The sequence below is a fragment of the Aquarana catesbeiana genome, linkage group LG13, assembly GCF_042186555.1.
Source record: "Aquarana catesbeiana isolate 2022-GZ linkage group LG13, ASM4218655v1, whole genome shotgun sequence".
In the NCBI taxonomy this organism is placed as follows: Eukaryota; Metazoa; Chordata; class Amphibia; order Anura; family Ranidae; genus Aquarana; species Aquarana catesbeiana.
In genome coordinates this window covers 163,380,476-163,450,632 of record NC_133336.1, presented here as the reverse complement: position 1 = coordinate 163,450,632, position 70,157 = coordinate 163,380,476, and the positions used below count along the sequence as shown (strand labels likewise).

The 70,157-nt window shown below is 43.5% G+C and overlaps 1 protein-coding gene across 1 annotated transcript; it reads left to right on the top strand.

The window, feature by feature from the left end:
- The first annotated feature begins 45,705 nt into the window (after positions 1-45,705).
- LOC141116562 (olfactory receptor 6C3-like) lies at positions 45,706-46,497 on the top strand. Its single transcript, XM_073608959.1, has one exon. The coding sequence runs from the start codon at positions 45,706-45,708 to the stop codon at positions 46,495-46,497; it is 792 nt and encodes a 263-aa protein (XP_073465060.1).
- Positions 46,498-70,157: the final 23,660 nt, after the last annotated feature.

Genomic DNA, 70,157 nt, shown 5'->3' with positions numbered 1-70,157 from the left:
TCATAGTCCACAGAGTTCCCCCTTTACATCAGAGTCCACATAGTTCCCCCCTTACATCAGAGTTCCCTATTTACATCAGAGTTCCCCTTTACATCATAGTCCACAGAGTTCCCCCTTTACATCAGAGTCCACAGAGTTCCCCCTTTACATCACAGTCCACAGAGTTCCCCCTTTACATCAGCGTCCACAGAGTTCCCTCTTTACATCATAGTCCACAGAGTTCCCCCTTAACATCAGCGTCCACAGAGTTCCCCCTTTACATCATAGTCCACAGAGTTCCCCCTTTACATCAGAGTCCACAGAGTTCCCCCTTTACATCAGAGTCTACAGAGTTCCCCCTTTACATCAGAGTCCACAGAGTTCCCCCTTTACATCAGCGTCCACAGAGTTCCCCCTTTACATCAGCGTCCACAGAGTTCCCTCTTTCCATCATAGTCCACAGAGTTCCCCCTTTACATCAGCGTCCACAGAGTTCCCCCTTTACATCATAGTCCACAGAGTTCCCCCTTTACATCAGAGTCCACAGAGTTCCCCCTTTACATCAGAGTCTACAGAGTTCCCCCTTTACATCAGAGTCCACAGAGTTCCCCCTTTACATCACAGTCCACAGAGTTCCCCCTTTACATCACAGTCCACAGAGTTCCCCCTTTACATCAGCGTCCACAGAGTTCCCCCTTTACATCAGAGTGCACAGAGTTCCCCCTTTACATCAGCGTCCACAGAGTTCCCCCTTTACATCAGAGTCCACAGAGTTCCCCCTTTACATCAGAGTCTACAGAGTTCCCCCTTTACATCAGAGTCCACAGAGTTCCCCCTTTACATCACAGTCCACAGAGTTCCCCCTTTACATCACAGTCCACAGAGTTCCCCCTTTACATCAGCGTCCACAGAGTTCCCCCTTTACATCAGAGTGCACAGAGTTCCCCCTTTACATCACAGTCCACAGAGTTCCCCCTATCACTTTAACGGGGACTCTGCAGACTCTGATGTAAGGGAGAACTCTGAGGACTGTAGCATAAGGGATGCTCTGGTGTACAAAGAGGACTCTGATGTAAGGGGGAGCTCTGAGAACCATGATTTACCTTAGCGTACTCACTTAGAGACAGGAGAGAGAAGGGGGGAGAATTAGTCCAGTCTGAATAATGTGTCCGGGTCTCAGACAGTCTAAAACCCGGATGCATGATTCCAAACCCGAACTGTCCGGGTAAATCCCGAACAGGTGGCAACCTTATGTACACATTGAACGAAAATTGTGTTCACTTATGATAGAAATTTTTTTTGTCTGAACAGTCAAAATCGGCTGTCAAAAACACTATACTAACGAACAGATAATTAAGCGATTGTTCCTTGTTCTGAAATTTTCGTGCAATTTTCTTATTGTGTGTATGGGCTTTTAGGTTCTTTTCACACAATGTAGGCATACCTCCCAACTTTTTGAGATGGGAATGAGGGACACCTATCAGCAAAAGTATGCAGGCATAGGACACACCCCTTGCCACACCCCCTTAATGGAGAATTGCACAAAAAGATTGGTTAAACATACAAGTGCTTTTTTTACCACTACTATTCCTTCATATTGGCTTTTTGGAATTTATAAATGCAACAATTTAGAAATCAGATGAAAGGTTTAGTACTGGGAAACACTTTTTAATAGATAAAAAGTGCATTTTACATACCACTATATACAGTCAGGTCCATAAATATTGGGACATCGACACAATTCTAATCTTGTTGGCTCTATACACCACCACAATGGATTTGAAATGAATCGAACAAGATGTGCTTTAACTGCAGACTTTCAGCTTTAATTTGAGGGTATTTACATCCAAATCAGGTGAACGGTGTAGGAATTACAACAGTTTGTATATGTGCCCCCCACTTTTTTAAGGGACCAAAAGTAATGGGACAGATTAACAATCATCCATCAAACTTTCACTTTTTAATACTTGGTTGCAAATCCTTTGCAGTAAATTACAGCCTGAAGTCTGGAACGTATAGACATCTCCAGATGCTGGGTTTCATCCCTGGTGATGCTCTGCCAGGCATCTACTGCAACTGTCTTCAGTTCCTGCTTGTTCTTGGGGTATTTTCCCTTCAGTTTTGTCTTCAGCAAGTGAAATGCATGCTCAATTGGATTCAGGTCAGGTGATTGACTTGGCCATTGCATAACATTCCACTTCTTTCCCTTAAAAAACTCTTTGGTTGCTTTCGCAGTATGCTTCGGGTCATTGTCCATCGTCACTGTGAAGGGCCGTCCAATGAGTTCTGAAGCATTTTGCTGAATATGAGCAGATAATATTGCCCAAAACACTTCAGAATTCATCCTGCTGCTTTTGTCAGCAGACACATCATCAATAAATACAAGAGAATCTGTTCCATTGGCAGCCATACATGCCCACGCCATGACACTACCACCACCATGCTTCACTGATGAGGTGGTATGCTTTGGATCATGAGCAGTTCCTTTCCTTCTCCATACTCTTCTCTTCCCATCACTCAGGTACAAGTTGATCTTGGTCTCGTCTGTCCATAGGATGTTGTCCCAGAACTGTGAAGGCTTTTTTAGATGTTGTTTGGCAAACTCTAATCTGGCCTTCCTGTTTTTGAGGCTCACCAATGATTTACATCTTGTGGAGAACCCTCTGTATTCACTCTGGTGAAGTCTTCTCTTGATTGTTGACTTTGACACACATACACCTACCTCCTGGAGAATGTTCTTGATCTGGCCAACTGTTGTGAAGGGTGTTTTCTTCACCAGGGAAAGAATTCTTTGGTCATCCACCACAGTTGTTTTCCGTGATCTTCTGGGTCTTTTGGTGTTGCTGAGCTCACCGGTGCATTCGTTCTTTTTAAGGATGTTCCAAACAGTTGATTTGGCCACACCTAATGTTTTTGCTATCTCTCTGATGGGTTTGTTTTGTTTTTTCAGCCTAATGATGGATTGCTTCACTGATAGTGACAGCTCTTTGGATCTCATATTGAGAGTTGACAGCAACAGATTCCAAATGCAAATAGCACACTTGAAATGAACTCTGGACCTTTTATCTGCTCCTTGTAAATGGGATAATGAGGGAATAACACACACCTGGCCATGGAACAGCTGAGCAGCCAATTACATAATTACATAGTTACATAGTATGCGAGGTTGAAAAAAGACACAAGTCCATCAAGTCCAACCTATGTGTGATTATGTGTCAGTATTACATTGTATATCCCTGTATGTTGCGGTCATTCAAGTGCTTATCTAATAGTTTCTTGAAGTTATCGATGCTCCCCGCTGAGACCACCGCCTGTGGAAGGGAATTCCACATCCTTGCCGCTCTTACAGTAAAGAACCCTCTACGTAGTTTAAGGTTAAACCTCTTTTCTTCTAATTGTAATGAGTGGCCATGAGTCTTGTTAAACTCTCTTCAGCGAAAAAGTTTTATTTCTATTGTAGGGTCACCAGTACGGTATTTGTATATTGAAATCATATCCCCTCTCAAGCGTCTCTTCTCCAGAGAGAATAAGTTCAGTGCTCGCAACCTTTCCTCATAGCTAAGATCCTCCAGACCCTTTATTAGCTTTGTTGCCCTTCTTTGTACTCGCTCCATTTCCAGTACATCCTTCCTGAGGACTGGTGCCCAGAATTGTCCCATTACTTTTGGTCCCTTAAAAAGTGGGAGGCACATATACAAACTGTTGTAATTCCTACACCATTCACCTGATTTGGATGTAAATACCCTCAAATTAAAGCTGAAAGTCTGCAGTTAAAGTACATCTTGTTTGTTTCGTTTCAAATCCATTGTGGTGGTGTATAGAGCCAACAAGATTAGAATTGTGTCGATGTCCCAATATTTATGGACCTGACTGTAGATCAGATCAAAATGAGGGACAAATGAGGAGGAAAGAGGGGCAATGCTCCAAATCAGGGACAGTCCCTCGAAATCAGGGACAGTTGGGAGCTATGATGTAGGTGTGACAGTGCTTGCATGCATTTCAACGCGTTGTTGTTTGTTCTTTTAGGCTCAGTTCACACTTATGCTATGTGGGAACCCTGTGACTCCACTGCGAGTGTCAATATATTGTTAATGACGCCCCCATTTCAGCTTGCATATCGCACCGCAAACTGAGGGTTCGGACATTAATCTGGCGGACCGAAAAAAGGGTTCTGTGCGAGTTTGGTTCAAATACGATGCAATATCAGCCATACTATCTGTATGGCTGAAATCGGATCACACGGACATCGCATGTGATTTGCAGTGCGGTGCAAATCACATGCGATCTCACAGAGAGCGCTGTTGTGAACCGGCACTAAAATGGGCTGCCCTATGCACAAAAGAAGACCCTTTAGCAAAATCGCACAACGCTGAACCACTCAGTGCATGCAAAAGTGCCATGTGTAAGCAGATGCTGGGAGTTGGCATTAAAAGAAAAGTAAATTTTTTATTTTTTTTTCAGTTTCATACTTTCCTAGGTGGATGCAGCATGGGTCCGATGCTGCATCTGTCCCCTGGCGCCTCTTCACTGAGAACCGAGCAATCGAACACCTCCGATCACTTGATTCTCACAGCTTCCCGAGCAGAGAGCTGTTGACTGATCAATCTCCGCTCTGCTCCCCTCTTTGAGTGCTGAGCTGTGGTGGGGTGGGGAGTAACTGTCTCAGCGGCTCGATGAGAGGCTGAGATGGGTGTCAGTCCAGGCACCTGGCGGATCCAGACTCCAATTGTTGTGATGATGCAGGGCCTGGACTGATTTCTGCGACGGGTCACAGGAGTGCAAAACAAATTGCACTCCTGTAATCCATATGAGAAGCCCAGCCTAATGAGCTTTGGCTGGACTTCTCCTTTAAGAATTAGTGGTACCGCCATGCGTTTGATAAGGAGCAATGCGTTTCTGTGCGTATGGGCAAAGCACACAATTTTGTGCGAATTCCCGATCGCGCACAAAGTGTGAACCTAGCTTTACATTAGGGTTGCCAATTTTTCTTCAAAACAAACCCGAACAGTTTAGCAGCGCAAAGTAATTTTTTTTTTGTTTTAGTATACACAATAGGATTGTAACAGACCAGGGACACCTTTGGGCACTCCAAAGAGAATAGTAATGCGCCGCACATAGTGCCCCCTCACCCTCCTGTCAAACCCTGTTCTGAGCCACATTCCTGTCTGAATAATGTTTCAAGTGGACTGAAACCCGGACACATGATTCAAAACCTGGACTGACTGGGTGAATCCCAGACAGGAGGCAACCCTACTTCACATGCTGAAGTCACAACACATTCCTTGCGTTTAAGGTGGCTCACACCATTTGCAGTGTGGGAAATTCACACTTTTCTGCACATTTCCCGAACAGCAGGGGAATGCACTGCCCTTTGCAGACGCGCGTGACAGTCATTCCTAATGGCACACCCACGCATCTAACAAAGGTGCATTCACAACCCTCAAAACAGATGGCACCATAAAGTTTGGTGCGGTGCAATTTAAAAAAATCATACCTGCTGTACTTTTTGTGCATTCCTGCTCATTTAGTTGCCTATTGAAATGAATGAGATGCCAGGAAAGTGCAAAAAACGCACGCACCTATATGGGCTGAATGAGACCTAAAGGCCTGTACACACGATCAGTAAATCATACGAAAAATACAGCTTTTGAAGCAATCGTACGATAATCTGATCGTTAGTACACAGCTTTCAAGAGCCAATCATGACAGTTCTTTCGATATTATCCGATTGGACAAGCACAAACATTTTTCTCGAATGACACCAGATCGTATCATTTTCGTTTAATCAGTACAGTTGTTCGAAAATACAATACAAATACATCACTTCCAAATTTTTATTCTGTCGTAGGAGAATTTTCGTAACTTTAGTAACCTCTTCATTTTCAATATGAGACTAGCATGCAAAAAAAAACAGATGATCATTCGTCCAATAATCTCATTGTGTGTGTCGGGCATTAGGCTAGGTTCAAGCTTTGTGCATTCATTTTTAATGGCACTGCCACACATCTGCTAACACACACATTTTTACATGTGCCACTATGCACCATGCTCTAGCACCATGCGGTTTGGTGTGGTACGATTTTGCTGTGAATTTGATTTTTGAAATGAAAGGGCTGCCTACATGCGAGAATGCACAGAAAACACATGGAAGCACATGCGCATTTGCATGCTATGATCAGAGCCTTAGCGCACAATGACACATTGTAAACACACATGGGTTGACTGTGCGTATTTGGTCCTTGTTCACACATTTTCCACACTGGATAAACACCAGTCACTGCTAGGGCACATGAAAAACAATAGTGATTGATGATGGATTTGCATTGCGGAACACTTTTTTTTTTTTAATAAAGGAATTGAGGGCATGTGGCCTGGTATGGTTTAGGAGGGGGGCCCCCCAAGACCCAGTATCTCCCCCTGCACGTCTAGCTGTCAGTTTTGGATGCAGTGGGGGGAGGTGGGAGGGGGTGATTGGCAGCTCTATGGTGCTTGTGGACCGTGGGATCTCCCCTGGGGCTAGTAGTTCTCCTCCCAAGTGTATACAGTGGAGAGGGGAGGGGCCTCTGGCCCGGGCATGTATCAGTTTCACTTTTCAGTGTACAAGTGAGTCGCTCTGCTTGTACTGATACATGCTCGGGTCAGAGGCCCCTCCCCTCTCCACTGTATACACTCGGGAGGAGAACTACAAGCCTGAGGGGAGACCCCGCGGTCCACAAGCACCATACAGCTGCTGATTGCCTCCTCCCACCTCCCCCCAGAGATGTGCTGGGGGTTGGAGGTGCACAGATAGCGAAGACCAGCCAGGTACAGGAAAACCTCTGGAAGGGGGGGCCTTCTGGGGACCCTGATGTAAGGAGAGGCTTTCTGGGGACCCTGATGTAAGGGGGGCTCTCTGGGGACCCTGATGTAAGGAGGGGCTCTCTGGGGGCCCTGATGTAAGGGGGGCTCTCTGGGGACCCTGATGTAAGGGGAGCTCTCTGGGGACCCTGATGTAAGGAGGGGCTCTCTGGGAGCCCTGATGTAAGGAGGGTCTCTCTGGGGGCCCTGATGTAAGGGGAGCTCTCTGGGGACCCTGATGTAAGGAGGGGCACTCTGGAGACCCTGATGCAAGGGGGCTCTCTGGGGACCCTGATGTAAGGGGGGCTGTCTGGGGACCCTGATGTAAGGAAGGGCTATCTGGGGACCCTGATGTAAGGAAGGACTATCTGGGGACCCTGATGTAAGGGGGGGGGCTCTCTGGGGACCCTATTGTAAGGGGGGCTCTCTGGGGACCATGATGTAAGGGGGGCTCTCTGGAGACCCTGATGTAAGGAGGGGCTATCTGGGGACCCTGATGCAAGGGGGCTCTCTGGGGACCCTGATGTAAGGAAGGGCTTTCTGGAGACCCTGATGTAAGGGGGGCTCTCTGAGGATCTTGATATAAGGGGGGTATCTGGGGACCCTGATGTAAGAGGGGCTCTCTGGGGACCCTGATGTAAGGAGAGGGCTCTGGGGACCCTGATGTAAGGGGGGCTCTCTGGGAGCCCTGATGTAAGGAGGGTCTCTCTGGGGGCCCTGATGTAAGGGGAGCTCTCTGGGGACCCTGATGTAAGGAGGGGCTCTCTGGAGACCCTGATGCAAGGGGGCTCTCTGGGGACCCTGATGTAAGGGGGGCTGTCTGGGGACCCTGATGTAAGGAAGGGCTATCTGGGGACCCTGATGTAAGGAAGGACTATCTGGGGACCCTGATTTAGGGGGGGGGCTCTCTGGGGACCCTGATGTAAAGGGGGGGCTCTCTGGAGACCCTGATGTAAGGGGGGCTCTCTGAGGATCTTGATATAAGGGGGGTATCTGGGGACCCTGATGTAAGAGGGGCTCTCTGGGGACCCTGATGTAAGGAGAGGGCTCTGGGGACCCTGATGTAAGGGGGGCTCTCTGGGGACCCTGATGTAAGGGGGGCTCTATGGGGACCCTGATGTAAGGAGGGGCTATCTGGGGACCCTGATGTAAAGGGGGGCTCTCTGGGGACCCTGATTTAAGGGGGGCTCTATGGGGACCTTGATGTAAGGATGGGCTATCTGGGGACCCTGATGTAAGAGGGGCTCTCTGGGGACCCTGATGTAAGGGGGGGCTCTGGGGACCCTGATGTAAGGGGGGCTCTCTGGGGACCCTGATGTAGGGGGGCTCTCTGGGGACCCTGATGTAAGGAGGGGCTATCTGGGGACCCTGATGTAAGGGGAGGCTCTCTGGGGACCCTGATGTAAGGAGGACTCTCTGGGGACGCTGATGTAAAGGGGAGGCTCTCTCTGGACCCTGATGTAAAGGGGGGCTCTGGGGACCCTGGTGTAAGGGGGGCTCTCTGGGGACCCTGATATAATGAAGGGACTCTGGGGACCCTGGTGTAAGGGGGTGGCTCTTTGGGGACCCTGATGTAAGTAGGAAGACACTCTGGGGACCCTGATGTAAGGGGGCTCTCTGGGGACCCTGATGTAAGGGGAAGCTCTCTGGAGACTCTGATGTAAGGGGAGGCTCTCTGGTTACCCTGATGCAATGAGGGGGGCTATGGGGACTCTGATGTAAGTGGGGGATCTCTTGGGACCCTGATGTAAGGGCGGATCCGCAGTCAGATATGTAATGATTATATATATATATATATATATATATATATATATATATATATATACATATATATATATATATATATACATACATATATATATATATATATATATATATATATATATATATATATATATATACATATATATATATATACATATATATATATATATATATACATATATATATATATACATATATATATATATATATATATATATATATATATATATATATATATATATATATATATAAACATACACACACGTATATTATATTTTGTAGACCTAGCAATGCCCCTGGTGGGGGCCCTCCATGGTTTCCTGCACCTGGGCCCTGAAGATTCTAGTTACGCCTCTGCATTTTTCCCCTGCTGGAGCAAATAAGATCACGCTTTGATGGGGTTTTTTACCTTCCTCTGGATCAACTGTGGGTAGAGGATTGTGTATATGGGGTTGTTTGTTTATTTGTTTGATTGATTTCCCTTGGTTGAACTAGATGGACTTTCTTTTTTTCAACCCGAATAACTATGTAACTATGTAACAATATTCCTGATTGCTGCTATACCAGTACCAGTATCAACAGACCAGTGTAAGCTAGCAACAGTGTTCCTGATCACTGCCACACCAGTCCCAGTATCATAAAACCAGTGTATGCCAGCAACAGTGTTCCTGATCACCACCCCACCAGTCCCACTTTCAGCAGACCAGTGTAAGCCAGCAACAGTGTTCCTAAAAGCTGCCACTCCAGTCCCAAGTGTCACTCGACTAATGTAAGCCATCAATAGTGTTCCTGATTGCTGCCACACCAGTCCCAGTGTCACCAGACCAGTGTAAGCCATCAACATTGTTCCTGATCACCACCACACCAGTGTCACCAGACCTGTGTGAGACAGAAACAGTATTCCTGATCACTGTCACACCAGTCCTAGCATCACCAGACCAGTGTTTGCCAGCAAAGTGTTCCTGATTACCACCCCACTAGTCCCACTTTCAACAGACCAGTGTAAGCCAGCAACAGTGTTCCTAAAAGCTGCCACACAGATTACCATGCAGCAGATGTGCTGGACCAATTGAGATTACACTTTCCTCTGCCTCTGCTAAGCAGAAAGATATTGAACAATATTTTACCCCACTGGGACATTTAAGCTTCTTCATCCTGGCATAATCCTTTACTACAGCTTTCCCCACAAAAACCCACCCCACTATATCTGCTGTATTAGAAGCCTGGCGGTACATTAAAGCTTCCCCTAAATCTATAGTATGCCTTCTATTTCTATTCCCCTGGAAATATTCAAGTTCCTAATACCCAATCTACCCCTTACAAACAGTCCCTGTCTGAACTTGTTCCTCCTTCAGGACTTAATGTCAAATGACACACTGCTTCCTTTCAGCGATATCAAAAAGTATTTTAATGTTTTGCCCTTGGACCTTTTTACTTTTATGCACATTTCAGCCTTTCTATGATGCATCCTGGTCATACTGGTCCTCAGCATCTCCTTCAATCTATAACCAAATTTGTGAAGTCCTCCTCCCTACTGAAATAGGAACAAGAGTTGGGTTCTGTATTCTCGGATTCAGATTGGATGAGAGCCGTGAACACACAACTTGTGTTATGCCAAATGTATAAACTACTGGGAAATCTCCCAAAAAATAATCCATAGGTGGAATTCTACGTTTAGCAAAATTTACAAACATTGATGATAACTTATTCTGGAGAGGTTCCTAGGGTGTAGGCACCCTGATCCATACCCTGTGGGAGTGCCCGCATCTAAATCATGCCTGACTAAACCCAATGTTGCACTAGTCCTTCTTAGCATAGAAGTGGACATTTTCCCAGAGGAATATAGGCCAGTAGCGGTCCATATTCTGTTCACCACCAGACTGATGATTCTTAGAAAGTGGAGAGGTTCCTTAGCTCCTAACATTTCTGATGCAAAAACTTATGCCGCGTACACACAAGCGGACTTTACGGCAGACTTTGCCCGGTGGACTTTTCGACCGACTTTATGACAGACTTTCCGAATGAATGGACTTGCCTACACACAATCCACCAAAGTCCGTCGAATTCGTACGTGATGACGTACGACCGGACTAAAACAAGGAAGTTCATAGTCAGTAGCCAATAGCTGCCCTAGCATGGCTTTTTGTCCGTCGAACTAGCATACAGACGAGCGGACTTTTCGACCAGACTCGAGTTCGACGGATAGATTTAAAACATGTTTCAAATCTAAGTCCGTCCAACTTTTGAGTAAACAAAGTCCGCTGGAGCCCACACACGATCGAATTGTCCGACGAAATCCCGTCCGCCGGGCAAAGTCTGCCGTAAAGTCCGCTCGTGTGTACGCGGCATTAGATGAACCTTACAGTGAGTTCTAAGAATTGTTTAGCACTACAACTTGGGAAGTTCAGTCAGCTCCACAGAACATAGGATCATTGGATTGTTACTCAGTTGCCATACCTGAATAAATGGAATAAATGTATATTGGCTTAGTTATTTTCTAGACATCTCATTGTTCAATGTTGAAAACATTGTATTTGGCCCCAGGTTGCTAGCCCCCACAGGAGTTTTCTCTTCTGGGACTGGCGTCTGGGCCAATTCTAGTATTATGAACCCTCCATGTTTGTATTTACTACATCAACATGCATCTTAAGTAATCCACATTTATCTCACAAATTGTGTTACATTGTTCCTTCTTCCCCTGCTTAGCAGTTATACCGATATTTGTTGCTTTACTGTATGTCATATGCTACAACTATGCAATGCTCTATCTACCTTATATTATTTGCGTAAATGACAATAAACATTACAATGTCACCAGAGCCAGTGCAGCCATCAACAGTGTCCTTGATCATCGTCACATCGGTACAGTGTCGCTAGAGCCAGCGTAGCCATCAACAGTGTCCCTGATCACCGCCATACCAGTGCAGTGTTTCCTCTGCCTGCCACCTATACTCACCCTGGCCCATTTATTGTCCAAGTTTCTGCCTGCTGCCTGGACCAATCCATTTCCTGTTTGATGATCATATCTCTGCCTGCCACTTGAAGTGACCCATCTGACTGACTATGTTCCTTTGAGACCCCAGTCTCAGCCATCTCCTATGGACAACTGTACTCCTGGAACACAGATTATTTTTTTCTTCCTTTCTTCAGCCTCCTGTACCTCCTGGCCAGCGAACATGGCATTCCTGGGGGCAGCCACATACTAGTATGTAGGTAGGGGCCTAGAGCTGTGGGTACGCAGTCTGAAAGAGATTACACTCACAGTCCTTGGTGCTGTATTAAACTTTGTACAGTGTATTGTATTTAGGGTAGCAAAGTTAAATGCATACCATTTCTATAGGCATTAGGCACTGATACTTAGGCAACAAAATAGTGGTTGTTTATACAGCTTCCAATATAAAAGTCAGTAATGGCTCAGAATTACAGGGTAACAGTATTACCAGGCTGGACTGTTGTACTGGAGGACAGCTTCTGCCGAAGGGGTGGTGAACTGCAGTGTACTGAAACCTGTAGCAAAAATAAAGAAAGGAGAGCACACAGCCACCCTAGTGTTGAACCGTTTAATGAAAAGGAATGAAAAACAATAAAAGTTGCACTCACAATCGTAGACTTGTGATACGCCTGGGTGGTCTGAATGACACGTAGGCCTCCTCTCCCCAGCCTGTCCAGTGGACTGTACCCGATGCGATGGTGATCTAAAAAAAGTAGAACTAAAAAAAAAACAGAGATCCCAGCACTGGGGTGCCGCTAAGCAGCCCAGAGGGCCGCGCATGCATCCAGGCCAGCCGGCGCCACGTGACGTCAGTCCAAGCTGCAATGGAAGACAGAGAGGAATGACTTGGACTGGCGTCACACGGCGCTGGCTGGTCATGGTGCATGCAAGGCTTTCGAGGCTGCTTAGCAGCACGCCAGTGCTGGGATCTCTCGGATGTTTAGTTCCACCAGCCTGGATCACCATCGCATTGGGTACAGTCCACTGGACAAGCCGGGAGAGGAGGCACACGTGTCATTCAGATCACCCAGGCTGATCACAAGTCTTATGGAATGGGGACTACTATAGGTAATGCTACACCTCGCTATATTTCCTGACTACTCGCAAAGAGGTGACCATTACAGTACACTGTTTTTGATACAATTGGTTACATGTCTGGTAGATAATCAGTCAAAATATTGAAAAAGTCTCACACATGTGGTATCCCTCACTGAGGAGGAGTAATATAATGAATTTGAGGGTGAAAATCTAAGTACTGTATGCCCATGCTGTTTGTGAATAAAAAAAAATCTTATTAAATTGACAACTTTGAGTAAAAAAATGCTAATTTTCCACAAAACATGTGGCAAAAAATTAAATCTTCAAAAGACTCACCATGCCTCCTAAAAAATACCACTGTGTTTTTACTCTCCAAAATGTGGTCATTTTGTGGGTGTTTCTACTGTCCTGATGCGCCAGGGTATCCAAAAGTGTAAAATATAGTCAGGAAATTAGAAGCCTCCTTTTTGCCACTTGAAAGCCTGAAGGTCTTCTTTGAATTTTGGGCTCCTCTATGTGGATAGGCTGTGAAAAAGGTCTGACATATGTGCTATCCCCACATTCAGGAGGAGGAACTCAATTTATTTTGGGGTGAAATTCTAAGTATGCCTGAGCCGGGTGTGATAAATATCTTATTGACTGACAGCATTTTCTTTCTTCATTTTCCAAAAACCTGTGGCAAAAAAAATGTGGATTTTCAAAAGACTCACAGCGCGGTGATCCGATCTCGATCTCTGTAATGAGCCGCGTCTATGACTCTTTAACCATGGGATCGGCTGCAGGGGGACAACTAGGAATGTAATCAGGGCACTGATCATCAGTGCCCTGATTACAATATTGCAATATAGTGTCACAAATCAGGGCCCACCATTTCCCACCAATGCCAGCTATCAGTGCCCACCAGTGGCAGCATTCAGTGCCCACCACTGCCCACAAGTGCCACAAATCAGTGCCATTAGCGATGCCAGTCAGTGTCGCCCATCAGTGCCACCCATCAATGCCCATCAGTGCCCATCAGTACTGCCTATCCGTGCCGCCTATCAGTGCCCACCAGTGCCGCCTATTAGTGCCCAGTGCCACCTAACAGTGCCCATCAGTGCCGCCTATCAATGCTCATCAGTGCCACATATCAGTGCCACCTATCAGTGCCCATAAGTGCGGCATATTAGTGCCTACTAATCAGTCCCACCTAATCAGTGCCCATAAGTGCCGCCTCATCAGTGCCCATAAGTGCCACCTCATCAATGCCCACCAGTTCAGCCTATCAGTGCCGCCTCATCAGCGCACATGAGTGAAGGCGAAAAATTACTTAGTTACAAAATTTACTGACAGAAAAAAAGTAAAAAACATTTTTTTTTCCAAATTTTTGGTCTTTATTTTTTTTAATAAAAAATAAAAAACCCAGCAGTGATTAAATACCACCAAAAGAAAATGTGTGAAGAAAATGATAAAAAATTTGTTTGGGTACAGTGTATCATGACCGCGCAATTGTCATTCAAAGTGCGACAGCACTGAAAGCTGAAAAATGGCTTGGGCAGGAAGGGGATGTAAGTGGTTGAATACAGTAAAGGGTCTGCTTTGCAAACAGGGGTATTGTGGGTGACTTCCCTGTTCTGGCACTTCAGGCTCTCAGGAAATGTGATAGGTAAGATAAGCCTGAAGGTGCTCCTTGGAGTTTGGTCCTCTCTGTGCATCTTGGCCGCAAAAGTCTCATACTGTGGTATCCCAATATAGGAGGGGTGGAGGAATGTGTTTTGGGCTTTAAATGTAAGTATGTCCATTCTGTGTGAAAGACATAACTTGTTAAAATAAAAATAAAATAAAATTGTATTTACTTTCTTCATTTTCAAAAAAAAAATGTGGCAAAAAATTACAACTTCAAAAACTTGATATGTCTGTTAACTAAATAGCTTGGACGGTCTACTTTCTTTAGGGCCTTAAGAAATGAGATAGGCAGTCTGTACATTAGGGTTGATACATTTCACACATACAGTATATACCATAGTTTATAGACTATAACTTTAACACAGAAAAAAATAATATACACCTATTTTTATTTTTTACCAAAGAAATGTAGCAAAATACATTTTGGCCTAAATTTATCTAAAGAAAGATTCGTTATTTTCTAAGTTTTATAACAGAAAATACCGGTAAATAAAACTTTTTATTTTTTCTATTTTTTTATTTCTAGTCTTTTTTCCTTTATATAGTAAAAAAAAAAAATACTACCAAATGAGAGTTCTATCTGTCTAAAAAAAGTAAGTAAAATTAATTTGGGTGCAGTGTTGCATGACTGAGTAATTGTCATAAGTATAATAGGGCGTACACACGGTCGGACTTTGTTCGGACATTCCGACAACAAAATCCTAGGATTTTTTCCGACGGATGTTGACTCAAACTTGTCTTGCATACACACGGTCACACAAAGTTGTCGGAAAATCCGATCGTTCTGAACGCGGTGACGTAAAACACGTACGACAGGACTATAAACGGGGCAGTGGCCAATAGCTTTCATCTCTTTATTTATTCTGAGCATGCGTGGCACTTTGTCCGTCGGATTTGTGTACACACGATCGGAATTTCCGACAACGGATTTTGTTGTCGGAAAATTTTATCTCCTGCTCTCAAACTTTGTGTGTCGGAAAATCCGATGGAAAATGTCTGATGGAGCCCACACACGGTCGGAATTTCCGACAACACGCTCCGATCGGACATTTTTCATCGGAAAATCCGACCGTGTGTACGGGGCATTACAGTGCTGAAAACTAAAAAATGGCCTGGACAGGAAGGGGATTTAACATGGTTAAATCAATTTGTTAATTATACAATGTCCACTTATAATAATACTAAGTTATTATTCTGGCACAAAGTGTGAAGGTGTTTTTTTTTTAATTGTACACATTTTTATTGTGACATTAAAAAAATTAACTAACAAAAAAAATTAAATTACAAAAAGATATTAGTGGAGGAGGGGAGGAAGGGGGGAAGAGGTTTCTTTAACTTTTTTTTGCATGCAAGGTTGCTTTAACCAACACCAAAGGTCACCTTCTTAGCACATGAAGGAAAGAATAAATACAATAGGGGTTCATCCACGCAAGCACAGAGGCCATCATGAAGAGCCATCTGTTTATGCATCTGGAGCAGTATGGAGCTGCATGTGGACAGCCTATTTTAGTTAATGCATACTGTCTTAATTTGGAGGAACAATAGTAGTTGTATGCACGCTCTACATTTTGTAGAGCGTGCATACTTCCAAAGTTCCCTAATTAGTAAGAACCCATCTTTTTCATGAATAACTTTTATCATACAGGGGAACATTCCTTATTTCTTATTTTTGGAAAATTTGTGTGCCACGCTTCATTCTTTAATTACTCACTGCCCCCCAGCTTTAGACCACTCTGCGCTGCTTTCCACCTTTGCAGTGTGAGCTTGCACACTGAGGACACATAAAAAAGAGGAGCACAGGAGTGATGTGTAAAAATGTCTCCACACCTCCTACGCTCACACAGTACATTATGGAGGGTTTCAGACACATATATAAAGATGCTCCTTCTCATACATGTGTATAGTGTGATAGTTAGTTGCTGCCAGGTGGTAGGTGGTTAGGGTGGGGGTGGGGGGGGGGGGTAGGGGTGGTGATACAAGCTTTGGTAGATGGTGAGGATAGAATGGAAATATGGAAATTGCCATTGGTGTGGTGGCAGGCATGGTGGCAGGTGGTAAGAGCACCCGGATACCCTGCACTTGGCTCCCGACTCCAGCACACTGCTCTTCAGCACACCAATCCCACTCTACAGGCACCAGAGGCACCAAGAATCCTTGTAGCTAGCCCATGGATACAAGATGGGCAGCTATTTCATTCAAAAGATGGGTGGGATTCATCGTTTCTTAAGAAGTTACACCTGTGGACTGTTGGGATTGTTTTTTGTTTTTTTTTTTTAATTCTTTTTATTGAGTTTTTTTTTTAAATAAAACAAAAAAATTTACATAATACAGCCTGTGGGCATAACCCGGCTGAGGTAACAACCAATAAAACAATCCTATACATTTATACTTATCTATAGAACTTCTATAACTGAAACTACTCGTGTCATTAAGATTGAGAGGACAGGGGGAGGATAGTGTGTCATGCATTTCAGGTGACCACATCGGGAAGTGCTGCTGAGGTTGAGGATAATGCCTTTAGGAGAACTTTCAGATAATGTTAGGTCTTCACTGCTACAAGACTTTTAGCTGAAGTAGACAATCAATGGGAACAGTGCCTATTGTGTTGTGATTGTGGTGTCTGATTCTTACCATACGCGCCATATTTTGTCAAACTTGGCTGGGCAGCATCTGACAAGATAGGCCTCTTTGTATAGTGGCACCGCTGAGTTGATCAGCGATTTCCATGTGTTCAAAGTAGGTACCTCCGTTTGTTTCCATTTAATGAGTAGAGCCTTCCTAGCGTAAAATAATAAAAGTCCTATTAGTGTTCTGGTTGCTCGGCGGTGGGCCAAGGAGCCCACCAGATCAAGCAAACAGATCGATACATTCAGGGGAACATGAATCATGGTCAAAGTTTCAATGAAGGTCGTGACCTCCGCCTAGAAGGGCTGGATTCTGGGACAGGACCACAACATATGGTTGAAGTCGGCATTTGCCATATCACGCTTCCAACAGTTGGAGGAGGAATTCTAGTTCATTTTGGATAATCTTTGGGGTGACAAATAGACTCTATGGATCAGTTTAAATTGTATCAACCGATCTCTGACAGAGATGAGCTGTAAGAAAGGATATTCCCAGGCGTCCTCCCAGTCTTCTGAATCCAGATCCTGGATCTCGCTCTGCCACCTTGAGAGCAAGTCCTCCAGACCAAAGTGGACTGAAGGCAATAAAGCTTTGTAAATGGTGGAGGTGGGTTTGACCAGAGGAGTAACCCTTAATGTGGATTCAAGGTTGGACTGGAGGAGAAGTACCGGGGTGGAACCAAATTGGGTAGCGAAGGCATGGCGAATTTGAAGAAATCTGAAGAATTGTCTGTTGGTGAGCCCGAATTTCTCCTTGAAGGAGTCAAAGGTCAGAAGGGAGCCACTAATACAGATATGCTCCAGGTTTTTGATACCTCTACTAGCCCAGAACCCTGGGTCTGGGATAGTCAGAAACTCTGGTAAATGCAGGTTGAGCCACAGGGGGGTGTCTGGAGATCTAGTGTGAGGGTCCCTTTGTAGTTTACAGATCAACAATTGCCACGCCCTGATCACCGCCTTCATGGAGGGTGTGAGAGGATAGGGGGCTCTGACTCCCCTGTATAAAGCATTACTCAGCGCCTCGTAGGAATCGAGGTGGGCGGCCTTAAGGACTACAGCAGCATTGGTTATATCTGAGGCTAGCCAGTTATGGGCGTGTGACAGTAGTGCAGCATAGAAATATTTCCGGAGATCCAGACAGGCTAGGCTACCCTCTGTCCAGGGCCTTTTGAGTATAGATTTGTTGAATTCGGGGGGGGGGGGGGATTTCCACAGGAAGGGGGTTATAATGGAGTCAAATTTTTGGAAGAAGGCTTTGGGGATCCAAATTGGGGAGTGCCTCAGAGCATATAGAAAAACTGGGAGGAATTTCATTTTAAGTAAGTTTATCCTGCCAATGAGGGATAATGGCAGGTTATTACAAGCCTGAAGCTTCAGTTTGAGTTGGGTTAGTAAGGGATAGAGGTTTAACTTAGCAAAGTCAGAGACTCTAGGGGTAATGGTAATTCCCAAGTAACGGATAGAGGAGGTCCAGGCTAGTGAGACAGAGGGGTCTGCCTGTGAGTCAATAGGTAGTGCTTGGGATTTTTGCCAATTGACTCTGAGCCCAGACAGTTCTGAGAATTCAGAGATAATACTCAGAGCTGCACAGAGGGAGGGTCCCGGGTCATTAAGAAACAGCATGAGGTCATCCGCGTATAGAGCGAGTTTTTCATTGATGGTGCCTACTTTAATACCCCTCACAGAATTTGAGTTTCTGAGGGCCGTGGCTAGGGCTTCCATGACCAGGGCAACAAAAATGGAGAGAGGGGACAACCCTGCCTAGTTCCTCTCTCCACTGGGAAGGGGTCAGACAGCAGGCCCCCTAGTTTGATCTGTGCTGTTGGTGATTTATTCAATATATCTATCCACTTGCAAAAAGAGAAACCGAAAACCAAAGGTTTGCAGGACTAATTTCAAATATTATAAAAGCTGTAGGTGAACCACCACTGCGCTCTGTATAGTGAAAAATAACCCACTGACAGCTGCCACTTTTAAAAATATAAATAGAAAATCTGAATCACCCCTAAGGAACTGAAACAAGGAGATGAATAGTGGCGATCGCCTGATCCCCTGAGGAGCTGAGGAGCGTCTGCTACGAACGGGTGAGACGTTCGCCGGCTTGCATACTCCCTGCTTCCGCCGTGGCCGTCCTTTGCTGTGCTATTGTTGCTGCACGTTCTGCTGTGATACAGTTTCTGTGATGTGAAGTGATTTGCCCTTTTGATTTTATCCACCATGTGAGTGCATATGTGTTGATTTTAGTTTTGCATTAAACGTTTTAAATGATATCACGTCATTGGAGCATTCTTTTCTCATTTTTATGTGGAATCACTATCTCAAGGAGAGTGTCCGGTACACTCAGCAGTGGATACCATCATTCGCATGATAACCCCCATGTGAGTGGGTTGAGGCTTTTTGCCGGCCAAACACGAGAGTGGGAGACCTTATCAGCTGGTGAGTTTTCAGTTCACAAGGGAGTGGAATCACGTCACTGAGGGGTGGTGGACAAGGGTCAAACAGCATTTCTTGGACTGGAGACACCTTCACTTTTGGAACTTTCTCTTCAGCATTCCACAATTTATGTGGACTATTTTCTTCACGTTTTTTTCATATCTTTTTATATATATTTGTGCAGTATATATATTATTTTTTGAGGAGTTTTTTTTGGTATCATAATACCGCCATGATACACTTGTCACGGGGTGTCATTAGTCGTTTTTATTGATTTAGATGCTTTTCTTTTGTTTTCACTTGGTTATAGTGTCATGCTGAACTTTGTATAATATGCAATAGTGTTATATCTACTTGATACATCAATAGCTGCTACTAATTTGTGTGGCTACTATTATTCACCTCACAAGTTTTTTCGAGAATTTCACCATTATTTTCATTTTTATTCGTTCCATTATATTTTGTAGCATTGTTTTTCAGTGCACATTTAGTTCACTTCACAGTAATAGAGTGGAGGCTAGCACTTGCCTCACGTCCAAAAAGAAGGGGGGTAGCGCCACTATTCATCTCCTTGTTTTCGTTCCTTAGGGGTGATTCAGATTTTCTTTTTAATTTCATATATTTCCATGTTACCATATCAAAGGCTTTTTCAATATCTAGTGCTACCATTACCCGGGTTTGTGAATGAGAGTTTGGGAGCTGCAGATGAGTGAGGACTCTTCTCAGGTTGATGTCAGTAGATTTCCCTGGCATGAACTTGGTTTGATCAGTGTCGATCAGGTCTGGTAGAACTCTGACCAACCTAGTGGCGAGAACCTTGGCCAGAATTTTTAGATCATAGTTCAATAAACAAATAGGCCTGTAAGAGGCACAGTGTTTTGGGTCTTTGCCGGTTTGGGCATGAGAATAATGTGGGCTCCGTACATAGTGGGTGGTAAGGAGTTGACCTCTAAGCAGTGGGCGAAGAGTAGCTGGAGCTTGGGAGCTATAATCTTGGTGTATCTTTTGTACCAGTCACCCTGGAGACCATCTGGGCCAGGGGTTTTGGAGGGAGGTAGCGAGGCGATGGCCAACTCTATCTCATGGGTTGTTATTCGGGCGTCTAGGGCCTCGATCTCTATAGATGAGGCTGCAGAGAAAGGCATGTGTGTTTGAGCTTTGGGGTGCACACCCTAATGCAGTAGGCTGCGCACACCTATGCAGACAGTTAGTGAAGACTATTGTCATATGTTTCAATATTAATCTTAGAAAAAAATTCCTCAGCAAGCAGTGGCATGTGATAAGCATGACAGTGTAATCAGACAATAGAGTAGTTAAAACCTTAGTACAAAACTCCCTACTACTTAGCCAATACCCCAACATAACCAGGCTTGTAGTTTAATTCCCTAAACTTTGGTATCAGCAAAAATCGCCTATGAGAGACTCAGAGTTCCAGGGAAGAACCCTGATGGTGTCTAGCTTCTAACAGCAAGCGTGGGTGGGGGGGGGTATGATTCCCATTACATCCGGTGTGGGATCGGGTAGTCCATAGATGCCCTGTGCGGGCACAGTTTCATTGAGAAGTTTGTTGAATTGTCTTGCTGTAGCTCCGATTAATTAGGAACAAGTGAGTGCAGGGGAGAGCATTGTCACAAGTAGGGGGGTGAGCCCCCTAGTCGCCCCGCCTTGGCAGGGATCCTTGGCAAAACACAGGGAACAACCTGAGTCAGCTAGTGGAAGGCCAGCCCACCCCCTGGTTGGGGGACATGCTTAGAGGACAGCTGGCCAGTCCCGTTAGGTGTTAACAAGGATGACGAAGGGGGCGTGTCCGGATGTGAGAGGTGGCGGATGTCTTTGTAAAGAATCCTAAATGCTAATCCGCCGACATCTGTGTCTTTACCGACCTAATAAGCGCCCAAAAACCTGCCAGACTACCCATTTGGATACCCTGCAGTGATATCTGCCACCATCTTCCAGAAACTCGGCCTGTAGATGGCAGAGGGCCATAGCCTTCAGACCCCCGCGGCCGCCGCCATCTTGCCGATCCGTGGGTGGCGGGGGGAAGGCTGCATCGAGAGGAGCTCCTGTCATCCTGAAACAACACCACCCTTCCCCAAGCTAACGGGACTCTGCCCGGGTGGCCCTTGGTGCACAGTACTTGTCATTGCACCTCCATCCATGCCAGCAAAGGGGAAAACCGCAGCCTCAAACACCAGTAAGAAGCAACCGCTGGAGCCGGTCAGATGCCCAGACGCCATCCTAGCTGACAGGCTCCACGCGCTGCTGCCTGAGTTAAACATGGCTACGAGCCAGGAGAACCCGATTTCCCTGGCGACCCCGGAGTCCTCCACCTCTGGAGACACGGCGGTGATCCTGCTAGCCATAGAAAACAGTAGATCCTCCCTGCTGATCCGTATTGATAAGTTCACGGAGGAATGCAACTGCATAAGGGCAGATTTAGATAAGTTCAGAGGCCGCCTCACAGAATCTGAATCACGTATATCAGCCACAGAGGACCTGACTGCCAATCATGACCACCGCATTGAAGTGCTGGAGAATACAGTCAAATCACTGGTAGCTAAATCCGATGATGCTGAGAATCGCCTCAGGAGGAACAATGTGAGAGTGCTTGGCCTACCAGAGGGAACAGAGGGCGATCGACCTGCAGAGTTTGCGGAAGCTTTTTTCAAGGACATTCTTGAGCTGGTGTCTGTCCCACCAACCTATGTAGGTGAGCGCGCATATCGAGTTCCCACTGGCCGTCGACCTCCTGGGGCACCACCTCGCCCATTCCTGGTAAGGTTCCTCAATTATCGGGATCGTGACCGCATACTCAGCGAAGCCAGGAAGCGTCCTAACCTCAAGTACGAAAATGCGGACATCTACTTCTATCCTGACTTCTCGGCGGATCTACAGAAAAAGAGAAAAACCTTCCAAGACATTCGCAGAAGCCTCAGAGAGAAAGGCCTACCATACAGCACATACGGGCACTGCAAAATTCTTTGACTCCCCGGAGGAGGCCGATTCCTAGTTTTCTGCTTTGCAGTAAGCTGCTACCTGAAATGTCCAATGGTGTTTGAAAGATGCATTATCCTACCCTAATGGGTCTGAACATCCTGGCGCGTATATAGGTTCTCTCCTGTACACTACTTTTGTCATCCTTTAATAACTGGATTAACACAGAATGGAAGATCTTCACACCTGGGACATTGCCCCCTATATTGAGTTCAAGTCTGTTTCCACTACAAAATACTGTTGTTGCACCACAAAAGTATAGGAGGAACATGACTGACTAGTTTCTCTTAGTTTAGCAACTAGCTTGATTACAGATTGTTTCAGTTTTTTGGTTTAGGGATGAAGCTGACCTGTCTCAATGGTTATGGCGGGTCGGCAGGTGTTGTTTGCTTGCTGCTATATTGCTATTCATTAACACGGTTTATTTGCACAGGTGATTGTGAAACTGGGCTCATACAGGTAACTGTACTCTTATTTTCCTGTGGGGGGTGGCTGTCCGGCTCCCCCCCCCTCCGGAGGGGGGTCCCATTTCATATTTTTATGTTAGATGGAGCTTAAATTGGTATCGTGAAATGTGTGGGGTTTGAACAGTCGCTTCAAAAGAGCACTCATGTTTAAGTATATACAAACACATTAGCCACATATCCTATTTCTCCAAGAGACCCACCTGACGGGCAGTAGACATTTGGCCCTCCGTAGGAGATGGGTGAGACAGTCTTTCCATGCCTCATACTCTAACTATGCCAGAGGGGTGTCCATTCTCCTGAACAGATCTTTGAATTGCCAGGTGGAACATGTTATTTCAGACCCTGGGGGACAGTTTGTCATATTACTGCTATCCATAGAGGCCCAGATGTTCGCCTTTGTGAACATATATGTTCCGCCCCCTTTTTCCACGTCTATACTCTACGCAGTGTATGACAGACTGGCTCCCTATATGATCACTAGACTCATCATAGCAGGGGATTTTAATGGCATTCTGGACCGGACTTTGGACACCTCTAATCCAACCAGGCTGCCGGATCCCGAATTGGGGCAATGGGCCTCGGTCTTGCAGCTTACAGAGGTCTGGAGATGGAAAAATCCACAAACGCAGCGCTACTCCCACTTATCTGTGGTCCACCTCTCGGGCTCCAGAATTGACCTGGCTTTTTACTCTCCAGCTGTGGCCTCAGCAACCTACCTGCCGGGGGACCATTCTCCCCTAGAGGTCGTTCTGCAGCTTGGAGGGGGGGAACGCAAAGGTTGCTGGTGACTAGCAGCGCGTTGGCTGCGGGACGAGAAATATGCAAGGGAAAATTGCCCAATATTGGGACTGTAATGACAATGTGACAAATGCACAGGTGACCTAGGATGCCTTTAAGGCAACTATAAGAGGGGACTACATATCTGCAATTAAAGCTGCCAGGGTGGACTATGCCTCTGAGACTAAAGAACTTGAGTCTCGTGTGAGAACGGCAGAGGAGTTGTTCGCGTCGGACTCTTCTCCTGGGGCATATTCCTCCCTGGCACAAGCTCGAAGGGCACTATCTTTACACCTTTCTGGCTCGACTGCCACATCAGAGCGGTTGCTCAGGGCCAGAATCTTTGCGTCTGGGGACAAGAACAGGAGGCTTCTGGCTAGGCTGGTGGCTGACCCCAAATTTCAAACAGTTGTACCCACAATACATACTGCCACGCGGGGGGGGGGTCACTTCAAACCCGTCTGACATACTTAATGAATTTAAAGATTTTTAAGCCTCGTTGTATAGCTCTACCACCTCACAGATATCCCCTGATCACCTTTTGTATCTCCGTAAACTGACTCTGACAGCCCTGACAGAGGAAGACGTTGCCTCCCTAGAGGTGGAGATCTCGGTGACCGAAATTGAAACGGCAATTCATTCACTTCCCCCTAACAAAACGCCGGGCCCTGATGGGCTCCCGGGAGGCTGGTACAAAATGTACATAGCTGACTTAGCCCCGCGTCTTCAAAAATTGTATGCCCCTAGTTTAGAAGCGGGAAGACTACCTGACTCAATATCGCAAGCTCACATTGTCCTGATACAAAAGCCAGGGAAGGATGCCTCATACTGTTCAGCATATCGACCCATATCTCTCCTAAATTATGACTTAAAGATATTAACAAAAGTGCTAGCCACCAGACTGATGGGGATCCTCCCGTTCTTAGTAAATATGGACCAAACTGGCTTTATGCCAGGGAAGTCGACGGATGTTAATATTCGTAGGGTGTTCACCCACTTACAAATTCCTCCTACAGAACAGAGTACCAGAGTCTTGGTTGCCTTGGACCTTGAAAAGGCATTTTTATTCTGTTGCCTGGCCCTACATGGAGGAGGTACTCAAGATATATGGTTTTGGCCCCACTTTCAGAAAATGGATTCAGCTCCTATAACAGAAACCGACAGCACAGATTAAACCTGGAGGGGTGTTATCCCCTTCCTTCCCTGTGAAGCGAGGCACCCGAGAGGGGTGTCCTCTATCCCCCGCCCTTTTCTCCCTGATGGTCGAGCCCCTGGCTGTTGCGCTGCGGTCCTCAGATGCTGTCAGAGTGGTGCGGGTTGGATCCCTGGAGGAAAAGATAGCACTTTATGCCGATGATATTATCCTCTTCCTCCGGGATCCGGGGTCCTCCCTCCGGGCAGCGTTGGAGCTCCTCTCACATTTCGCTGACATGTCAGGACTGAGAGTCAACTGGGACAAGTCCCAGGTCCTCCCAGTAGATCCGGGTGCTACACAGCTGGCGGATCCGTCACTTCCACTTAAATGGACTGAGAGTATAAAATATCTTGGTATCCAAATTTCCCCCCAGAGTACAGGACTTCTGCAGGCTTAACCTTCTCCCTCTCTTAAAAAATTCCAGAATAGGTTGAAGGCATGGGCCAAACTCCCCCTCACATTGATTGGAAGGATCAATTTAATTAAAATGAAATTACTGCCTCCTCTTTTATATGTAGTGTGCCATTCTCCAATGTGGATACCCAAGGCACTTTTTAAGCGGCTAAATTCTCACATATCCAGTTTTTTGTGGGGCTCTGGCCCACCTCATTTTCGATTGTCCATTCTCCAAAGACCCTGGACCCAGGGGGGCCTGGCCTGCCCTGATTTTTTCCTTTATTTTATTTTGGCGATGCTTACCCATGCTCACAACTGGTTCATGTCGGATGCCACCAATGCAGCAGTTGCCTTGGAGGCTGCCGTCATGGGGTCATATAAAGCGCTGTGGAATGTTTTATTTTGGGGTACTAGTGCTCCAAATCTCCTAAGTACCTCAATGAAAATGGTGCTTAGAGCATGGTCTGGGGCGGCTGGCCCTCGGGTAGCCGATCCCCAGGTGCGTTCCCCAAATACTCCGCTATGGATTAATCCCTCTTTACCTGAATTTTACTCCATTCCGGACCCGGTACTATGGGCGTCACGGGGTATTCGATATTTACATACTATTTGTGAGAATGGTGCACTACTGACATTTGACCAACTTAAAGCTAGATTCAACTTACCTAATGTGTACTTCTTCCAGTTCCTGCAGCTCCGCCACGCCTACAGGGCACAGTTCGGGGACTCTCCCCTGACCCTTTACCAGTCAAACATGGAATCGCTTCTACGTCAGGTGGGATCGGCTGCTGGTCCCCAGCTGCTCCACACCCAGCCTGCCCTCTCCAAGGGTGCTGACACAGGGGATGGAGTATGGGATGACAGCGTTTTCTATAGATTGCTGCACCTGCGTAAGGAGGATGAGGCTGGCTCCGTAGGCCTCAAGATGGCGGCGGCCGCGAGGATGTGGTGCCGGCCGTCAGGGATCCACAGATGGGTTCACAGCCGATCTGTCCCCTCCGGAGATGTTGTCACAGGTGGGTGAGGACGGGTGGCCACTCTTCCCACGGATCACGGTACTCTAGGCCGGAGGATGCTGGAGGCTCTGTAGGCCTCAAGATGGTGGCAGGCCATGGTTGTGTGGAGCGGGCCACGGGCCGGGCTGAGGTCTAATCAGCCGGCCGGGCTCCTCGATACAGGCTGGAGCTGAGGTAGGGGATGCCCAGGGACAGGTGAGTTAATGTTGGAGGCTCTGTGGGCTTAGGATTGCGACGGGCAGTGGCTGAGCGGATCGGGAAGGGGGGAGATCCCACCGTCCGGCCGAGCTCCTCAATACAGGCTGGGGCTGAGGGAGGGGATGCCCAGGGACAGGTGGGGTAGATTTGGCGGCTTACCAGGGTTGTCTGTGGCAAGGATGGCGATGGATTGTGGCAGGATTTGCGGAGCTCTACACCAGCACGTCCTCCTCGGTTCACATCCGGACATGCCCCCCCCACTTTTGGGATTGTTTAAAGGAGAACCCTTAGATTGTGGTAGTTGTATGTAGAAGGAGCCTTAAATGGACATATCCTTAAAAGCCAATTTCGCCTTTTCCAGAAAATAGCCTATGCAGTCAACAGGCCCCAGTAGATATGAAAACTTTGCATCATTGTAAAATGTTCATGAATTATATTGTCATACCTGTAGACCATTTGGGATCCCCAGAAGCCTGGCCAAAAACGCCTAGTCAGCAATCCCCAAATGCTGTATAAATAACATGGCTAAAAAGTCCTGTGCCTGCACCAAATGGACAAAGAACCTGTGAAAAATGATATTAAATTAAAAAATGTACCGTGCACTGAAATTAGTGTAGTTGAAATATATACAGGCAGTTACGAACACCCGAGTTAAGAACGACTCCTACTTACAAACGGCCTCAATGCCGGCCGCTTGTGCTCCATTCTGGTCTTGGATATCTCCGAGCAGCTATCTTGCCACATCCCACACTGCAGTACTGCATGGTCAGAAGATAGTAAAAGATAGTAAAAAGAGTATAATTAATAATCGCGCACTCAAAATATGTGAGTGCTCAAACCACAAATACTGAATGTGCCAGATGTGTCACCATCTAGTATGAACAATTATAAATAATGTCCATAATGTCCATTAAATACAACAATTGAAGAAAAAAGATCCAAAGTGACTCCACAATGATTCAACACCAAATTGACTGATTGTGTTTCCTCCTATGTAACTATGTAACTTCATGTTGCATCTGAAGGACAATAATGAAGGGAAATCTTCCCAATAAGGAAAAGACAGCAGAAAATAATTGGGACCTGGCTGAACTCTTCACTACTCCATCCAAGACTAAAAATTGTTGGTTATACAAACATTAAAGCTGTTTATTAAAGCTGTATAAGTATTTGTCAGTGTCCACTGATCACATCAGAAGCCATTAAGATAATTACATTCACATGAAATCTAAACATTTGTGTCTGGCAATTATTTTAACACACATTTTTAATAAGAAAAAAGTGTACTGCTTTCGGATCTTCCTTTGCTATTTTGAGCTCTGGAAGCCTTCTGGGTATTCCTGCCTCTGTGAAGCCAGAGAATTCCCCATCCAATTGGCGTAAGATATATAAGTCTTCATTAGATAATTAATCCATAAAACATCATTTGCTAAGTGTGTATAAACAGGTAAGGGCACTATTTTTCCACAGTTATGGCTACTGATATTTTCAATTTTTATTACTGTTTCCATATTTATATACATTGTATATTCTTACTGTTTTGAGTTTTCAAGAAAAGAGCATTTGTGTTACTTTCCAGTTCAACTTCACATGCCTGTAAGCAAATATATATTTATTGTTTTACGTCCTAATGTTAAATTGGGTGACAAAGAGAATATTTTAATTGGGCAGAAAATTAGAGGTGTTGTAACTAAAAAGCAAAGATGGCCATTGTTCTTGTGATTATGCAAAATGAATACTTACTCGACCTCCATTATCCTAAATCATGAAGGAAACTACTACAGCGTATATGAAGGTGATCCCCCACATAATCCAAGGTTCCAGAATGTATTACTATATACAGAGGCTTATTACAGCTATAAACATATTTTTTTTAATTTTTTTTTCTCTATTGGTTGATCTAGATCAGTGATGGCGAACCTTGGCACTCCAGATGTTTTTTAACTACATTTCCCATGATGCTCTTGCACTCTGCAGTGTACTTGAGCATCATAGGAAATGTAGTTTAAAAACATCTGGAGTGCCAAGGTTCGCCATCACTGATCTAGATGGTCTTATTTCAACATGATTAACCATGTAACTATGTAATATAGCCTAAGACTAAAAAGCAAGCCTCAAGTCTTTTATCTTGGCAATAACCTTAATAACCCACAAAGGAAACACATTGCACAAAACTAACTTCATTCTGCAATATTCTTATTTGCCAAGAGAAGCCACTAAAATAGTTCCTGTGCCAAAAGCTTCTTCATTTTTTTTTTTTTTCAAATAACAGTTTTTATTGTTGTTAACATTCTTAGTAGCAATACAGAATAAAGAAGCATGGAAAGTTTCATGTATTATCCAGCATATCTCATCTACAATCAAACATACATTTATGAATAAGGATATTAAGTTCGTTTTGAGTTTCAATAATATCTCATCGTTTAACTTTTAACGATTCCTTTTGTAGATAGAGGATGTTGATTCAGTTACAATTTTTTAAAGTAATGCCTATGACAATAGGTTTTAAAACCTGTAATATAGAAGAATGGATAGAAGTAAAGAAGGAAAAGGGAAGGAAAAGAAGGAAGGAAATATAAAGTAGGCCATCTGAGTGAGGTTAGTACCTGGTCATGGTGGGTCCTCCCGGAGATGCCACAGATCCCAAACCCCGTTGTGTGCCTCCAATCTGTCCTGTATTCTAGCTGTCATTCTCTCCATCAGCTCAATATCTTTAATTCTGGAATAAAGATCTTCAGGAGAGGGTGGGGTGCGGCGTTTCCAGTTTAAGGCTATTAGGCATCTGGCTGCTGTGAGTATGTGCCTTACTAGTTTCTTATATGGTGTACGAAGTTTAAGTGGTGATAGTCCTAGTAAAAAGAACTTTGGGGAAGCTCGAACCTGCATTTCCAAAAGGTGGGACAGTAGGTGCTGGACCTTGTTCCAGAAAGGGGTAATCAGCGGGCACTCCCAGTAAATATGTATAAGGGTGCCTTTTCCTCCCTGACATCGCCAGCATTGATCGGAACTAGTGGGGAAAATTGCATGAAGCACATCTGGAGTCATATACCAGAAGAACAGGACCTTGTACGCATTTTCCTTATAAAGTGTGCACATTGAGCTCTTTGCTGTCTGGTTCCAGATCGCCTGCCACTGTGCTATAGGGAGTTCCTCATCAAGGATTTTCTCCCATTTAAGCATGTAGGAGTGTTTGCCTTGTTCCTCTAGGGAGATGGTGCTTAAAATCTTATAAATTCCCGATATAATACCTTTCTGTGCATTTCCCGCTAAAATTATAGTTTCAAACAAAGATGGGGGAGAGAACTGCAAGTTCGAGGTTATAGTCAGTGCGTAATGTCGAATTTGTAGGTATCCGTAGAATGCCTGTTTCGGTAAATCGTGTTTTGCTTGTAATTCAGAAAAAGATAATAACCTACGGGTTCTGGGTTCTACTATACTCCCGAAATGGAATAAGTTTCTAGAGGACCAGGGGTGGGACATCTGGTGTGTTAGACTATCTGGGACTTTAGGATTGCAGATAAAAGAGGTCAGTGGTGATCTCTCTGAGGACAGCTTATGAGGCCGGGCTAAAGTACGCCAAGTCCGTCGTAACAGAGACATGGGGCCCAACAATCGATCAGGGGGCACCTCCGCATTCGCACTCCATAAGAGATTGTTCGGGTGTATTGAAGCTAGCCAAAGCTTTTCAATTTCGGTCCATTTATTATATGATTTTTGAGTAAACCACGAGGCTATCGCTTTCAATTGCGCAGCCTGGTAGTATTTAATAATGTCAGGGAAGGCTAGTCCTTCCTCGCTGCGTGACGCCAGCATTACTGTTTTCGGTATCCTATGTCTCTTATAGTTCCAAACAAATTGGAGTAAGTCCGACTGGAGTTTTTTCAAGTGTTTAAGTGGTATAGGGATAGGGAGGGTTTGGAAGAGGTATAGGAGCTTCGGGAGGATGGTCATTTTAATAGAGGCTATACGACCTAAAAGGGAGATATGGTGCTTTTTCCACTGTGTCAGTAGAGATCTGATGGAGCGGAAGAGGGGGGGGAAATTTTCTTGGTATAGGGTGTCATATTTTGGGGTGATATAGGTCCCCAAGTACTTCAGAGCAACTGTTTTCCAGTTATAATGAAAGTTGGCTTTTAAAAGTGTGAGTTTGGTTTCAGGGATATGCATGGGTAAGGCTTCTGATTTTGATGCATTAATTTTACACCCTGAAAGGGCTCTAAAGGTATCTAATTCCCCATGTAGGATCGGGAGGGTGGTATGGGGTTGGGTCAGTGTAAGAATGATGTCGTCGGCAAAAAGGGAAATCTTAAACTCCCTATCTCTAACCGCTATCCCCCGTATATCTGGGTTATTCCGGATTGAAGCGGCCAAAGGTTCCACGCAAAGCGCAAATAACAGGGGTGACAATGGGCACCCCAGTCTGGTGCCATTTGTCACCGAAAAAGGTGCGGAGAGTGCAAAGGGGGTTCTGACTTGAGAGGAGGGGTTGGTGTAGAGATGTCTGATCACCCGCATAAAGGGTCCACAAAAACCCATGTGGGTTAGCGTAGCGAACAAGAAGGGCCACCCCAGGCGGTCAAAAGCCTTTTCAGCGTCAAGGCTCAGCAGCACGGAGGCGACTCTCTCCCTATTCGCCACGTCCACCAGGTCAATCACCCTTCTGGTATTATCACTAGCTTGCCGCAGTGGGACAAACCCCACCTGATCCCTGTGGACCAATGACGGGAGGATCATGTTTAGGCGGTTGGATAGGAGCTTAGTGAAAATCTTCAGGTCGGAGTTCAATAATGCAATGGGTCTATAATTGGCGCAGAGAGATGGGTCCTTGTCCGGTTTAGGGATTAGGGTGATAAAAGATCGCTGCATATCTAGGAGAATGGGAGTGTCACGAAGAAAAGCATTAAACAGCTTACACATATGGGGAAGTAACAGAGGGAGAAATGCCTTATAATATTCATAGGGGAAACCGCCTGGACCAGGGGCTTTATGAGATGGTAGGGTTTTGATAGTCAGTTCTAATTCCTCTTCCGAAATTTGTGCATTAAGTGATAGCAGGTCAGATGGTTGGAGGTGGGGGATTCCGCTTTGTTCTAGGTATTGTCGCATCTTTTGGGTCTGATCCGGAGAGGGAGGGTTGCTAGGTATGTCAGGATTGTTGTATAGATCTTTGTAGAAATCTGCAAAGGTTCGGGCAATTTCCACTGGGTGTGATAGCAGCTGTCCCGATTTATTTTTGATCTGATTCGGGGATAGCATGTGGGTGCGTTCGCGAAGTTTATTGGCCAAAAGGGAGTGAGCCTTATTGCCTTTGTCATAAAACATTTGCTTCAATCTGGTCAAGGCCTTTTCTACCTGACCTAGGGCCAGATCCTTAAGAGTCATACGAAGGTTAATTATTTTTTTAAGTAGGGGTACTGTGGGGTTGGCTTGGAGCTTGTGTTCTAGTGTTCAAAATTCCTTTTCTGCTTTCACTTTTACGGCTAGTGCATCTTTTTTTTTTTGTGGAGAGCGCTATACACTTACCTCGGAGAACCGCCTTATGGGCTTCCCAAAGCGTGGTGAGTGTGACTTCCTGGTTATTATTCTCTTTAAAATAGAGTTGAAGAGTGGAATTTAATTCTGCCTGAGAGGGCTGGTGTTGGTGGAGGAAAGTATTAAGCTTCCAATTATAAGGCCTACGGAAAGTGGAGTCTAGGTCTATAGTGAGTAAGATGGGGGCATGGTCGGACCAGGAGATTGGGAGTATTTGAGCCTTACGTGTGAGCTGTAGGGTGTGATTATTAACAAAAAAGTAATCTATCCGGGAGTGAGTGTGATGGGGGGCCAAATAGAACGTGTACTGCCGGTTGCCTGGACGGAGAGCCCTCCACACATCAAAGAGCGCATATCGTCTAGAGATTTGTCTAAATAGTCTCGAGTCTCTAAGGACTCTGGGTGAGGCTGCCTGGGGGCCCACTGTCTGACGAGCCGTATAGGTTGAGTGGGTAAGATTGAAATCTCCCCCTATTACGAGCACCCTAGGTGTGATTTTAAAGAGGCGGGTATACACCCTGGATAGGAAGCTGTGTTGTTTGGCATTCGGAGCATATAAAGTGCATAGTGTAATTTCCTGTGTTTGCCATAGTCCATGTAGGATTATAAAGTGGCCATGGGGATCACAGTGCTGGGTCACGCATGCGAAGGGAGCTCCCTTTTTAATAAGTATGGCTACTCCTGCCCTTTTATGGATACCCGAAGCTGTATGTATCTGGGAATAGTATCTTGAGGCAAACGCAAAGGAGCCCCCCTATCATAATGGGTCTCCTGGACCATAATAATATCTGCCCCTGACTGTCTGAACTCCCTCAGCGCCAGATGTCTTTTTCTATTGAAGTTTAATCCATGTACGTTTAAGGAAAAGATCGTAGCCATGGTGATGTGTGTGGTAGTATGAGTAGACGCTCACCTGATGTTGACGTGTCAGCATTCAGGGGCCTGGGTTCGGGGCAGGCATTCTCCGGGAGGGGACCAGGAATTTGTGCTGTAATTGCTGTGTGGGTTTGATGATGGCTGGATAGGAGAGGAAAGAGGATAGCCTCGGAGAGAGAGAAAAAGATTGTTAGAGTGCAATAAACATGGAAAGCATATATTACTAATAAACTTGTATGGGCCAACAGGCCAGGGTCTGGATGGACTCCCGTGTGCCCCCCCCCCCCAAATAAGAGGAGTGGAGAGGGGCACCCGGGAACCCGTAGCCAGCCAGAAACAATAACTCTACAGTACATAGTCTGTGACCCTGCACTGATATCTATCTGACTATTACGGGGGAGGGGGGTGATAGGTGATGGGATCTATACCCATCTCTCCGGAACTCATCTGAGTTAAGCCCTGGGTGGTAAAGAAAAATTCAGCATGGGGGCAATCTTGGGGGTCTTAAGCTAAAGTTGCATTAAACAAAATAAACTGCGAACTAGCTTGGTATATGTGTTGAGCCTAATTACTCAAATCCTGTAAATATTAAGAAGCACAGTATTTGTGTCTCAGCGATTCTTTTGCTTGGCGGGCTTGCGTTGCGGGTCGGAGTCCCGGGACCGGATTGTGGGTGGCTGCCAGATTGTGGGTGGCGGTGGTGGGGTAGCTTTGGTGCCGGGATTTCAAGAATGTTGCAAAAGGTGCGCAGGTCTTCTGGGTACATCAGTACTGCGGATTTGCCCTGATGCTTTGCAGTGAGGCTAAAAGGGAAACCCCAGCGATAGGTGATATTCTCTTTCTGCAATAATTGTAGTAAAGGTTGGAGGAGTCTGCGTTTTTGCAGGGTGATCCAGGAAAGATCTGGATACAGTTGTATTTGGACATCATCAAAAGTCACTTTACGTGCCAAGCGTGCCTGCTTCATGATTTCTTCCTTAAGAGGGTAGGAGCTGACTCTACATATGATGTCTCTCGGTTTAGAGGTGGCACCTTTAGGGCGAAGTGCCCTGTGGGCTCTGTCCATTTCTATATGTTTGGTAGGCGGCTCCCCGATTAAGTTATTGAAGATAGATTGTAGGGTTACTTGTAGGTCCTTGGTTCCCTCCGCTTCCGGGATGCCTCTCACGCGGATGTTGTTGTGGCGTCCCCGGTTGTCCAGATCCTCCACGTGTCTTTGCATATCTCTCAACATTTCTCTGTGGTCTGCTCCCTGGAGTTGTGTCCTATGGACTGCTAGTTTGGTTTCCTGTATCTCCTCCTCAGCCATTTCCATCCTGTCCGCCAGGTGTTTGAGCCCCGTTTGGAGTACTTGGATCTCTGTGCAACAGGTGGATTTCACATCTTCAATGAGTTGTCTAAAATCTTCTTTTGTGGGTATAGCTTGTAGATATGCCTGCCATGGAGAATGCAGGGTTGGGTCCCTTGTGCCATATTGCAAGCTGGGTGATGAACTGCCAGGTGGTGTGTCATTGGGGTGTGTAACTCCCTTCTCCGGGTGTGACTGTACACCAGGTGCTGGGGAGTCCCATGGGTCCGACCAGGTTTCAGCTTGTTGTTGCCGGGTGGGAGTTGTATAGCTAGCCCCTGCTGGGAGTGGGATCAGGGCTCCTGCCTTCTGTGCATATGAGGGCACGGAGGATGGGTGATGTCTGGAGATGCTAGAGTCCCTAGAACGTGAGAGCCTCTGTGCTTTAGGTGGAGGGGATGTGACCGTCAAGGTCCAGGCTCCATCTTGCATTCCCTCAGGGAGCTGATGCACTCTGGCCGAGGGGCCTGCGGGGCTGGGTAGAGGTGGATAGTCCTGAGAGGGATCTGAGGAGAGCGGGGACGCCGGGGATGTGGGGTCCAGGCTCTGAATCTGAGGATCCGAGGCCGTTCTCAATAGTCTTGAAAATGCTGCCGAGCATTGTGTGTATGATGGGGCGGAGATAGGCAGCGTGACTAATGGCGGCCCACGTGTCTGCTCCATCCGGGTGTCAGGGTGTAGGGGAGAACTCACCGCTCCGGAGTGCGAGATGTGCTCCTGGGGGATCGCCTCTGTCAGCGGGGGATCCCCAGAGTGCTGACATTGATCTGGAGCAGGCTGTGAGGCCTGAGTGGAGCTCTGGTGTTTAGGCGCGGAAGTGACCGGCGCCATGTTGGCCTCCTCGCTCCGGGACACGTCCGGTTGAACGAAGAAGGAGCGGAGGTCTGTGGATGCACCCGGAGGGGGCTGCGACGATCCCCTGTGTTTAGAAGAGCGGGTGGTCCGTGATTTGCCCATAAAGCTGTGGGTATTCGCCCCCAAGACTGCCTTTCTCGCTGTGGGCTCAGAGAGCAGGGAGATCAGGCTTCCATCTCGCTCGGCTTCCGGCCCCAAGCTTCTTCATTTTAAGTAGATTGTAGAAGTAGATTTCAGTAGATTGTTTTAAAAAGACAAAATATGCAGTGCCTTGAAAAAGTATTCATACCCCTTGAATTTTTCACACTTTGTCATGTTATAACCAAAAACGTAAATGTATTTTATTGGGATTTTATGTGATAGACCAACACCAAGTGGCACATAGTTGTGAGGTGGAAATAAAATGAAAAATGGTTTCATTTTTTTTTTACAAATAAATATCTGAAAAGTGTGGCATGCATTTGTATTCAGCTCACTTTAATCTGATACCCCTAACTAAAATCTAGTGGAACCAATTGTCTTCAGAAGCCACTTAATTAGTAAATAGAGTCCACCTTTGTGTTATTTAAACTCGGTATAAATACAGCTGTTCTGTGAAGCCCTCAGAGGTTTGTTAGAGAACCTTAGTGAACAAACAGCATCATGAAGGCCAAGGAACACACCAGACAGGTCAGGGATAAAGTTGTGGAGAAGTTGAAAGCAGGGTTAGGTTATAAATAAATATCCCAAGCTTTGAACATCTCATGAAGCACTGTTCAATCCATCATTCGAAAATGGAAAGAGTATGGCACAACTACAAACCTACCAAGATATGTCCGTCCACCTAAACTGAGAGGCCGGGCAAGGAGAGCATTAATCAGAGAAGCAGCCAAAAGGCCCATGGTAACTCTGGAGGAGCTGCAGAGATCCACAGCTCAGGTGGGAGAATCTGTCCACAGAATAACTATTAGTCGTGATCTCCACAAATATGGCCTTTATGGAAGCGTGGCAAGAGGAAAGCCATTGTTGAAAGAAAGCCATAGGAAGTCCTGTTTGCAGTTTGTGAGAAGCCATGTGGGGGACACAGCAAATATGTGGAAGAAGCTCAGAGCTGTGCATGTGGAGAAGGTGCCTGAGCATGTCGTGTGATGTCATGAGCGGCCAGAGCCTTTGTGCAGGTCTGCGGGACGGGAGAAAGACAAGCCAGGAGTGGGATTGTTAGTGCTGTTTGGACTGGAGTGGACTTAAGCGACCACCTGGCGTGGAGAGAGACTGTCACTGTGACCCAGAAGGGGATGTGTCGTGTTGGTGATCTGTGCTGCTGCACCCTGCTGTCAGTGTCATTGTGCGAGTTAATTTTATGTGTGTGTGTCTACCCATTCTATTTTCTTGTCCTCCTGAGTCCTGCCCCTGAGCGTAACTCCACTTTTGTTGAGAAAAAAAACATTCCCCCCTGGTTGATCTATGTACATTGCAAGGATTATAATAAACTTTGTTGCAGATTCCTACCTTTTGTTATTCTGAAGACATCCATCCGGTGCCCTCCGCTGCTTACCGGAGCCGTCGGTAGCGGCGGAGGCGATCGCGTCCTCTCACTTGCTGTGCATGGAGACAAGTGAGGGGAAGATGTCCCCCACCCGTCTCCATGACACTGCAGGGCGGAAGCGACGTCATAACGTCACTTCCGCCCATACTTCTTAAAGGCACATTTTTTCAATGTCATTTTTTCAAATGACATTTTTTATTTTTTTTTTATTGCATTTAAGTCCAAATATGAGATCTGAGGACTTTTTGATCCCAGATCTCATATTTAAGAGGACCTGTCATGCTTTTTTCTATTACAAGGAATGTTTACATTCCTTGTAATAAGAATAAAAGTGACCCAAATACTTTTTTAAAAAAAAAACAGTGTAAAAATCAATAAAATCAAATAAAATAAATAAGAAAAATTTTTTTTTTAAAACGCCCTGTCCCGACGAGCTTGTGCGCAGAAGCGAACGCATACGTGAGTAGCACCCGCATATGAAAACGGTGGTCAAACCACAGATGTGAGGTATCGCCGCGATCGTTAGAGCGATAGCAATAATTCTAGCCCTAGACCTCCTCCGTAACCTGTAGAATTTTTTAAATGTCGCCTATGGAGATTTTTTAGGGTAAAAGTTTGACGCCATTCCACGAGCGGCCGCAATTTTGAAGCGTGACATGTTGGGTATCAATTTACTCGGCGTAACATTATCTTTCACAATATAAAAAAAATTGGGCTAACTTTACTGTTGTCTTATTTTTTTATTCAAAAAAGTGATTTTTTTCCAAAAAAAGTGCGCTTGTAAGACCGCTGCGCAAATACGATGTGAAAAAGAGTATTGCAATGAGCGCCATTTTATTCTCTAGGGTGTTAGAAAAAAAACAATATATAATGTTTGGGGATTCTAAGTAAACACCTAAATTCCAAACCGAGGCTGGTATTTAAGTGGTTAAAAAATGAATAAAAAATGGATTAGGGTTGAAACACATTAGTAGATATATAATTTAGTGGTAAGCCTCTGTATGAATTAATAAACTTTGAAACCTTGTACTGTGTGCAGGGTGGGATGTTAGTATAAGGTAGACATGTTCAATGAAAACAGAAAAGAATTTGGAAAAAACTTCCTCCAATATTAAAATTTTCAACCGCACACAAAATATTTTACTAGTAAATCAAATTACCTTTTCAGTAAGCAGCTGTACCCTCAGTTTCCTACTTTGATGTACATGTTGCTTACTTGTACTTTTTTATGCTCATGGTATCTGTTCAAGATGTATGTAAGTGCTGTTTTTTTTTCAAAAACAGGTGGTTCACATTTTTGGACAGCGAGTTATGTGATACATTTCATTCTTTCCAACTTCTCAATGCTGCAGTGCAGACAATTTATTACATTTTTTTTTAAAGTGGATGTAAACCCAATGTCATCCTTTCTAAACTACTGCCATAGGGGTTATCTATAAGGATATACATGCCTCATGCATGTATCCTTACCTGTCAAATGTCTCCCCTCTGTCTGTTATGAGACCCGAAAACTGCATATTCTGTGGGTGGGTCTGTTGTCTGGAGCTCGGTGGGTGGAGTCGTGATGTCAGTAGACTCCCCGCCCACCTCTACACTCCCCTTGTCAATATGCATTTTCTCCTGTGTATTTCTTACACTGAACTTCTGCTATGATCTCTAACATCCAGTGAAAAGACAGGAAAGTAACCATATGACTTCAGCATGCCAAATCATGCTGAGCTGTGGAACAGCCAATCCTTGCAGAGCTGCTGAAGAAAGGAGTGGGGGAAGGAACTAAAAAATAATGCATGTCTTAGGCTAGTGCACGAGATGTAAATCACCTGTTAATCACAGCAAGGGGGAGGATTTGACAAAGTTTTTCTCAGTTTGTCAAGTTTTATCTCACTGAACAATAAAAGAGGATTGCTCAGAGCTGGATTAACTCTTTGTGGCAAGACTGGGCTCAAATGATAGGAAATCTTATACTCTACATTATGACATCAAAAAAAAAAAAATTGAGGTTTACATCCACTTTAAGTGGGGTTGTATCATCATATTCCCAGGGATTGAGACATAAAAGTGTAAAATTCCATGTGAGACAAATTTACATATGATAAAGGGGCAGCGAGTTATGTGATCTCTTTCATTTCTTCACCTTCTAGATCCTGCAGACAATTTCCTTTCAATTATTTTGTGTTTGACGGGGGTGGTATTATCTGTATTAATGGGGTTTGATACATAAAGGTAAAAATTCCATGCAAGGCATATTTTCTTATAATAAGGCAGCAATGAGCACAGATTAAAGAACAAAAAATATTGATTAATATATTATAATTAAATTGTATTTGGTTCTAGAAATGTAAGTGCCATATGGACTAGATATTGAAATAGAGGATATCGGGGGGGGGCAGGAGGCGGAGCCTAGCGGAGCAGACATGCATTGTTAGAGCTCCACACCGCTGAGGAGAGAAGAGAAGGACAAAGCGGAGCCTGCAGGCTCAAAAGGTATCCATTTGAACCTTTTTGCCCCAGGGAACAAACTGTGAAAGTTTGGGCAGGAAATATGGTACTGGGAGGAAACCGTGGCAGAAATAAAAATCACCTCACAAAGAGCTCACAGGCACTCACTGCAGCTGAAGCAGCTCCAGTCACCTCACAATATACAGCATCAGGGCGCTCTCACAGACAGAAAATGTCACAGCAAGACTCTCCATTTGAGTCAGATACAGAACAAATCCTCTCACAAACTTCTCCACAAGCCTCCTCAGTATCCCCAGTAATATTATTAAAATTTGAAAAGATGCTTCATAAGGCTTTAAAACAAACCTCAGACCAAATAACAAAAAGCCTAACCAAAGAAATAAGAGAGCTGGGAAACCGCACCGCAGCCTTAGAAATAAAAATGGATGAAATTGAAATTACAACCCAAGAAAATATAACAGAATTGGAACAATTAAAAAAAGAGAATTTAATACTTCAAACTAAGCTCGAAGATTACGAAAATAGAGCCAGACGTTCAAACTTGCGCATAAGGGGAATACCTGAAACTGTGACAGACCTGCAATCTACTATTACTGCTCTATTACAAGAACTAAAGCCAGATATCCCTATTGAACGTTTAGAACTGGACAGAGTACACAGAGCCCTCACAGCCAAAAAGAAAGATGGACCCCCACGTGATATAATCACAAAATTTCATTGTTACAGAACGAAAGAACAAATACTAATTGCTGCAAGAGAAAAAAAGGAACTTAATTTTCAAGGACACAATTATCAAATTTTTGCTGACCTATCCCAACTTACTATTACTAAAAGACGATCCATGAAACCCCAACTAATGGAACTGCAACGCCACAACATTATGTATCAATGGGGCTTCCCCTTTTCAGTCAGATTTAACTACCAAGGTACAATTTACAGAAGCAGATCAGCAGATGAACTACAACAAACCCTTTTAAAATTAAATCTGACAGAACCCACAAGCAGCAATACTCCCACACGCAGAAGAATGGCATCATCTTCACCTTCAGGCAGCACCCAGAAAATTCCAGAACAAAATGGGAATCATCATTCTCACAAAAGAGGCCGTTATGCCACATCATCCATGGACCAAGAAGATTCAATGGACTGACATCCTAATTCCTGATATCTCTTCATTTATTATACTAAGAGATGGTTCTCTATAAAAAACCTATATTTATAACTGAATGTAACTGCATTCTGATAGTCACACACTGTGTGGGATCATGTTACATTCCAGTTATATTTCTTATTACTTCTGATTCATATAGCCTTAGAATATATAAGTGAAATAAGGAAACTCTTGTTCAGTTATATATTATCAGGTAATAACAATAGATTTATTACTTTTTAGGACAAATATGTTCAATAATCCAGAAGTAATGGAAGCTTTTTTTTTTTTTTTTTTTTTTTCTTTCTTTTCTTAAAACAAATATATTATTACCTAACTAGTTCCTAGAATTATGTTTTTGTTTATTCTAATCTGAAGCAATACAACCTCAATTTTATGAGTTAACATATCTAAACAGTTACATATGAATAAAACTCTAAAAGGGTTAAAATCCCAAAATAATTCAAACTATCTTCATCAATACCAAAGTTATTAACAGTACCTTTCTAACTGAATTATTTAGCCTAGGGCAAGACTAACCATATACAACCACCCTGGAATAAATAATTTCAACAAAAACTATATTCTGCACTCCAACTAATGAAACATCATTTTGATGTCTTTTGACATAGCACTTCTCTCCTGTAAGTGGAAGATCCGTGTACCCCCATTAGCCCTCCTCATTCTCCCAACCATATTATGTGGGAGTGTGACGAAGGCACTTATTCCCCTGAGAGAGATATTTATTCTCTTTCACGGGTAAATTGTGATTACTTGCAAAAAATAATTTATACAATGTATCATCTAATCTCATATGCTTTTTGTTTACTCTTTACTCCAGAATTCACTGGTTTCTTTTCTATCTATTCATCTCTTCAGTCCACACAAGTTGATCTGCGCAGTCAGCTCTGCATAACAAAAAGTAAGTCAAAACTATTTGATCTATTGCCATGGCACCACTGAATATACTTTCCCTGAATGTTCAGGGAATAAATGTCCCTCAAACAAGGACCAAAGCCTTCCGTACTTTCCATAACAAGAAGGCTCACATAGTATGCCTCCAAGAAACACACTTCACCAAAGATTCTACTCCAAAATATATTTCTCCTTTTTATCAACAAATTTACACGGCTTCTGCCTGTACCAAGCAAAGGGGAACTCTAATTGCATTTCACCGATCCACACCATTCACCTTATCATCAGAAATTAAAGACCCAGAAGGTAGATACCTGACACTCATGGGTTATATAATGGATACAGCAATCACGGTGATTTCCTACTACGCTCCTAACAAACAACCTACACCATTCCTCTCACATATATTACAAGTGATTAATACACACAAAATAGGAACAGTGATAATGTGTGGGGATTCGAACCAGGTCCTCCTCCCATTTCTAGATAAATCACCTTTTACACCATCCAAAATAACCTCTAGATTACCTTTTTCTCAACTTCTTTCCAAATACAATCTGGTAGATTCATGGAGAGAAAGTAACCCAATGAAAAAGAAATTCACTTATTTCTCGCACCCTCATCAAACCTTCACCAGAATAGATCATATTTTTCTAACAATAGGAATGATACCAGAAATGATTGCATCAGATATAATTCCGATTCCGTGGTCTGACCATAATGCAGTATACACTACTATAGCCTCAGCCATACCAAAAGCGCATGACCCAACGTGGTACTTACCGGACATAATGCTCAAACACCCACTACATCAGATGGCCATTGAACAAGCTTTAAAGGAATACATATCAATTAATAATACAACAGACATCTCCCCAATAACACTGTGGGAAGCTCATAAGCCTGTCTTGCGTGGTACAATACAAAGACAAATGGCACTATTTAAACGGGAACGCAAAAATCTAGCAAAAAAACTAGAACTCAATTTTAATGCAGCCTACATATCATTTCAAGATAATCCATCTCAGAGTACAAAATCTCATCTGGAAAAATCTAGATTGGAATACGATCTATTTCTCACTGAGTCAGTTGATAAATCCTTCAAACGCTCCAAACACAATTTCTACATGAATACAAACAAACCAGGTACATATTTGGTTCGGGCATTAAATTCAACTAACAAATCTTTCAAACCAATACGTTTGAAATTATCAAAAAATGTTTACACTTGTAATCCAGTTAAAATAGTCCATAAATTTCACTCACATCTCGCAACTTTATACAAGACAAACAATGAATTTAATCCTACAGAGGCTGAATCCTTCTTCTCAAAAATAACCTTACCTGAGTTATCTCAGAATCAAAAAAGCAGTTTGGATGAGCCTATAACTATAGATGAAGTTGCTAACGCCATAAAAGACCTAAAACTTAACAAAAGACCAGGCCCAGACGGCTACTCGGCTTTATACTATAAAACATTCTCAGAAATACTCTCTCCCATTCTCACTGAAACTTTTAACAAACTTCTAGATGGACATTCTTTTCGGCAAGAAACACTAATGGCAATTGTTTGTATGATCCCAAAACCCCTTTCTGATGATACTTCCTGTGTGAATTATCGGCCTATCTCTCTGTTAAACCTCGATATTAAATTATTAGCAAAAATAATAGCAAAACGCCTCAATAGCATTATAGGAAAATTAATACATAGAGATCAAGTAGGCTTCATGCCAAATAGACAGGCAGGCGATAATATACGCAGGGCAGTGTTATTGGCACATATTGCTAAAAAATGGAAAATCCCTTTATGTTTTCTATCTCTCGATATTAAGAGGGCATTTGACACAGTATCCTGGCAATATATGCAATATTCATTACAAAAATGGGGTTTTGGACCCCACTTTTTAACATGGATCAAAGCATTATATAATAAACCCAAAGCCTATATAAAATATGCTGGATACAAATCTGAAGCCTTTAATATCGAAAGAGGTACCCGACAGGGTTGCCCATTATCTCCCTTATTATTTGCCCTTATACTCGAACCCATGGCCCAATATATCAGAACAAACCAAACTATAACTGGCATTGAAGTAGGAGGTATTACACACAAATTATGTATATTTGCAGACGATATATTACTTTTTCTATCATCACCACAGGTCTCTGGTCCTAACTTAATACCAGCTCTTGATGGATTTGCAGCCCTATCCGGCCTTATGATTAATCCTAAGAAATGCCTAGTGCTTAATATTTCACTCACAAACATGGAATTGATCCCGGCTAGGGCTGCACTCCCATTCACATGGGCAGAAAAATCAATCCCATATCTTGGAATTCATTTAACAGCCTCTCATTCTGACTTATTCTCAACCAATTATCCTCCTGTATTAAGACAGATCACAAATCTAATAAAACAATGGTCGCAACTTCCTTTATCCTGGATGGGGAAGATTAATGCAATCAAAATGACTATTCTACCCAAATTGCTTTATCTATTCAGAGTCCTCCCTATTCCAATTCCTTCCTATTTTTTGAGAATAGTACAAAAAAGAGCAACTTCGTTTATATGGGGCTCTTCTAAACCACGTATACCTATACACACACTACATCTTCCCAAAAATAAAGGAGGCCTGGGATACCCTAATTTTACTAACTACTACAGAGCGGCACATTTGGCCAGTCTGTCCAAATACCATGCAAAACAGGAAATCCCATTATGGGTATTTATAGAGGCTTCAGAAAATGACCCTCTATTAATATCAAATTTATTATGGCTTGATCCTAAAGACCGCTTTAAAATTCATAATCCCATAACTAAACACTTCTTATCTCTCTGGGATAAACTAAAAACCAAATATCAGTTACAATCTCCACACAATCCTCTCCTTTCTTTTATCAGAATCTGGCCTTTTATCCGGCATGGATCTACCCAAATTCTTTTAAAGCTTGGACAACATCAGGCATTCAGACACTAAATGACTTCATAGCATCTAAATCATTCCTTTCATTCCCATCGCTTAGAGAAAAATATGATCTACCAAACTCTGAGATATTTAGATATCTCCAAATCAAAAATTTCTATACACCATTCCTAAAGGGGGATACACCATTATCCCAATTATCCATTTTTGAATCAATCTGTACAAAAGATCCATTTGCTAAAGGTACAATTTCATCACTTTATAATCAATTATATGGAGTAGCAAATCTTAATAGACCCTCTTATGTTCAGAGGTGGGAGGAGGACCTGGGACGAACTTTAGAAGACACGGACTGGTCTAACATATGGCTCACATCTAAGTCATCTTCACCCAACATCTTAGCACTGGAGACAAATTATAAAGTCCTAACTCGCTGGTACCTTGTACCCGCTAGAGTGGCAAAATATTCACCTAATACCTCAGCTCTTTGTTTTCGAGGATGCCCAGAAATAGGCACATATTTACACATATGGTGGACGTGCCCAGTAATCCAAACCTTCTGGAAGGAAGTCTTCGTGATTGCATCTAAAATATTTAAAAAAATAATACAACCAGATCCATATTTAACTTTACTTAATCTAAAACCGGAATGGTTAACACTCTCTCAATTCAAACTTATGATCCAACTAATAACGGCTGCAAAACAAACAGTGGCCAAGGCATGGAAATCTCCTACATTGGTACTAGCAGAAACAATTCACAGAATGAATAATACAATGTCCCATGCTAAGATGGTAGCCATCGATCAAAATCAAATTCCAAAATTTGAAAAACTTTGGCATCCTTGGATAAAACAACAGTTCCTGTCAAACTTCAATGACTCTGTCCTGTTGCCATGGTAACAGATTAAATGACTTACAGAGACACCCAATCTAAGGCTTCAAAGAGAACTAAAAAGAATAATAAACTGACGAGCGGGACAACCTTGTGGACCATACCTCTACCTTTCAACCCTTTTTCTTCTTTCTCTTTCCTTTTCTCCACCTTACGATTAAAGCTCATTATCAGAATTTATTTGACCTATATACACTCTACTTGTAAACAATATGTATAGTAGGTATAAATCATTTAAATACCTACAAAAGTAACTAAGGAAATGATATATATCTTTAATTTATGTTTACGTGAACCCAATGTTTAATATTTGAAATTTCATGATATTTACCTATATAAACCCTACTGTAAAACAATGAGCTTACTTTATAGATCCTTGTAAACTTACTTTATGTATCTTTATAACATTGTATACTCAATAAACTTCTTTTGACAAGGAAATAGAGGATATCTCTTAAAAAGGTGCCGAGAACAACATTAATGGAAATAAACAGCCACGTCTGTTTTTTGGATCACTAGCTGGGAACCATTGATGTATCACATCTTTAATTTTCTGTTTGGTTTGTAATTATGTTTTTGATTACTTTATATTAAATTCTACAGTTTCAATTATTAAAGATTTTTGTTTAATATTACCAATATATGCAGAACATTGAACTGTAGGTATTACAAAGACTATGCAACATGTAAATAAAAGCCTTGGTTCTGGATTTATTCTTCAGGGATTTTCTGACATCTCAGAAATCCAGACTGCTCTGTTTGTGATATTTTTTCACATCTATATTCTAACAATAACAGGAAACGTGCTCATCACAGCTGTCATTTTCCTCAGTAGGCACCTTCAAAGTCCAATGTATTTTTTTCTACGCTGTCTTTCATTTCTGGACATCTCCTACTCTTCTGTTATCCAGCCAAAGCTCCTTTCCATTCTTCTCACAGGTGATGGTACAATAAGTCATGCAGGCTGCATAACTCAGTTGTATTTTTTCATGTGCCTGACATGTACAGAGTTCATACTATTGACTGCTATGGGCTATGATCGTTATGTCGCCATTTGTGATCCTCTCCATTATCCACTCCTAATGAACAAGCAATCTTGCTTCTTGTTAGCAGCATTATCCTGGATAATTGGTTTCCTGGATCCAATGGCCCATACAATTGTTATATCGCAACTGCCTTTTTGTGCTTCACGCATCATTAGTCATTTCTATTGTGATTATTCCATTTTAGTCAAACTTTCATGTGCTGACACAATGTTAATTGAGACGATGAGTCTAATCTTTGGTTTCCTTGTAGGATTTACTACTTTTAGCCTCACACTTACTTCTTATTTCTACATTATCTCCACCATCTTAAGGATTAGTTCTGCCCATGGAAGAAAGAAAGCCTTTTCCACTTGTGTGTCTCATCTCACAGTTGTCACTTTATTCTATGGGACAGTTCTGATAATGTATATGAGACCGACATCACAATATTCAACCTCTCTGGGGAAATCATTTTCTGTATTGTACACTGTCCTCATTCCTATGCTCAACCCACTTATATATACTTTAAGAAATCAAGATGTGAAAAAATCTCTTAGAAAAATAATTGATCACCAGATCTTATGGACACATAATGAACATTGCTCTGCTGTGCCCTAAAGTAGAACTATAGGCAAAACTTTTTTTTTTTTTTTCATTTTGGATAGATCAAGGGTTAAAACCCCTGTCAGTTTTTTTTTCGCCATCTGTGTCTCATTACGGAGATTTCCCTTCACTTCCTGTCTCATAGCCAAAACAGGAAGTAAGAGGAAATCCCTGCAAATTAAGCGAATTCCTGGGGGTCCCCAGCTCATGAGAACTAGTGTCCCCATTAGAAGATTTCCCCTTGATTTCTTTTCAGGGGACAACCCAAAATTTGGGATTTTTTTTTTACTTTTACTATCAATGATAATGGTAAACAGGACAAATAGGGAGGCTGTATCTCCTTAATGGAGGTACAGACAGCAATAAAACCTGACAAGTGTTCTAATCTCTCTCCACTCTATCCAAAACGAAAAAAAAGTTTGCCTCTAGTTATACTTTAATATAGGGATTTTTCATTATGAAATAAAATCACTTAATGCTCAACCCTGGAATCCATATCCCCCACAAATCTTCCCCATCTCCCCCAGGGGCGGATGCAGAGTCTAGTCTCGGGAGGGGCACTGCCAGAAAATGTTTTTTTGGGGGAAATTTATCGGGGAAATGGCTGGTGTTGGCGCTTCAATCATCACGGCACCATGGTTGTTATGGTGTCATAATGATTGAAGCGCATTATCTCTATTATTACATTGTTCTATAAAATGAAATAGTTCAACTCACCATAATGCAGAATCAGTGGGAGCTCTGAGTGTGTCACTTGCCACGTCGCCCGTCACCAGATGCGGATTGTCACTTGCCACGTCGCCTGCCACCAGATGCGGATTGTCACTTGCCACGTCGCCTGCCACCAGATGCGGATTGTCACTTGCCACGTCGCCTGCCACCAGATGTGGATTGTCACTTGCCACATCACCTGCCACATGTGGTGGATTCTCACTTGCCACGTCACCTGCCATCAGATGCAGATTGTCACTTGCCACATCGCCTGCCACCAGGTGCAGATTGTCACTTGCCACGTCGCCTGTCACCAGATGAGGATTGTCACTTGCCACGCCGCCTGCCACCAGATGCGGATTGTCACTTGCCACGTCGCCTGTCACCAGATGAGGATTGTCACTTGCCATGTCACCTGCCACACGTTGCGGATTGTCACTTGCCACGTCACCTGCCACACGTTGCGGATTCTCACTTGCCACGTCTCCTGCCACCAGATGCAGATTGTCACTTGCCACGTCATCTGTCACACGTTGTGAATTGCCACGTCACCTGCCACCAGATGCGGATTGTCACTTGCCACGTAGCCTGTCACCAGATGCGGATTGTCACTTACCACATCACTTGACTGCTACAATTGTCACTTGCTGTGTCACATCCCTGCTGTGTCCCAGAGAGTCAGGCAGAAGATTACCAGTCAGGCAGCAGAGAGATGATGTAATCTTTCTGCTGCCTACGGCTGCCTGTACAGTGAGGGCGGAACTGCAGGGATGCAGGGCGGGCGGTGAGAGATGATGTCATCTCTCTGCTTCCCCACCCACCGTCTCCCTGATTGGCGCGCAGCCCGCCCACTTTCTCACCCGTCTGCTCACAGTCTGAGCTGCCCGCTCTCTCAGACACTTACCCGCCCGCTCACAGACCTGAGCCGCCCAGCCCACCCGCTCTCTCACCCACGGAGCCAGCCACCCACACCCTCACCCACATTCTCGGAGGGGACAATTGCCTCATTGCCCCCCCTGGATCCGCCCTTGATCTCCCCACCTTATGGTCTCCACTGGCAGGAGGCAGGGATCTGATGTGACACACTGCACAGCACATAAAGGAGAGTTGAGTGCAATCTGAAACCAGAGTGGAGGGAATGGACTCTCCCCCTCTACACAATCTCATAGGAAAACATGCACAGCTGAGGCTGTCAATCACCTGCTGTGTGCTAGAGGGGAGGGTGGGGCCATCTACAATGATTGCCTTGCCTTGGGAAAACTGTCATAAATGTCTCATGCAGATAACAGAGGATAGAGAGAGCAGACAGATAGGGTTGCCACCTCATCCCTTTAAAACTGAACACAAATTAATAACACAGGTTCTGTGGCTGATTAAGGTGGTAATGAAACTCACGTGGTGCCTTATCTGCATTCAATTAGCACCAGAACCTGTGTAATTCATATGTTTTTGGGTTTAAAAGGGATGAGGCAGCAACCCTACAGACAGGATCCACACAAGTGCTGTAGATTGAGGCAAGTACACACTATAGAAGGATATGGGTTCTCAACCGCTTTAACAAGCATATAGTTCTTTTTTTGAATGGTGGACAGATAGGGAAATTTTATTTAAGTGGTACATGGTGGGAATATGAAGCATACAAAGTGGTGTGCAACAGAGGCAACAGGCTGGAGTTACAACAGGTAAGGCCAAAAGGGGTTTTGCCGAAGAGGTTGCAGCTGAAAAAGTTAAAATATAACTGGATACCAATTTTTAGAGGTAATAACGCCAGGGGTAGTTAATCCCAGGGAAAATTGAATTACTTCAATGTTTCCCCCCTACTGGAGCGAATTGGATCATGCCTTATTGGCGTTTTACCTTCCTCTGGATCAACTATGAGTATTGGCTTGTGTATATGGAGGTTTTCTATTTGTGTGTGTTTTGTGTTTTTTTTTTTTTTTTTTTTTTTCCAACCTGACTAACAATATAAGTATGTACGGTAACTATGTAAAGTGCAACTAAACTTGCAGCACTTCCAGGTTTCTGGACTGGGCTGGTCCCTGCTGCCTCCTGGGATTGCTATGTTACAGCTATCACAGCAGGTAGTGTGTTAATAAGTCACAACTGTGCTGGGAATGTGTGCATTAGTGCGCCGCCAGTGGAATAGTGGCAATCTGCCAAAAGCTTGCACCGTTTGTGCACACTCAGAAATCCCGCCATGTGTGCACAATCCCGCAGCCGGTCTTTGCCAGGTCCTAGATATCTGGAAGACACCAGCAATGCATATGCACACGTCATGGTGTTTTTAAGATGGTGGCACAGAAGGGGGGAGAGCGAGTCCATTGCTTCAGTGGTTTTGTTCCTTTTAAGGACCAACGTTTTTGACTTTATTTACTGCAGGAACATAGCTCTGTTCCATGTGGATTGGACTTCTTCCATGAAGATAAGATGCGATCTATGTGCTTCTCAGCAGGACCTTCCAAAAAAGATGGACATGCTGCTCTAGGCCCACAACTAAGATACAATCCTGCTTTGCTTCTAAGACCTGTTGGTTTAGGGAAATGCTTTAGCAACCTTTAAATAAATAAAAAAGAGAACCATGCAAGACAACCCTGTTGAGAAAAGATGTTTAAATGTTTATTACCCAATAACCCGAGCAAAAATTGTCAAGTGAGTAAGTACAGGATAGGTAAAGAGTGGAGATAATTATTTTTTTGTAGAAATTGCTTTGTGTGGTTCTCAGTATCTGTTTTTATCTTATATCTTTGGGCATGGCACAGAACTACTTCTCTTGCTCTTTTTTTACTGGAAGTAATATTAGGGGTACATTATAAAACCATGGATTCAGCAAAAATGTAACATAGGTATTTCTTCCTTTTGCATATGTTAATAATTATATCGCTTGATTTACCTGCAGTGAATGTTTGGTGAATATCACATTCATTGCTTCATAAAAATCCTCCTGGGTGTCTATTCTTGTTCTGTACACAAGCAAGTGCTGGCTGGAGTATGTAAGCAGATGATGACTGGGGTATTTCTGTGCTGGTTACGTTCAGTACTTTCAGGGTTAAACATATTTTCTGCTGTGTAAGTTGCCCAGCAGAGGTAATGCTGTTTGGAAGGTAAGGGTTAAGTCTGATGGCCAGGTTTTCTTGGGCTTTTTTTGAAGAGTACTGCCCTCTGCTGGATAAAATATATAAAAAAGAACTGAATCTAGGTCAAGAGCTGTTTAGAGACTAAACTGATAAGATGTAAGCCAATACTGTGTGAGGTTACCACCCCTTGTGGGAGCTCAGTCGGGGTTCCAAAGGGTATGGACTTAGAAGGACTTATATGGAATTGTGATGCCAGACTTTTATGGATTATTGCTACCTTTTATGGATTCACTGCCAACAATGGACTCTTGCCTTGCAATTGGACTTTTTAATGGACTTTCCTACCTAAATTCAGTATGAGTACCTTTTTTGGGGCACTGCAACAGGGGCATTTAAAGAACGTTGTCAGGAATGTGTATGGAAATATCTTGGAGAACTGTTTTTCTTGCTATTTTCAATTACTTTAGTAAAATAACTTGTTGTTTAGTTCTACGGCTTGGGCTGAAGTTATTAAAAGAGTGCATGCAAGGTGTATAAAAAGAACAGGGCTTATTCAAGGGGACAAGAAAAGTTAGAGCTTTTTAGCCAACCAGCCAGGAAGCGGGTGACATGGCAGGGGTGACAGAGGCTCTAATAGTGAAGGGGTGTTGTGCTTGGCCCTTTCACTAGTGACCAGTTCTCCACATACTGGGACCAGCCTCATGGCACAGGGTACCTAGGGACCTAGCCTGGGAGTCACAAGAATTGAAGTGGAGCTCTGGGAGGAGAACAAGCATGGATTGATGGAGTAGTGTGATCCTGTATCCAGTAGCAGCATACAGAACATTGTTACTGGGAATGAGGGGATGGGACCAGTACAGAAATGCACACCTGGGGAGAGGTGAACTTTAACTGAAGATGTGTCCGTAATACATTAGTGTCAAGAGTGTAGTAGTTTGGCCATGGATAACAAAGAGTTAATACGTTTTCTCTAGGAGGAGACTCATTTTTAACCACTTCAGCTCTGGAGGGTTTTACCCCCCCTTCATGATCAGGCCATTTTTTGCCATTTAGCACTGCAGTACTTTAACTGGTAGATGGGCAGTCATGCAATGCTGTACCCAAAGGAAATTTTATATACTTTTTTTCACACAAATAGAGCTTTTTTGCTATTTTTTTTGTGATATAAATGAAAAAAATCTGAACATTTTGAAAAAAAAACATTTTTTACTTTCTGCTATTAAAATATGTCAACAACAAAAAAATACAACTTCATAAATTTTGACCAAAATGTATTCTGCTACATGTCTTTGGTTAAAAAAAAAAAATCAAAAAAGTGTATTTTGATTGGTTTGCATGGAAGTTATAACGTCTACAAACTATGGTATATATACTGGGATTTTTTATTATCTTTTTTTTTGTTACTAACGGTGATCAACTTCTTATAATGGGACAGCGAGAGTGTGGCAGGGAATCTGGCACTAACTGACATCACCAGTGACACTAATACAGTGATCAGTGCTAATAATATACACTATCACTGTACTAATGACACTGGTTGTGTGTATTATGTGCTGCTTTTACTAACACATCTCTTTGCTTTGCATGGATAGGAAACAGATCATTACCTCTGTACAGAGCCCTGTGTTGATTGTCAACACAGGGCTCTGGGCTGTGATTGGACACAGCTGATCAGCAGGTCAAAGCCATGAATCTTTGAATCAGCACCCTACTGACACAGGGGAAGGAGATACAGTGCCTTGAAAAAGTAGTCATACCCCTTGAAATTTTCCACAATTTGTCATGTTACAACCTAAAACGTAAATGTATAGTATTGGGATTTTATGTGATAGACCAACACAAAGTGGCACATAATTGTGAAGTGGAAGGAAAATGATAAATGATTTTCAACATTTTTTTACAAATATCTGAAAAGTGTGGTGTGCATTTGTATTCAGCCCCCTTTACTCTGATACCCCTAACTAAAATCTAGTGGAACCAATATCCTTCAGAAGTCACCTAATTAGTAAATAGAGTCCACCTGTGTGTAATTTAATCTCAGTATAAATACAGCTGTTCTGCGAAGCCCTCAGAGGTTTGTTAGAAAATCTTAGTGAACAAACAGCATCATGATGGCCAATGAACACACCAGACAGGTCAGGGATAAAGTTGTGGAGAAGTTTAAAGCAGGGTCAGTTTATAAAAAATATCCCAAGCTTTGAACATCTCAAGGAGCACCGTTCAATCTACCATTCGAAAATGGAAAGAGTATGGCACAACTGCAAACATACCAAATCATGGCCATCCACCTAAACTGACAGGCCGGCCAAGGAGAGCATTAATCAGAGAAACAGCTAAGAGCTCTGGAGGAGCTGCAGAGATCCACAGCTCAGGTGGGAAAATCTGTCCACAGGACAACTATTAGTTGGGCACTCCACAAATCTGGCCTTTATGGAACAGTGGCAAGAAGAAAGCCATTGTTGAAAGAAAGCCATAAGAAGTCCTGTATGCAGTTTGCGAGACGCCATGTGGGGGACACAGCAAACATGTGGAAGAAGGTGCTCTGGTTAGATGAGACCAAAATTTAACTTATTGGCCTAAAAAAAAAAAAAAGTTATGTGTGGCAGAAAACTAACACCGCACATCACCCTGAACATACCATCCCCACCGTAAAACATGATAGTGGCAGCATCATGCCGTGGGGATTATTTTCTTCAGCAGGGACAGGGAAGCTGGTCAGTTGATGGAAAGATGGATGGAGCCAAATACAAGGCAATCTTGGAAGAAAACCTGCTAGAGTCTGCAAAAGACTTGAGACTAGGGCAGAGGTTCACCTTCCAGCAGGACAACAACCCTAAACTTACAGCCAGAGCTACAATGAAATGGTTTAGATCAAAGCCTATTCATGTGTTAGAATGGCCCAGTCAAAGTCCAGACCTAAATCCAATTCAGAATCTGTGGAAAGTCTTCCAAATTGCTGTTCACAGATGCTCTCCATTCAATCTGACATAGCTTGAGCTATTTTGCAAAGAAGAGTGGGCAAAAATTTCACTCTCTAGATGTGCAAAGCTGGTAGAGACATACGCAAAAGGACTTGCAGCTGTATTTGCGGTGAAAGGGGGTTCTACAAAGCATTGACTCAGGGGGCTAAATACAAATGCACGCCACACTTTTCAGATATTTATTTTTTAAAAATGTTTAAAACCATTTATCATTTTGCTTCCACTTCACAATTACGTGCCACTTTGTGTTGGTCTGTCACATAAGATCCAAATAAAATACATTTACGTTTTTGGTTGTAACATGACAAAATGTGGAAAATTTCAAGGGGTATGAATGCTTTTTCAAGGCACTGTGTGAAAAAGGCTATTGGTGAGATTTCACTTCCCAAGTTGAGAGAGTCTACCTGGGAAAGATTTGTTAAGGGTCACCTCCACCATTTTTCACAAGGTGCATGCCTTCCTCAATAGATAAAATTGTATACGCATTACTGTGTTTCCTAATGAGAAGTTGGATAGGGTGTCTCCATCTGTAGGGGATTTTATTGTTTTTTTTTTTTTTTTAGGGTTTTGGCAATAGGGAGCAGTCAGTAAATAGTGTGGTGTCAAAGTATGGATCAGGTAAAGGCAAGACATCCCGAGCAATTTGCACCATCTAGTCCTGACATGAAAGAAAAAAGTTGCAATTTAGTCTCTGGAGGGATATCAGGAAGGTGGCAGCCTGTGGGTTCATCTACCACAATTTCCTTTGTCGAGGTAGAATGAGTCAGTCATGTGATCATTTGTTGTATGTACTGTTGCAGATTCAGCGATTTCAACTGAATTTAATGTTTCTACACAATCTATCTTCAAGATGAGCTAATTTCCATTTAGTCTTTTGAATATCATCATCCACATCAATAAGCACTTTAGCAAATTACTTTAGCAAATTCAGACAATGTATTTTTTTTTTTTTTTTCTTCTCTTTTTTTCTTTTTTTGCCACTTCAGTCAACCTTTTCGAGGGGATTTAATCAACTTTGTAGATCATATTGTACAATCACCCTCTCGGTGTCTCATCATCGTAGCCTTATGCCGTAACAAAAAACAAATAACTCTAATATACAAAACATTACATCTCCCAAGGAACGATGGCTGGGCCAGGGCTCATATCAAGTCACCTCTCTATTTATTCCCCCCCCCACCCATCCCCTCCCTCCCGACCCATCCCGTTTCCCTTCTCTCCAAGGTCAATTCCTCTTGAACTCTCCATTTCTAATTTAAGGCATTCAATTCTTTAACATATCTCCAGGTTTTTTAAAATTTTTTCCAACCTTCCCAAGCCTCCAAATTCCCACTACCTGTTTTCTCTGTAGTATTCGCCAGTATCTCGTTATTATATATTTCCTCTACTGCGTCGAACCATTCCCATGTCTCTGGGCCCTCCTTCCTCTGCCAACCCTTCGGTATCAATCTCTTTGCAGCATTTAAAAGAAACGGTACCAGTGTCTGCTTATATTTATTTGTATCTCCTTCCCCCCCATGGAACAAAACCACCCACGGGTCCTCCACCACCTTCTTCCAGAAAATTTTTATTTTGGGGCAATTCCACCAAATATGGCCCATTGTTCCTATAGCTTGGCAGCCACGCCAACAGAATGCCGAAGCACCGCTCTGGTATTTTCTTAATATCTCAGGGGTTATATAGCTTCTGCTTATACATTTATAGTTCATTTCTGCTGAACGTATATCTAATGTTAAATTAAAAATCCTATCTAAAATTTTACTAATTGTGTTTTTATCTTTCTTCATGCCCAAATCACTCTCCCATTTCTAGATGAATGACGGTATCTCCAACTTTTCTGTCTTCATCAGGATTTTATATATTTTCGAGACTGTATTTCTCGGATCTTCAAGATCACATAGCTTTTCCATCTCTGTCAGATCTTCCCCAGACCTGATGGGGTGTGGTAACCTACTCACGAAGTGTTTCAGTTGGAGGTACCGCCACTCATCTATCCCACGTGTCTCCCTACCTTGTCTAAGTTGTTGAAGTGTTATTATTTTACCATCTTTAATTATTTCTCTTACCTGTGTTATCCCCCCAAATGCCTCCTTTCCTCCTACACTTTCTGTACACTTTCTGGTGCAAAATATTCATTTTCTTTAAGTGCCAATAATGGTGAATTATATTTCCCTATCACTTCCTTGTATACCCCATCCCAAACTTTGAAAACATTTTGTGTAATTACGTGAGTATTATCTAAGGTTCTAGAATGTGGGGGATTCCAAATAATATTTCCCAAATGTGCTTTACTAAGAGTATTTTCTATTTTCACCCACCGTTTTTCATTATCTCTTTGCCCACTCTACTAATCTTGACAGGACTATGGCTTTATAATAATTCCGAGCGTCTGGTACGGCCAGTCCACCATTTACTTTACTTTGTTTTAATGTCTGGAAGGAGACTCTTGGCCTTCTATTTTTCCAAATGAAATTCATTATTATCTTTTTTAATTTTGTTAAGTAGTACTGGGGGAGTGGGACAGGGATCATCTGAAATTGGTACGTTATTTTAGGGAGCAGGACCATCTTGGTGATATTAATGCGGCCTATCCATGAGAAGGGCTTACTGGCGAATCTTACAGTCTAATCTGTTATCGTCGACTAGGGGAATATAGTTTGTTATAGATCCTCTCTATTGAGTTTGTTAAGTTGATTCCCAGGTACCTTAATTCCTTGGTCCATCCGAAGTCAGATATCCTCTTCACATTCTTTACCTCTGCCTTGTTTAGATTAATATTTCAGATTTTGCTGAGTTTATTAGGAAGTTGGAGAGCTCTCCATACTTTCACAGAACTTCCAATTTGGGTAAGGAGGCCATTGGTTCTGTTATATAGAACAGCACATCATCAGCAAATGCTGCGATTTTGTGTTCATCTTCCCCCACCTTTATGCCTCTTATGTCAGGGTCTCTACGTATTGTTGCCAGGAGTGGTTCGAGGGTCAGGACAAAAAGCAACGGTGACAGGGGGCAGCCCTGTCTCATACCGTTTCTCATCTCAAAGGGTTGGGACTTCAACCCATTGACTTTTATCATGGCCGTGGGATGATGGTACAACGTTTTTATCTGCTGGATCATCTTGGGTCCTATTCCCATAATCTCCAGAGTTTGAAACATGAACCCCCAGTCTACTCTGTCAAAGGCCTTTTCGGCATCGATTGACAGCAGTAGCCCTGGGGGTCCACTCTCCCTCAGCCTCTGCAACAGGAGGAGCGTCTTTACCCCGTTGTCCCTCCCTTCTCTTTTGGGGACAAACCCCACCTGATCCGGATTAACCAAGAGGTTCATAGACTCCTTTAGCCTCTCTGCCAAGACCTTTGCATACAGTTTTGTGTCGGTGTTGAGCAGAGAAATAGGACGATAGCTTGAACAGAGTGTTTTCTCTTTGCCCTCCTTCAAAATGATTGCGATGGAGGCCTGAAGGGCATCTCTGCTCATTTCATAGCTATCTCCCAACCCATTCATATAGTGGCAAAGTCTTGGGACTAGTATCTCTTTAAATTTTTTATAATATAACAATGTGAGCCCGTCCGGGCCAGGACTTTTCCCGGAGACCCTCCTGTTAGTGCCCTTCTAATTTCGTCTTCCGAAATTGGCGCCTCCAAGAATTCCCTGGTTAAGTCTGAGATTATGGGTAGCTTAGCTTTCTTCAAGTAATTATTATTTTTCTCTCTCCTGTTTTTAGATTGGGGATTATGTATATTAACTGAATACAAGCCTTGATAGTAGTTCTTAAAAATTTCTGCTATCTTTCTAGATGAATATTTCAAAAGACCATCTTTAGTCGATTAAAATTTCTAGTTTTCTTCTTTTGTACCATTTTTGCCAGAAATTTACTTGATTTATTACCCCAGCGGTATCTGTCCCTTACGAACCTACTGTATGGTATTCTTGAATCCAGCTCCAGTGCCTTTTTCAGCTCTGTCCTTTTTGTTATCAACTGTTGATATACCTCACAGGGTTGCTGACCCAATTGTTTTTTATGTTCCTGTTCCAGCTTATCTACCTCCTCTGTTAGATTTAGAATTCCCTCCCGTCTCTCTCTCTTTTTTTTCCTAGCCCCCATCTCGATTAGGACCCCTCTAATATAGGCTTTATGCGCCTCCCATAATGTGGACCCTGAAACTTCCCCATTGTCATTTACTAAAAAGTAATTCTCCAATTCCTTTCTAATTAAGGCATATCCCTCCTCCTCCTGGATCAATTCCTCATTAAGGCACCACTGGCCCCCTGATCCCTACGTCTCCTATTATCATTTCCATGACCATAGGGGCGTGATCTGAAAAGGTTATGTTGCCGATCTTAGACTCCACAACCTCATCTATTTCCCTATGTTCTATAAAGCCAGAATCCGAGAGTAAGAACCATGCACAGGGGAATAGAACGTATAGTCCCGTCTATTTGGGTGTTGGACCCTCCAAATGTCTGGTACATGGATAGTTTTTGTTTCACCGCCTTTAATTGACTGTCGTTCACCTCCTGTGCACGGGCAGTACTGTCTATTCTTGGGTCCATACAGAAATTAAAGTCCCCCATTAGAATCAAATGCCCTTTCCTAAACTCCATTAATTTCTCCAGGATGTACCCAAAATATTTCATTGGATTTTTATTAGGTGCATAAACATTAGCCAGGGTGTATTCCCCTTCATTTAATCTGCCTCTAATAAAAAGGAATCTGCCCTCCGGGTCCACCAATCTATCCTCCAGCACAAAACTTGTTCCTTTTGCAAACCCAATGGCCACCCCTCGAGTTCTACTTGAAATGGTGTCACCTTGGTACCAGGACGGGAAATCACTTGAGTACAATCTTAGCTTAGATTGTTGTGTGATATGTGTCTTCTGGAGAAAGACCACATCAGGGCCTAATATTTTAAGCTCATTAAAAATATTTCTTCGTTTTTTTTTTTAATCATATTTAGGCCTCTGACATTATACGTTATAAATTTTAACGTGGACCTAGCTATCCTTCAGCTCTATTGAATAAACCTTTTTTTCTTTTGACCTTGGAGAGATTCCCCATCTTAATTTTGTGACATGGATATCCCCCCTTCCCTTGCCCACCTCCTTCCCCCCAAGTCACCACACCCCTGTTCCCCCCCCCCCACTCCACCCTCCTTCCCCACACCCCCATATCCCCCCCTCCCCCCCTGGTCCCCAGTGGACCCCTAGACCTTTGAGGATCACGCATATCGTGAGCCTCTCTCGGTCGCCACCTCCAAGGGTGGAGCTCTCGATGTGTGTCACTACGAGCCGCCATTAACACGGCGACCCGTTGGGACCCCTAGACCAGTGGACCCCTAGACCTTTGAGGATCACGCATATCGTGAGCCTCTCTCGGTCGCCACCTCCAAGGGTGGAGCTCTCGATGTGTGTCACTACGAGCCGCCATTAACACGGCGACCCGTTGGGCTGACCGGCTCCAGACAGCTCTTTTACTTTTGCAAAATTCATCGCTCCCCATCCCCCCCCCCACCCCCACCCAGTGCCCCAATCAACCCCCAGGAATTTTACATAGACCCCCTTCTTAAATCAACCCACTGTTCATTAAACCAGTCCAGCAGCGGGGGGGCTTGGATACCTAATTTCCCGCAAAAATCCTCAAGTTCTTCTGGAAATCTGAGCCTTGCTGTTTTGCCGTCTTTACTTCCTAGTAAGCAGGCTGGGAACCCCCACGTGTATTTTATATTTTGCTTTATCATTTGGTCTAAGAGGGGCTTAAGATGGCGTCTTCTCACCAGAGTGTCTTTAGCTAAGTCAGCGAATACTAGTATCCTTGCCTCCTCAAATTGAAGCGGGGTTTTCCCTCTTAATTTTACCCATAGATTTTCTTTATCTTCATAGAATCTGAACCTCACTATTATGTCCCAGCTTCTTTCCATTTGTCTAGTATTGAACCTTCCTACCCGGTGAACCCACTCAATTTTTGGAAAGTCTCCTCCACCTAATTCCAGAATGGGGGCAAAAATTACCGCGATGATCTTCCTTAGGTCTTCGCCCCTCATTTCCGGTACCCCTCGGATTCTTAGATTTTGTCTACTATTTCTGTTTTCCTGGTCCTCTAATCTATAGCATATTCTTATTTGATTTTGTTGGATAATTTTAAATTGCTCTTTTAAGTCAGAGAGGTCCCGCTCATGTTTGTCTATTGTGTCTTCTGTTTTCTCAACTCTGGCCAATATATTCCCCAAGTCTGTCCTTAGGCCATTTATTTCCAGTTTAATTGAGGTTTCTAGTGATTTAAACATTTCTGAAATGCTGAAAGCTCGTCTCTGGAGTGATCGGGTGTCTGGGCTCCCCTACTATTCTCCCCTGTCTTTTTATCCGCCTTGTTTAACTTTTGGGACTCAGGGTGGGTATTTCCCGGGCTACCTCCCCGGGTCATATATTGCTTGATTGAACTCCCCGTGACGGTGCTCCCTGCGGTGTTGTCTTTTGGGGTCTTAGGTACCCCCCCTTCCCAGTTTTTGTCGCGGCTCTGCTCATAGTGTATTTCCGTGCCCTGGGAATATTTTATATATTATATTTTATATTCCTGCACCGCGTTTTAGGATGGCCTATGGGTTCTTTGGGGTGCACTGGGGTTTTCTAATACTGCCAGAGAGAATACACATTAATCCAGAGCTTTTTATTGGTACTTTGTTACTCTAGGCTTACTGTCATAGAGCGTTACCCATATAGATAATCACTAGTATTGCGGTCACATCCAGTATGGAGATACCTGATTCCCATCAGTAGCAGCCAATAAATCCACAGGATACCAACAATAATGTTCAGAAAGTCTCTTTCACTATATTCAAAAGAAGAATATAACTCATACCGTCAGTCTCTCTTCATCTCTTTTAACATGGGGAACTCTATTTATTCTCTTACCTCTTGAGCTGGATTTGTGAGACAATTCTTACCCAGACCCTGAGCCAATATACACGGCGTCTTCTGAAGTGGATGTCAGCTTTCTGTTACCGTCAGGCTCCAGGTGCTTGTGTGCCTCTGTATCCACTCTGCTCTGCTCTGCTTTCGGCTCTGTATCCCTGGCAGCCGGGATGGTTCTTAGATCTAGAGCCCGTTTGCTTCACTACTGGGATCCAGAGAGGGGGGAGAAGGGGGGGGGAGGACCGAAAGACTCAGGACGGATGGCGGGGATCGTCACAGCACCGCGTCCGCACCTACCGCCTCCCTCAGCGAGTCTGTGTTGGTAGTCCCGCAGAGCGGCACTCGGGATCCCTTCTTCTCCCTATCATCCGCCGTACCATTTGTTTGCTCATCCACGAGGCCGCTCAGCGCCAGCCAGCCCACACACCTCCATCTCCTCCCGTCTGATGTCCTAAGTCATGACCACTCCCTGCCCCTTGTCATTCTCCCAGACAATGTATTTTAAACATAGTTGATACTGTCTCCTACTTCAGTAAATTCTGTCCTTAGTTAGATGTAGGGAACCCTGAGAGAAAATGGTGTATGACACCTGTTGCCTTCTTGTGGGAATCAACTGTCTGATCTACAAATTCCCTGGTATCATCATGGGGTCTAGTGTCCACACCCTGCATACTGGTAGAGGCCAGATTAGAGATTCTCCTCTGCTGTGCTTTAACTGGACTGTTACGTTGTAGATGCAAAGGCTGTGGGTGGAAACTGGAGATCTTCTGTGTAAATAAGGAAATGGTGCACTGTCCAGAATATGCAAACATGAACTTTAAATCAACATGAACCTAGAAGGCTACCAAAAACAACAATTAAGGTGTGTATGTGTGTTTATGTATGTGTGTGTATATATGTATATGTGTGTGTATATATTATATTTTACAGTGACATAACAGTGCTAATATATATATATATATATATATATATATATATATATATATATATATATATATATATATATATATATATATAGTATCCTGTATAATCTCCAAAAAAGCACAGTATATAATAGTGAAACAAACAAAAAAAAGTGAAATAAAACTAATCTCCTTAGTATGCAAATCAATCAATATAGTGTGTGAAAAAATATACAGTCCATCCATAGAGCAGCAAACAGCATGTCAGGACACCATCACCAAACACCTTGCAATGCCTGCTCGCCTCAGATTTTAACCCACTACAGGTTATATTGTGCCTTTTATGTTTAGTCTGGTGTGGTTCCACTCAAGGTGTTTACTCCTCTTCAGCTGGGTGACACTCCGCTGGGAATGGGTACTTGAGATATGAAAGAATAGGATTATAGCGTAGTATGTCTCTCAAAAAGATGTCTTTTTAATAAGATTAGGAGAAAATACATTTGCAATGCATGTAAACAGTCCTTGGGATGGTAAATGTCCTCCTAACCGCAATACTTCTGTGCCTCAGAGACACCGGAAGTGACGTCACTGGCTCAGCCTAACGCGTTGCATCACTGGTCATGTGACTGCCTCCTTTGGACTGTTTTTTACATGCGTTTTGGCAAGCATCGCAAATGCAAGTCTTTTAATAAGATCAAGAACACACAGTTTTGAAAGTCATACCCCAGCGGAGTGTCACCCAGAGGAAGAAGAGTAAACACCTTGAGTGGAACTACACCAGACTATAAACATACAAAAGGTGCAATTTAACCTTTTATCTGGGTTAAAATCTGAGGTGAGCAGTCATTGCACACGGAGGTGTTTGGTGTCCTGACACGCTGTTTGCTGCTCTATGGATGGATTTTATATTTTTCACACACTCAACTGATTGATTTTCATACTGAGGAGAGTATTTTTAGTTCAGTTTTTTTTGTTTCACTATTATACAACGTGCTTTTTTGTGGATTATCCAGGATCATAAGTGTGTGTGTGTGTGTGTGTGTGTGTATATACACACTACGCAGCTATGTACAGAGTCTGCTTATCTTCCTCCGTCCTTCCCGGGAACACCGCGGGAGCGGTGAGAGGTTAGAGGGGAATGCACGACTAACAAAGTATTGATGTTACATGCCCTTATATTATGCAAACATTGTGAGTGTTTTTTTGTGAGAGAATTTTAAATTAATAAATAATTATTCTCCATTACGCTATGTGGAATTTTTTTTCTCTATTGCTTGCAATGAGCAAAATACAGATGAAAAGTGTCCAGTGAACAGCGATTATCCTTTTGATTGATAAGCTTGTTAATCAGCAGGGTCTGGTAAGTGGATTACCTACAGGGCTGTGGCACAAGTGGTGTGGTGATGGAGACTTGGGATCGCTGCTAACATTTTCTTCCACGATCGTCTAGTTTATACTCACCTGCCTTTTCTTAATGGACTTTCACTGAGTGGATCACCATTTGATACTTTGTTTAAGTGGGCTCTTAAGCAATTTCATTGATATTGTTAAATATTTGCTATTTTTGCACTAGCACTGCTAATGTTTTAGAAATTTTTCTTTGACATATATTTGATGCATCTTGTTTTAGTATAGCAGCTGCTGACTATTTTATCAATATTTTCTCTGTGTGCGCTGAGGGAGGGATACTGAACATAGTTTTTTTTTTTTTTCTCTCATTCTTTGAGATGTGTGTGTGTGTGTGTGTGTGTGTGTATATATACAGTATCTCACAAAAGTGAGTACACCCCTCACATTTTTTGTAAATATTTTATTATATCTTTTCATGTGACAACACTGAAGAAATTACACTTTGCTACAATGTAAAGTAGTGAGTGTACAGCTTGTATAACAGTGTACATTTGCTGTCCCCTAAAAATAATTCAGCACACATCTATTAATGTCTAAACTGCTGGCAACAAAAGTGAGTACACCCCTAAGTGAAAATGTCCAAATTGGGCCCAATTAGCAATTTTCCCTCCCCAGTGTCATGTGACTCGTTAGTGTTAAAAGGTCTCAGATCACTGAAAGTTCAACATGGCACCTCATGGCAAAGAACTCTCTTAGGATCTGAAAAAAATAATTGCTGCTCTACATAAAGATGGCCTAGACTATAAGAAGATTGCCAAGACCCTGAAACTGAGCTGCAGCACAGTGGCCAAGACCATACAGTGGTTTAGTAGGACAGGTTCCACTCAGAACAGGCCTCGCCATGGTTGACCAAAGAAGGTGAGTGCACGTGCTCAGCCTCATATCCAGAGGTTGTCTTTGGGAAATAGACGTATGAGTGCTGCCGGCATTATTGCAGAGGTTGAAGGGGGGGGGGGGGGGTCAGCCTGTCAGTGCTCAGACCATACACCACACACTGCATCAAATTGGTCTGCATGGCTGTCGTCCCAGTAGGAAGCCATTTCTAAAGATGATGCACAAAAAAGCTGCAAACAGTTTACTGAAGACAAGCAGACTAAGGACATGGCTTACTGGAACCATGTCCTCTGGTCTGAGACCAAGATAAACTTATTTGGTTATTTGGACGTTTTTATGCGTGTGTGGTGGCAACCAGGTGAAGAGTACAAAGACAAGTGTGTCTTGCCTACAGTCAAGCATGGTGGTGGGAGTGTCATGGTCTGGGGCTGCATGAGTGGCGCCAACACTGGGGAGCAACAGTTCATTGAGGGAACCATGAATGCCAACATGTACTGTGACATACTGAAGCCGAGCATGATCCCCTCCCTTCAGAGACTGGGCCGCAGGGCAGTATTCCAACATAACGACCCCGAACACACCTCCAAGACTACCACTGCCTTGCTAAAGAAGCTAACGGTAAAGGTGATGGCCAAGCATGTCTCCAGGCCTAAAACGTAATGAGCATCTGTGGGGCATCCTGAAACGGAAGGTGGAGGAGTGCAAGGTCTCTAACATCCACCAGCTCCGTGATGTCGTCATGGAGGAGTGGAAGAGGACTCCAGTGGCAACCTGTGAAGCTCTGGTGAACTCCATGCCAAAGCGGGTTAAGGCAGTGCTGGAAAATAGTGGTGGCCACACAAAATATTCACACTTTGGGCCTAATTTGGACATTCTCCCTTAGGGGTGTACTCACTTTTGTTGCCAGCGGTTTAGACATTATTGGCTGTGTGTTGAGTTATTTTGAGGGGACAGCAAATTTATACTGTTATACAATCTGTACACTCACTACTTTACATTGTAGCAAAGTGTAATTTCTTCAGTGTTGTCACATGAAAAGAGATAATAAAATATTTACAAAAATATATAAATATTGTGACAGAGAGAGGCTCTGTCGCTATAAGTTTATAGGAAAAGGTGACCCAGAAGTCTCATTAAGGGTTAATGCAAGGTTCAGAACTAGCATCTCTCCATGTTCTGTAGTTCTAAAACAGAACATTCAATCCTGGGTCCAGGTTTTGCTAGAGGACAAAATATAAAAGATGACACCAGGGCTACATTCCAATACAGAAGACTAGAATAGGGGCTTACACGGATAGGTAGTCTCCATAGTAGTCATAACATACCATCACCTCAGGGATTAAATTGTAATCAAACCATAGAGGTGTGTTCCTCTGAATTGAATTAGGCATACAAAAAAGAGGGGAGAGAGTTTCCCAAAAAAATTCTTCAAAAAGGAACTATCGGTATTCAAAGGTAAAAAATTATTTAATGAAAGATCCACATAATAATGACATGTAGCGCTGGTAGATTTTCAATCTACTGCTTATAGGTAAATTTAGTGGGTTATCTGTTTATACATAGTCAGATTTCCCTCTGTTCCAGCTTGGCTGAGTTGCATGTAGTTTCACACTGTGCCTGTGGGTGTTGTTGTCACCATGGGTCGGTGTTGGAAAGGCAACACCTTGAAGCTTATGAGTGCTCCTCTGTCCCGGAGACAACTCGGTGGAGGTGGTCCTCCGAGTTGCATTCTGGGATAGGGTATTTATGGGACAGACGCCATGTTTTAGGGTTCGTCTCTCATTCCACCTGCTGGCCCTCCTGGCTGACAGGTATGTGCTAGGAGTACTACCTTGTGGTCCTCCGACCGGGAGGCCCACGTTGCTGCAGCGTGTGTGTGGGCTCAGAAGCCTGTCTGGGGCCTACCACAGCGGCAAGGGAATGGTCCTGGGCTGTCTGTCCTACAGGAAGAAGCTGGACAACTGAGAAGATCCCAGGGGAGGACCCGTCATGGAAGGATCATGCAGAGTGCTGGTCTGGAGAGGGGCCTGGTGACTCGTATCCTAAAGTAATCCTACCGCATAGTACTGCCGGGTCGGCTTAAAGGTTCTAGTGCTGTGTTGGCTATTCATTGTAAACCATTACATCCTGTGGCAGAGGATCGTACGGGTTTCTATTCCAATCAAGTCTGTGGCAGAGACTTTTGTTCGTGCTGCGTACTGGCTGCTAGGTTAGTGAGAGAAACCTATCCAGGCGGGCAAAGATTCAACTCTAAAAGAGAGTACATTCATCTACAAGATTTCAACTACTAATACTACACTAAGAAAAAAGGTATTTGAACTTCCCTGCAACTCTTCTTCTACCTCTTTCCTGCTACTTCCTTCAACTTACGTTTATTAAAGCATTGGAAAAGATACTCAAGTGTCCGGTGCCTACATTGTCTGGTATTAAACTCAACGGGACCCTATACCCGGTTCTGGTGAAATTGAGGTAACGGAGGTGACGGTAACAGCCCGCTTTAAACCAGCAGCTCCACCGAGAGTTAGTGCTACAGACAATTTATAAATGTATAAACAAATCAAATCTCCACCACATACATCTAAAAATAGACAATTGTCTCAGGACACAGGTAGCCACCACAAACAGACGTACAGGCCTCTCTGATACCATACACAGCAGAGTTTCTGTATTGGATCCTAATTCAGACACAGTTAGAGATAAACGTAGAAAAAATACTGCGCTAACAATCTAAATTAAATTAACAAATAAGAGCAGCGACTAAAGTGGTATACAGCACAAAACAGAATGATATAAAGAAAGTCGCGCCATAAACAATGTTTTGTTTTTAGAATGCAAGAGTTATCAATTTCCCTCCCCGTCTTTCAGGACAGCCACATTGAGAGACTTTAGCTCCTCCTCTTCCTGGGAACCACTGCGCCAGCCCCCATAAATTTACACCTCCCCCTGCCAGCCTCAGTTATTTGTATTTATATTTTATCATAAATTATTTATTTTTTTAGACTTGGCTAATATGGGGTTAAAACCTTTGCCAAGTTTTTATTGCTTTGTCCCCACTGTGGAGATTAAAAATGTTGCCACTGAAATAGAGGGGGCATTTTCCAATGGAGGCACTGCATTGTTCTGTTTGACATCTATTAATTTATAAAACCGTGTTTTAAAAAAAAAAAAAAAAAAAAAAGAAAGTCGCGCTTAAACATTAAAAAAAAAAAAAAAAACACAAATGAGTGCCAAAAATTGATTAATAAGTAATGAAAGGACCCAAATGGTGTTGAAATACATCTAAGGGTCAAACACACAAACACAAATGTGATAAGAGCAATGTCCATCCAATAAGTCCACAGCAGAATGATATGTATTGGAACACTTGGGATAAACCATGTATAGAAAAATTGAAGAAATAGAAATGTGAAATAGTGTGATTCCAAAAATTATCTCCAAAGGTGATAGGTGATAAGAAGTTCTTGTTGCAGTGAACAAATGGTGCATAGATGGGACCTCCACCTTGAAGAAAATGCTGCCGCTTACCAGAGGTAGTTGGTCCCCGGTTACAGGGGACCACAATGAGCAGGCGGCTGTAACCCCAGCCCGGGATCTCACAGACAGGCACTGAATGGCTTCACGTCCAACAAGCTCCACGTCAAATATCCCAGCAGAGTAATGCAGAGTACCGTGTGTATCATAGAAAACAACAAATGCTCCACATAGCGTAAAACCATAACATTTATTGAATAAAATATAGGCCAAATGGACACTTACGAGTCAACAGGTAAATAACGACATGTAAGAAAAGCCGGCCGGCTCCAAGATCAGCCCGTAGCTTCCGGGACTGCACGAGTGGCGATGACGTCAGGACGTGGCTCCCCCTCCCAGGAGTCCTTGCAAGATCTCCAGAGAGAAGCGGGACAACACAGAGGGGGTGGTCTGGATGGTGGCTAGTCCGTGCCCTCACAGCAGAAGGCATGCTGGCGTCATACTCAACGCCTAGCCTGCAGTATTGACTCTGTATATCTACCAGCACTCTGCTGGGATCACTGAGCGGACTGCCCTGCTTTTTTCATGCTCATCTCTAACTGTGTCTGAATTAGGATCCAATACAGAGACTCAGGTGTGCAAACCCAGTGTAACTAGCACTACAACATATCCAAAGCTGGGGTTCCTAGCACCAAGTGGCCCCGAGATATGGGGCCCCAAAGTCAGTTCGGAAAATGTCATTCTCTGCTGCAGAAAAGTGCTTGACATTTTCTGAACTGAATTTGGGGCCCCGAATCTCAGGGCCACTTATTGCTAGGAACCCCAACTTTGTATATGTTGTAGTGCTAGTTCCACTGGGTTCTCAGACCAAATGTGGGGTTCTTAGCAACAAGTGGCCCCAGGATACGGGGCCCCAAAGTTGGTCAACTGTGTCCATCTGCAGCAATGTCATTTCAGGACCCTTTGGGTCCAGAGACCCCAAATTTTGGCTGCAGACAGGGGGCATCTAGTTTGAAGTTCGGAGAACCTATGGCTGCAAATGGGCACAGTGAGGCTGCAAATGGGCATTGTTGGCCCTCTTTTCCACTTACAGTAGCGGCGCATTTCTCTCCCTAGGCTTATACTTGAGTCAATACGTTTTCCCAGTTTTTTGTGGTAAAGTTAGGTGCCTCAGCTCATATTCGGGTCAACTTATACTCGCGTATATCCGGAAGGGGATGTAGGTTTGATTTATTTATACATTTATAAATTGTCATTATTATGTGGATTTTTCATTAAAGAATTTTTTACCTTTGAATACTGATTAGTTCCTTTTTGAAGAAATCTTTTGGAAACTCTTTCCCCTCTTTTTTGCAGGTTTTGCTAGAGGCCTGCAACCTGGCTCACTACACAGGTATGTAGGGTCATTATATAGTCAGGCCTGAGAATTGCTCAAACCTCTCATTTTTGGAGACAGCTTCCAGTTTGGAGACCGCTACCAGTGTGGGAGACGGAAGGTCTCACCCAGGGTCAGGGGGCCCCAGCCAGAAGCCATCAGACAGAGCTCTCTTCAAGGGGCCAGAGGACCCAGCCAAAAGCCAGTAGGTCTCAGTTCCAGGATTTAAGTCAGCTCCTATCAGGGGTGCCAGAAGAACCCCCAATCCCTGGGCCAGAGGTGGGCCATGGAGCAGGGCGCTGCAACTGAAGGCTAGAGAGCCAAGTGTGCGAGAGAGCTGAATGACACAGTAAAAGGACTGGTAAGAGGAGCAGCAGTGCTGCCAACAAGTAAGCCAGGTGGCTTGGTATTTTCGTTCATGTTTTGTGGAAGAAACCCCTGCGTGGGCAACTGGTGTATATGTGAACTTTTCCTTTACTCAATAAAAATGGGCTGCCACGCCCTAAAACTACAGTTTGGACTGCGCAGCTCATTGTAAATGCACCTGCTACTTGAGTTTAATCACCCCAATCTCACAATATATAGTAGCACTGTTATTTCACTGTAAAGTTATATATATAACACTGTTTTAGTGTTTTTGGAAGCCTTTTAGGTTCATGTTGATTTAAGGTTTATGTCTGTATATCTTGGACAGCGCACCATTTTCTTATTAAGTGTTCTTGCATAGCAAGACCACTTACTGTTATCTCACATATATATTATTCTTATTATTATAGCCAAATTTACCACCCTAACTCCTCCCACAGTTTTTACACTACATAGACAAGTAATATACCGAAACGTGCGGATTGTTCCCGAATGGTGTGCTATTACTTTGTGGAACGTTTCGCCGAATGGTTCACGAAATATCGTCGTTTTTGCGGCGAAATTGGTCCCATAGGAATGAATGGGGAAACTAGAGTGGGAGATGACAAAAACTGGAAAATCAGAACATGATTTCTAAACTGCCGCCACTCCCTCATTTTCAAGCCCACCTACACAAATCTTATATCAAAACGTTCAGCTATCCCTGCTGCCACTAAACATGTCCACGGCTAAGCCATAGTCCTGATAGTTTTCACAATATGACCATTTGTTTGCAACTCACGCCGTTCATTGACATTCATTGAAACTACACTCTAGCCCCCTCCAAATTTGAAGGGCAATTTCTAAACTGCGACTGTGCCTTCATTTTTAATATTTCAGAGACATACTATACATCAAAATCTAGGTCTGGGTCTTGTGATTCTCACAATATAAAGATCTTCGCTGTAGGATGTATAGTTTTTAAAATACGGCCATTTGTTTAGAGGTCATTTCAGGAAATTTTAGCCATTAATCAGCGTGTACTGTTAGTGTTTGTTTTGTTGCCATGGTTACCAAAGCTTCTGTTATACACAGGGGGGGAGGTGGCTGGAGCATCTCAGCTGATTACAGAGCCCGGGGGAGGGGACAGACACACCATGTACTGATTTATAATAGAGGAATATGATGGGGCAGTTTTGATGGGGTAATTCTGATGGGGTAATTCTGATGGGGCAGTTTTGATGAAGCAGTATTTGGGAAGCATAAACAGGGCATGAGCGTTGCTAGGAAACAGTGGTTGTAAACACAAGATGCTGAGACACTCCAAATGCATGTGACTTCATCTGCTAGACTTGATAATGCTAGTAGACTCCTCCCACAGTTTTCACACTACAGAGACAAATAATATACCGAAACGAGCGGATTGTTCCCGATTGGTGTGTTATTACTTTGTGGAATGTTTTGCCGAATGGTCCACGAAATGACGTTTTTGCGGCGAGATTGGTCCCATAGGAATGAATGGCGAAATGTTCAAAACTAGAGTGGGAGGTGACAAAAGCTGACAACCCCATGATCAGCCAAAACATTATGACCACCCCATGATCAGCCAAAACATTATGACTGCCCCATGTAAAAAAAAAAATATTTTTGAAAAAAAAAAAAT

Excerpts from the sequence above, each read along its gene's own strand:
- LOC141116562 (XM_073608959.1), top strand. The coding sequence starts at position 45,706 with ATGTATTTTTTTCTACGCTGTCTTTCATTTCTGGACATCTCCTACTCT.